Consider the following 55,970-nt stretch of genomic DNA (forward strand, 5'->3'; position numbering starts at 1 on the left):
AAACTTGATGAATATTTTAGGGAATATGGGAAGCAAAATGGATTTGGGGTAGTTCGTACAAGTGCTTGTAAAGTAGGGAAAGGTGCTAACGCAAAAATGAGAAGGAATTGTTTGTGGACGTGTGAGTGCTTTGGGTTGCCTAATAGGAAGCGGAGGAAGGTGGAGGATAAGTTAGTGACTGATGCTCAGATTGTTGAGGATGAAGTGGTCGGTGTGAAGAGGAGGAGTAAGAAAGTTCAATGTCCTGTGAATGTGTATGCAAATGTTAATGAACGTGGTGAATGGGTTGTTCAAAGGGCACATATGAAGCATGTTGGACACACCCCCACTCCAGGGAAGGCTAAGAATATAAGTAGGTTGAGGAAAAAGTTTTTGGTTGAGAATCCTCATGTTGTCAGGCAGCTTTTCAATGAAAGGAGATGCGGGGTTCCCGTGGCAAAAATCTATAACAAAATGGCCAGGGAGCGTAATGGGTTGGAGAACATGCCCTTTGCCCAGAAAGATCTACATGAAGAAGTGGCAAAGCAGAAGAAAAAATATTTGAAGAAAGTGATGCTAAAGCAATGTTTACCTATTTCCAAAGTATGGTTGAAGATAACCCAAATTTTTTTAACACTTATCGAGTGGTTGAAGAGGGTAGGTTGAAGGATGTACTTTGGGTAGATGTAAGGTGTCGCATGGCATACGAGGAGTTTGGCGATGTAGTTTGTTTTGAATCCACCTACTTGACTAACGAGTACAAGTTACCATTTTGCAACTTTGTGGGAGTTAACCATCATGGCCAAACCATTCTTTTCGGATGCGCGCTTGTCAGTAGAGATACCGCTGAGACTTTTGAGTGGGTGTTTAGCAATTGGTTGCGTTGTATGGAGAACAAAACCCCTGTTGCAATACTTACAGACCAGGACCCTTCCATGAGGAAAGCGCTTAAGACTACAATGAAAGGACTACACACAGATGGTGTATTTGGCACATTTTGCAAAAATTTTCTACAAAACTAGGGAAGCGTTCCGAAATATCCTGAGTTGAAGGAAGAGTTAGAGAGTGTTGTGTATGATAGTTTGGATTGTGAAGAGTTTGAAAGACGGTGGAAAGAGTGATCAAGAAACACAAATGTGAAATGGACGAGTGGTTGGAAGGTTAGATGGTTTTGTATAAAATCTGAAATTTTTTGTGTCATTTTACTATTTATTATAAAGTCTTTAATATTAATTACTTGGTTTGTGAAGAGTTTGTAAGTAACTCATGTTGTAAATATTGAGAGGCTAAAATTAGGCAAATACTTATCAGACAAATGTGAAGTATATAACAAATATTGCATAAAGAGATCATGAATACGTAATAGTCTAATAAATCGACTTTGTCATTGTTTATAACAACTCCATTAAGTAGTAGTAGCTAAATGAGTAAAGGCCACAATTTATGTCAATTATGTTATATATATAATTAAATGGTTATGTGTCATCTTGACATGGTAAATGGTTATGTAATATTAAGGAACTTAAATGGTTATTTATCCATTATCCATCTTAACAATTTATATTTATAATTTTCAGTATATGGTTGAAGTAGGTTGATATTGAGTGGGTTTTATCTGGTATGAGGTTATTATTTATGTGATTGGTAATTTTAGTTTTGTACCTTTATTTTTGTTGTCTCCGAAATCAGCATTAATGGTGTTAATAACGGTAAAATTTCATTTATAGTGGCTTTTATCTGGTAATTGTGATATAATTCTGGAATAGGACCTGATATCTTGATGCCTAATTTTTCTACTGTTTGTCGTATGCAATTTTGACCTTCTGGCCTTTTACCTTCTGTTTTTAGGCCTGTATGGTGAACGCCATATGTAGATACCTGCTTTCGTGAAGCATCTGTTTTGGGCCGGCATGAAAACAACCCAAAGGGTTGAGAGTATACATAGTTTCTTCGATGGTTATTTGAGCAGGCATACATTGCTTAGTGAATTTGTGGAGAGATATTGTGAAGCTCTGGAGGTTAGAGCTATTAGTGAGAAAAGAGCCGATGACAACAATTCCAGATTTGTTAGGCAACCCATGACAGCCTTCCAGCTGAGTCTGTGTTTCGCAAAATTTATACCGATGCCAAATTCAAAGAAGTCCAAAGGGAGTGTAGTAGGCTGTTATATGTGACGGGTCTGGAGAAGAGGCAATTATCTGACACAATTATAGACATGTTCTTGAGGATATTGTTTGGTTCAAACCAAAGAATTCAAGAAAAGAAGTTCCCTCGCAGAGGAAACGGGTGTACAAGGTTACATACAATAGAAGCACGAAAGAAGCAGATTGTGAATGCAGGTACTTTCATGCCATGGTATCATGTGTCGCCATATGATTATGGTGTACCAAATGAATGATTGTACAGAAATTCCCGACAAGTACATCTTCGTCGTTGGCAGAAAAATGTTATTAGGAAGCACACTAGAGTGAAAGTGAAGTACCATGATCCGAGTAAGACGGAGGCGGTGTGTAGATTTGATAAGATGATGCTGAAGTTTTCTCCTATTTGTTCTAAGGCATCGATTTGCAAGAGTGCCTTTGCTGTTGTGTTAAACGGTCTACAGTTGCTTGATATCCAAGTTGAAGAGAAAATGTCCATGATGACCAGGAATAGATCTGATCTTATGGGGTGTAATGGGACACCATCCTCCGTGTGTTTGGAAAAGGAGGCTCCACCACCTCGTACTGAAAAGCAAGGCAGTTGTGCGAAGGACCTGTCTCTACAACTTGCTACCATAAAGGACCCGCCAATTCCGAAGAAACCGCCTCACCGTACTACAGATTCGAGGTACAAGACTTGTGTTGAAAAAATCGAAGAAAACCGGGTAAGAAGAAACAAGTCACAGCCGCTGGTGGGGGTAGTCTTAACAACCCACAATCCTCGTTTCCACAGGTAAATAACTCATAAATTTATGTAAAGTTGAAGTTAGCAGGTGTATGTGTTATTGATTCGTTATTCATTATGTACATAGGAACAACATTCATTTCCTATGATGGCTTACAGTCCACATTGTGTTGGAGGCATTCAAATGAAAGATGGGGATGGGTCTTTGGGCTACTTCACTTCGTTGTCTGGAGTTCAGCGTCCTCCTTCTGTTGGGGCTGCTTTTTCTCCAACTCAAAGGCCCCTTTTTCCCCCATATTATATGGCGTTCCAACAGTTTTGTCAAATGCAGGGATTTCCGATGCAAATGGATGGTTATATGTCGCCTAATACGGCCATGTCTCAGTTCCCGTACCAGCTCAGGCCTGCAAATTGCGCAACTCCTGGAAGTTTGAGTAAAACTCCGCACTTTGGTCGGTCTAACAACAGTACACAGTAGCTTTGTGTGTAGCAAGGACCCCACCCTTTTTGTGTAGAATTGCTGGATGTGGGTAGAGTTAGTTGTCTAACAGCCACCTGAAGTGAATTGAAGAGCCTGTTATTTTAGTTGAGTTGGGCTTTATGTTGTGGGAAAATGATCTTCCTTCAGGTCTATTTTTTGTAAAGAAATTCTAACTTACATATTTTGATAACTTGTGAGTATGCTGGTGGGTATATGTCTTGGCATTTTTTGTAAAGAAAATTTAAATATTTTTGATATAATGTAAAACTTAATGTTGGACTAGGTTCATTACAGATATTGATGATTTATCTCCTTACATTGGATAATTATTTCAGTTCTGGAAAATGGAAGTATATAGTAATAGATTATATTAAATATGAAAATATATAATTATTATTTCGTTGCATGGCTAAAGTTGCGAGATTGAAGCAAGTTGAATGATGGTGTATACTTGATTTCTAAAGTTGAATCATACAAACTATATGGTTGAAAACATGATGAGATTAGGAGCGGGAGATAATTTTGTATGGTTTAGTAAAGTTTATATGTTTTTGTTAAAGGACTTTCCGACCTAAGACTCTTGTTCCACCAAAAGTGTTCAAAGGTACTTGTAACATGTTCAACTTTACTCCTAAATTGTTCAAAGGTCCAACTGTACTGCTAAAAGCATCAACTGGAACAATGGTATCATAAGAATGTCAGGTTCAATGTGAGGTTCAACTGTACTACTCTCTTGTTCCTCCAAAAGCGTTAAAGGTTCAACTGAACGGTCGACCTTTGTGGTATTTAGTTCAATGGACACCATTGTTCCATTGAACTTCAAAAATGTCCAATCTAAACTTTTAAAAGTTTCACTAAACAATTGAAATGTTTAATTGTAAACTACTAACATATATGAGTAAAAAAGGGCTTAAGTTGAAGTATTAATTCGTTTTGATGGACTTACATTGTAACATTCAGTTTGATGGACTTACATTGTAACATTCCGTATGAGGATACTAGTTTCCTCTAGTAGATTTATGTTAGTACCACTGAACTTTATTAGGATCTTAGAACCACTGAAATTTATTAGGGTTCCCCTGTATTTTGGTAGGGTACTAATTGTACATACTTTTAATTAATGTATGATTGACATACATAAAGGTATGATTGACATACATAAGGGTACCTTTTTCTCCACCTAGGGTATCATCATATTTGTAAGATGAAAATGTAGGGAAAATGAAATTGTGGATTATAATTTAGTGAAATAATTGTATAATGATTTCATTATGGGGTAAGTGATGTGTCATCACTCCTTACATAACACTATCATCGACACAAACATGATTGTCAAAGATGATAGACACATCACTTTGATTATCAAAGAAATACATGATTGTCTTTCACAACATCGCATGAACTTAATACGTAATCAATGAAAGTAAAGTATATCTTTTTGTTAGTTCCAGAAAATCTTGTATTTGTATTGTCCTACTTATTATGATATGTTGTCATTGTTGACCGCATATGAATAATTATTAAATTACGTTGGGACCCTAAATTAAAAAATGGTTTTGAATAGTTTTATTATTTTGAGACGTCAATTTATATTTTGCAACTGAAACTAGAGAAATAGACATAAGGGAATTCGTTGTATACTTGTATTCATAATTATTCCACTGTATTAATTTAGGGTACATTTAAAATTTTGTAGAGTACCATTTGAATACACCTAATGTTGTGGTACGTAACCGTGACACTGATACCAATAATTGATGCACTGGTGTTACCAACTATTATTGAAGGGTTACCTTTGAGTCAAACAAGTGTTCCTTTCATATATGTTAGGGTACCACTAATTATTTTTAGGGTTATACTCAGTTTTTTAAGAGGAAAACCATTACATGAAACATGTAATTCTTCTAATAATTATTGTTTGTATTAATTTTTTTTATTAATTATACTAACATAAAGGTCACAAACAGTACAACAACCATTTATGACGATGATAGGATGAAAATACAAAAGATGGGAAATGTAATCTTGTAATTAACTACATTGTAATATTATCACCAACAACATTTGGATACACCTTGTTCTTTGTATGTTTGTAAAGAACTACATTGATGGTCCTAAATTTAACGGTGGTTACAAAGTTTTATATAAATTTTATGTATTAGGTGTTTTTTTCCAAGGAGAGGGGGGGGGGGGGGGGGGGGGGTTTGTGTGGTTATTGTTCATATGGTTAATTTTGTAATGTTAACTATCCATCAAATAAACGTCGAATTAAGTTCCTCTTTTGTACCATTGTAAATAAAACATGTACCACTGAAAATTTGTCATGTTGAACTGACATGTGCTTAGAGTCGCATTATGATATTGTTTGGTATAAATTAACTTTTAGTTTTTTCTCCAGTGGTACTTATACTGATTACAGTTTCATAAAAGAAATGGGTGTTATTAATTAGGCCAATTGAAGCCCACGTAATTCCCAGGCCCATATTCTTTTCGAAACGCGCCAATTTTTGGTGTTTTCACCGCCAAAAATATTTTAGGACTTATAAACTCTTTCATTTCCCTTTGCTTATAAATACACATATCCTATTGAGTTACTAAAAGGAATACATCGACTTTGGATATACGAAAAACATGTCTTTGAAGACATCCTCTTCAGTTGGCCGTGGAAGCAATTTTGTAATTGGTTCCGGCGACATTGATTGCGTTGTAACTGCGGGGGTCAAGCAATTTCGGAGTTCCGTATCTCACTATCCGAGGCTAATCCAAGACGACCATACTACAATTGCAGGTCTTGTAATTTTTGGCAATAGGCAAGGGAGGAGGATCTAATTAGAAGCACCACCAACAATGGTTTCATGGAGATTTCGAAAAGGATTGATGTACTTGAAAAAAAATTTGCTACTATGAAATATGTAATACTGGCCTTTGTGGCTGCTATGGTAGTTCGTATGTTAATTTGAAGTATAAATTTTATAAATAATGTGTTAGTTGTATTTGAGTTCGTTGTGGTTCAAATTTGAACAAAATTAAAAAAATAATGTTTATGCTAGTTCTAAATTATTTTGATACATGTCTTATATGTCTGTTAAAAATTTTACAAATTTTTCTAGCAAATGGTTTTAAAAACATGGTGTGGTTCACTTTAGAAATGAATAAAATCTAATTCTGCCTCATATAATAGTAATTTAAACATAACACATTAATATTGTACTCCATAATAATGACTTACATATATAAGCTTAGACATAAAGCTTAAACATAGTTCCACATCCCACTAATAATACATAACATAGTACTTAACATAGTAACATAGTAACATAACATAGTAGCTCAATCCCGCAACACTTGCGTTATCCTACATAGACAAGTGATCATTGTCTGAATTCACAGCTCCATCATCATTCCCCCCTCTGTCTTCGTACCAAGTTGATGCAGGGTGGAGTCGATCGGGGCTTGGAAGGAATTTCGGCCCGGCTAGTAAAATGACAATTATTGATTAAAACAAATGTTACTACACTTAATTATTCGAAACAAGTATTATTAAATAATAAGTGAAAGTAACAACTTAATACCTGAAAATCGACACCCATTTGCTGGCCGTACCTAGCCTCACCCCTGTAAGTCACCCAGGGATAAACATCGGATTTTTGCCAAATTACAAGCACACCGTAGTACCCATTTACCATCCCGAAACCATCAACCGAGTACACCCCTTGAAGGACATCTTTCACGTACCCCAGCAAAGCAGCGTCAGCTCTAGCCTCCGTCATGACCAAAACTTCCGGGGAAAAAGCATTGTATAGCTTATTGAAAGTTTCTTTGAAAGATGGACGGTTGACATTTCTAGCATTCCACACAATAAATGTTGCACCTCTTGGAAAATATGGAGCGCCCGAAATGTCTTCCTTCGACCCACACACAGAGATACGGTGGTACTTAATCCCTCTTAAGGTTGTTTTACAACTGAAAACATTAAAACTAACCAATGTAATGTTAACATTGACTTCAATTACATGAATTGCAGAAGTCTTAGACCCTATGAATATTTGTTTCTCATGAAGAGGAATGGTGTAGATAGGAAGATGGTCGGTCATCACAATTGGCTTGCGATCGAAGACAGGGATCAACTCCAAGGGTATGAAGGGAGCACCCACCACATCCAATGATTTTTGACATAGCCACCGTGCGAATACCGGGACACCCTTGTGGAGGTATCCTTCTAGGTCGGACAAAGTAGGATAGTAAGCAGCCCGTACATCGAAGTCACTCACCTCCATAATGTTGTTGGGGATGAAGGTTGTTGTCTCATCGTCAAGCGATTTAATAAGTTGCTCCCGAACAACGTTCAGCGGTATCGGGTCCATGTTAAGGAAGTAATCTTCCCCAGCATAGTAGTTTAGGTTGTTGAAATTGAGCTTGGGTTCAAGTGAGGTTATGAAAGGGCTAAAGTACATGATGGGTTCAATTGGGTGTGGCTGCATTAGCCGACCCCAAACGTTGCGTATGCTATTGAGGCGAGTGGACATGGCTGGATGAATTTTGTTTGGATGAGAGTGTTTTTGGAGTAGAGTGCTTCACAGAGCAAACGACAAAATTCAAATGAAGTTGTAAACAATCCCACTACTAAGAATCCACTTTGTTCAATTCAACAAGCATTCTGCCCAATCTGACAACAAAATCAGTATTTGATTTAACAATTCATCACCCTAGAAGACTTGCTTTCAATATGTACTTTTAAAAATATTTTTAAAAGGTGTTAACTTTTTATTTAAGAGAAGAAGAAAAATTAAAAAAAACACAGTAAATGAAAGATAGTCATATAATAAATAAAAAAAAAAAAAACATGTCCATGGTAAAATTTTGTTACCGTGTGCTTTTATAGAGTGGAGTTACCCTTTATCCTTGGGTGTTACTGTTTGTCAGAATAGTCCAACTGCAAAAAGTTAAGGTCTTACTGACATGACAACACAATTCACTTGGCTCTAGGAATATGAATTGGAAATTGTACAACATTTACGCAAGTCCAAATTTGTATCGGATAATGTTACAGTCCAAAATTAAATCGGATAATGTTACCACCTCGGGTGTGCTAGTTGATAATGTAATCCTCTTGTAGTCCATACAAATCTACTCCTTCTTACGATCTAAAAAAAAGGTACGTTATCCGAAATATATTATAAATATAGGTTTTAGATTTTACCAAACACAACACCCTTCTTCTGAAAATGAAACCTAAAATAAAAACCAAATGCGAGATCATAGATTTTATTTTAGATGGTGGAATACAAACGGGCGAATTAACTGAAATATATGGGGAAAGTGGGGTGGGCAAAACACAAATATGTTTGCAGTTGCTCCTAACTTGCATGCTCATGCCTCCGGAAGGTTTTTATGGGTTGTCAATTTACATTCAAGCGTGCCCAGTGTTTCCATCTAACAGATTAAGCTCCCTGAGCAAGAGTATTTTTGGGTCGGTTGTGGGGGAAGATCCCTTGTCATCGATCCTTGTCAAAAAAATAGACAACCCAGATCAAATTTTTTTGGTTTTGAACCAAGTGGAACAAATTGTCTTGAGCTCCCACGAAGGATGCCGACACACTAGGGTTATTATACTGGACTCCATCGCATATTTGTTCAGGCATGCTCATGACAACACCGCAAGAGGATTCAGGGAGAGGGGTCAAATATTAATGTCAATAGCAACAAAGATGAAACATATAGCAGCTACATACAACATTGCATTCGCTATGGTTAATGAGGTCATCGATGTCTTCAAAAACAACAATAGCTTGTTGAAAACTTTCACCTCAGGTCGGGAAGTTAAAGCATCACTAGGAGACAAATGGGAACAACAAGTCTCAAACAAGATGTTCATTTCGAACCAGCATGACATGAATTCCAAGTCATGGTACCGCGAATGGCTAGTAGTTAAAAATACAAACAACTCCCTAGAAGGGAGGCGATGCCAGTTCCACATCACATACCAAGGTCTTCAAGTGCTCTAGTCAAACAAGGTTACTTAGGGTATCATCAAGGTCAACAAGAATACCATCAAGATCGCCAAGGGTACCATCAAGGTTATCTAGGGTACCAGCTGTGTTAGCTTAGGGTACCATCAAGGTTAAACTTGGGTACCATTAAGATTAACCAGGGTACCTTTATGGTTTAGTAGGGTACCTTTAAGATTAACTAGGGTACCTTTATGGTTAAGTAGGGTACCTTTAAGATTAACTAGGGTACCTTTATGGTTAAGTAGGTAAACTCCGGTACCATTAAGATTTACTAGGGTACCTTTATGGTTAAGTAGGGTACCTTACCATTAAGATTAACTTAGATTAACTAGGGTACCTCTAATATTACCATTATGGTTAACTACGGTATAAAAGGGAGTACCACTCATCTGCTGTAGGAGAACCATTTAGTTGATTTAGGGTACCATTTAGCTGCATCATGTGATATAATAAACTATTTATTTGCTACTACAACGTTATCCTTCCGTCTATTAACATTCATCTATTACTTTCTTATTTTACTAACTTTTAAGTAAAGGGTAGTTGGTTTTAATAAGTGAATTGCAAGGTAAAGTACGTACAACTGTGAAAATGAATACCCACACTGTAAAAGTAAATTATCTAATTAAATACAGGTAGATTTTAATTGTGAAATTAAAGGTGGTTGGATGTATTCAATTCCACAACAACTAATGGTCTATATAATTCAACTACAAGTGTTACTACCATTACATTTCATAACAAACAACCAGAAGTAAAAGAGAAGTTGAACCTCAACCTTATGGGCAACAAAGGTACTACGAAGGCTTATCCTACTATTTCAGTGGTCCTCTCATATTACTAAGTGCAACATGTGGCATATGAAGTAGTATTTGGTTGCATTCAGTGGCACTTATAAATATGTCAATCGGTAAATTTAAATGCATACACGTTTAAAATGATGTTTCAGTGGTACTAATAAAAATGTTTTGTTTCGGTTGTGCAGCTAATTCTCGTGAGGAACGAAAACGTAAGAAGCTATTACGAAGGGTCGCCAAGATCAACAATACCGGGGTGCACGATCCGAATGTTATCATTAGGGATATGTACATGCCTAAACACAGCCAGCGTATGATGTTATGTCATCAACTAGCCACGATTGCAAGGGGTGGCTTAGAAGAACCAATCAAAGGTATAGATTTCCATCCAAATTACCCTTTTTCACTCTATTCAAGGTTGGTAGAGCACGTTACTTCCGTAAGGAGGCTTTTTGTTTTATGTGGTACTTAGTCGATGTTGCAAAGATATCCATCTCTTTCAACTTGAGAGCCTTAAGGAGATCTCTAGCTGAGTGTTATGCGTACCCACTTTACCACACCTACCTTAAACGTTTCTTTGAGTTTTTTCAATACCTTGAGGATTGGTGGTTGGATGTGGATGAGCAAATTGGCAAGGGGAATGAGTGGGGAGTTATCCTTGCTGGTAAGAGGTTCACTACACCTAATGAACAAGGAATCAAAGTGACATATCAATGGTTGAATTCCACACAAGAGGATCCAACCGAGGCTATTACAACCAACCCCGAGCAACGCGTTGCATTTCGACGCCAAATGTTGTCTGAAAATGGATTTGATGAGATGGCTAACTTATCTCTTGTTAATGCTGAACCATTCACCTACAATGACTACCCACCTGAGTATGTCAGACGCATACAACATGCACTCCATTTGTATGAGACAAATGCGGCAAGTGACTCCGCTGAGGGTGTTGGGTGGACATCGGAGTCTAGTTTTGAGTTTTGTTGATTGCTCTTGTTGATTGCTCGAGACTGGTGTTGTTAAAGCTACTAGTAAATTAGAAATTAAAGAGTGTTTGTAAAGCTATTAGTAACTTATTAATGAATTATTGTTTTTATGGGTATTAGTAAGTTAAAATGAAATTGGTCTATCAAAAGCTACTAGTAAGTTACAAATGAATTTGTATTTCAAAAGCTATTAGTGAATTTCAATTGTATCACTGTTTAAACCTAGATTTATTTTATGAAATTTGAATCAACCTTGTGGGAGTTTATTTTCCAGACTTACTTAAATCAATTATTAATTAATTAATTGAATTGTATGTGTTCCCTGTGTTTTCCTTTTGTTCTAAAGCAACAAAGTACACATAAACACCAACCACTTAGATTAACTAATAATTCCACAAATTATTAAGCAACAAACAGTCTAAGCAACCTGCATTGTCTACAACAACAAAGTACACATAAACACCAACCACTTGGTTAAACACACCGCCACAAATAACCACCTAAATATTCTAATTCACACCCCAAAAATACCCCAATAGTTTTCCCTTAGATTAACTAATAATTCCACCACCTAAAAATACCTAACTGACCACAACTACAAAGTGTTTTGAGAAGACAATGTCCTTCTGGGCCGGACTCGATCCTTGGGCAGAATTTCATCAAATTTTGCTAATAATTCGTTGCAAGAATTGTTTGCATCCTCCAAAAACAACCTCTTCTTCAAGTTCTTCTCCTGATTTCAAAAATTGTTATACAACTTCTTCTCCGGACAAAATACCAAAGCACCCATCTACAACACAATAAACATACAATAAACATACCAGAGAGTAACTAGTATCAGGACCATTACGGGCACAATGCTTAATGCAACCAAGCATTAGCATACCACAGGAGAAACTATACATTAATAAGATGTGGTTAGTTGAATTGAACAAAATGTAGTATGACATTATATGCGACAGCTAATAAACTTATGTATCCGTCTGCTTCACCATGCCCACCACATGCTTGGGCCATTTCTCACAAGTCCCCAACTCCCAAAACGGATCATTCAATTGGAAAAGAACATCAATGGCCTTCACCTGCCCGATTGGTACAAATTTTAAAATCTCACCATTTTAAAATTATATTGTTAAAACACAAACAGTGGGGTGGCCTAGTTACTAACCAATTCAGAAACAAGCTCTGAATGTTGTTCATAAGGATCCGGATATAATGAATCAATCATCCAGATTTGATTCTTCACCAAATCAATGAAAAGGCACCACCAGTGTTCATTTCCGTTCTCTGACGATCCATCAAGCATTGGGAAAAACACTTGTTTCACAACGAACATTATAAAATACATGTGCTCAAATGATTTTTAGCTTGCCTATCTCAGTACTTCTCTCCTTGATGATCTGACAGGGTACTAGGGCTAGGGCTGCATATGTATTTTCCCTGGTAGTTTGGCTTTGAGTATTTCAAGGTGGACTTTCATATATGCATTTCCTCCAAGTTACAACAGTGCCCTGATCAATGAACTTTAAGAGGCTAAATGTATACAATAAAAGGGTACTATTGCACCTTGCATGAATGAATTTCACTCACAACAGAACCATGGAAAAAAAGAAAGCGTTATGTAAAACATGTATGATGCCACGCAAAGAAACGCTCAAGGTTCTAATAATTATTAGAATTACCATTGAAGACCTTAATATACTTCATATATAAGAAACCTCCTGGTCTGGTAAGTTAAAGTACAGTTACTAACTAATGCTCATAAGATTAAGATAGGTATTCAGAATGTTGTATCAAGTTTACTACAATCAACAACCCCACTTTTTCTTAGAGCAAGATAGTAAATGGGCCATCCTTCTAATTCATTTTCATGAGAATAACACCTAAGAACTAAAGATATGAAGCATACCCAAAGCTACAGACTCTTATTGCAAAGCAACATATAATGCAAAGCTACAAAAACTAATATTATAAAATACAAAACTTAGGTACATACTAGTCGAATATCATCATTTGGATTACTTAACAACAGCTTGCAATACTTCCTTGCAAGATTCGCATAATCCTTTTCCTTAGCCTTAATCATTATCTGCATAAATCACAAGTTAATGTTAGTAAATAATGCCAATAATGACAAGTAAATCAACTCATACATCATATACTTACTGCATAGGAAGGATCTATCAAAATCCATTTCCTCCGATTCAGAAACTCAACTGTCCCCCAGTACTTTGTGTACAAAATCGATGTCATTCTCACATATTGATGCCCAAGACGGGCTCGAGGACCCACAACACCATAACAGTCCCTTTGTGTAGCATTCATTCCATCACACTCTATGATGGACGGTCCCTCCCTGCCATTACAAACACAACCAATTAAATTGGACATAGTCTACATGGACAAACCAAATATTTTTTTTTAATCTACAAGGTTGATTAAGGACAAAGTGAAGACTATCTAAATGGACAAACCAAATATTTTTCAAGTAACTTTAACATAAACCGCTAGAAAGTAGAAAGGATAGACAAAAAAAAAACATACTACTTTTCATCCTTCAAATCCTTCCATCCTTTGACAAAGGTCTCCAACCGCTTATCAAAAGTTGTTTCCCGAGTCATCGTATCACCAATTTCACCATTGCTAGAATTACAAGATTCCTTCTGTTCAGCTGGGTTCTTCTCTTGGGGTGCTTTCAACTTTTTTGCACCCTTGTTACTACTCCCACTAAGACGAGGCTGACTCCCTTTACCCATGCTCACAGTATACATATCAAGCTGACCAGCCTTTGAACTACTGCCTAATGCTCTACCAACTATGCCCTCCACTAGACTAACAAGCCTAGGAGTTAATAGAGCAAGCACCTAACCACCATAAATAACAGAGAAACGTATTAATAATTGACTTATTATTACCACATGAAAGTTATAATTCATCGAAATATATCAAGCCCAAATATGTTTACAAACGTGAACATAATACTCTTTAAACTAATAACCATCCATATTTTCATTGGGATGACTAAAACACCATCATAATAACATTCATGTATAACAATAACTAATCCTTATTTTGATTTCTGATCCAATAAGGAAAAGAACACAACATTCAAAAATGGTGGGACCATAACCATATCCCATGTACACTACTACAACTCTAATAACTAATCATAGGATTGTTAATTTTTGTAAATGTTGGTTGCTTGAGTGTGTACAGATTGTGGGTATCAAAATCATATCAAAATCATATAGAACTAATCCTATGCAAAGACAGAAAAATAAACCATCCTATTTAGAAGGCAGCAAGCTCAAACAATCCTATGCACCATAACCAAACAAACCACAGGATGTATCAGCAAGCTCAAACAATCCTATGCACCATAACCAAACAAAACACAGGATGTATAAGCAATTACCTGATCCGCCATAGAATTCACCGAAGTATTAGCAACTTTACTGTGCACCAGCTCGAGATCTCCATCATCACGTGGAACCAAAGGATGGTCCTCCCCATACGCAATGTCAAGAACCTGTTACACAACTACCAGTTAACAATCTCATTTCCAATTTAGCAACCCACCATAAATGATTAATCACAACTTTTTTTGTCCACACTCACCGGCAAAAAGCCAAACTCTTCATCAGACCTCCTACCTTCATCTACAACTGCTTTTAAATGGTCAAAATCCCAAACCTTCAGCCTGGGGTATACACCCCATCTATTTGGTACACGATGGAGGTGATCCAAATAAAAAATCTGCATTTTCGACTAACTTTAATTAGCATTCACTTTCTTAAAGCGTTAAAAAAACCAAAAACTTAGGGTATCCTTTACCATAAGAAACACAAAACTCCCACCACAGCCACAACGGAATCCATCTCTATGGAACTTTGTTTGAAATCGATCAGCTGAGTCGCGCACCCAGTCAATTGTGAACTTGCACCAATCATATTCTCCTGCTACAAATGCAACTACCAATGTGGGCACCAACGATGCAGCCAAGTTTGAACTGTTTGTCGTCGTGCAGACTATCATTCCTAGGGAAACAATTAGGAAAGCTACCATAAAGTCCTCTTCATCAACTTCCGTCTCCAACTCCACCAGAGTACCATCTTCATGCTCAGGGCACATGGCTGCAGCTGCAAGATTGAGAGACATAGTTTCTCGCTTCAAACCAACACCGTATTGTTCAAACACCCGCATAATCTTCTGGGTGTCGTATTCGTCATCGCCAAGAACAAGAGGAACTTCCTTCCTTCCCATAGGAATCCCAAGAATGGACCTTACTTGGTTTGGCCCTAGCGGAAGAATTGATCCATCACCAAAGACAACTGTCCCATCACCAAAGACCCTACTCATCAGCCAGTAACAAAACTGCCTCGGGATATTTTTCATATCCAAATGCAACAACCCTCCAAATCCCATACTTTCCACCAGCTCCCGTCTCTTCAGATCAAACTTCTTGACCAGATAACAAAACTTTTCCACTCGACAAACAACATTGGGCTGCTGCAAAACAAACCACACATATTAGCATTAATCCCATCACTATTTTTCAAATTCAAATTCAAAGATATTACAACTATTACCACATATTACCATTAATTCAAAGATATTACAACTAGATTCAAAGATAACCAAACCAAACCACATGACCATTACAACTATTACCAAACATATATTCCATTTGCTCAAATAATAAGAGGTTTGATGCTAATAACTCAGTCAATTCTTAGAAAATATATTCTATTTGATAATAGCAAAAAATTTCACCCGTCTGTTATTATTCCAACGACCTAAGTGGTCGGATGATTTCAAAGAGTGGAATAGCGAAATGCATGTTAAATGCACCTATAACGGCGTTCAATTATCAGAAACTGAATTTCCTAAAAACTGGTTAACAGATGGTATTCAGATAAATATATTATTTCTTTTCTGTTTTTCAAAATCAAATTCAACCGTCTGATCTATAATACAACCGTCTGATCAAGATCGAATAAAAAAAAGCGAACAAAAACGAAATCGAATAGATGAGTTTTGTTTTTAAACATTTGTGGGCCTGAAAACTGACCTTCCTTTTAATCAAATGCATTTTTTAAACCTATTTTTAAACAACTCGACAAAAAAATTGAAAACTTCAAAAAGGCCGCTTTCAAATTTGAAAAAGACTCAAACAAAAAATCCGTGAAACAACCAATTGGATTGTTGAAATATTTCTATTTTTTAAAAAAATAACAAAAATAATGTCAAACGTAAATCGAATTCGACTATTTGAATTGAGAGAAGAATCGAATAAAAGAAAAAATGAAAAAAGATTCATTACTCAAAAATCGCATTCCTTAATTGGATAAATCCTTCAGCAACAGAACAAAAAATGAACGATCTGACTGCTAGAACAAGAATAATAAAAAATCAAATAGAAAAAAAAAGCAAAAGACAATAAAAAACTAAAAGTTGGTCCTACCTAAACACCTTATCCGATGAGAAAAAATGGGAATCGTCAAAAATGGGTCATATATTAAAAACAAGAAATGTTCGATTAATCCGTAAATTCAATTATATTTTTTTGAAATTTTTTAGGGAAAAGATATACGTAGATATATTTTTATATATCATTAATATTTCCAGAATTAATACACAACTTTTTCTTGAATCAACAAAACATGTAATTGAAAAATCCATTTCCAATAATGCAAAAAATCATGAAAAGATTAATAATACAAAAAATTCAGTTTATTTGGACTATAAAGCATTACTTCCATTACTCTATTTCAAAATAGAAGATAACCAAAACCTACCAAAAGCAAAGCACATCACATTAACATAACCATAACCTATTACCAAACCATACCTTCCCAATGTTATCATAATGTGTCCGTAGGACTACACCATCGGCCATAACTCTATGTCCTTCTGTTTAAATACCCTACAAGGGATAAAAGCAACAAATTCTCACATTTCAAATTTTCACATACAAAAAAATAGTTTCCTTCACATTTCAAATTTTCACATACAAAAAAATAGTTTCCTTCACAATTAATAAATCTTCATACCTTCTTAATCCCCCCGCCACCCACCGACTTCCCTTTTCTCTTCTTACTCTTTCTCTTCATGTACTCCTTCATCATCATCTTCATAAATCCTCCAGAACTAGAATCAGAATCCTCATTGCTCGAATGTTCAGATTCCTGATCATCAAGTTCTTGATCATGATGTTCTTCTTCTTCACCATCAATTCTCTTTCGTTTACCAATCCACATTTTCTTCGATTGGCCCACAGGTTTAAGAGTCAATGACAAACCCACAGGTTTGCGTACCTCTCTTTTTAATGGACCCTGAATATCATCTTACAAATTAGTTCCACTTTTTAAATATAAAATCACACCAACAACAACAACAAATAAATACTCACCCCCCACTTTGTCCGATTCATCGACCGAACAATTGACTTTTTCTTCATCACTGAATCTGCACATAATTTACCAAACATTAGCTTTCTAACAGAATATACCTTAATCATTTCAAATAAACTCCTTACAAGAATCTTACAAAAAAGGCATAACAATAAATAACTGATTACAAATACAACAAAGGCACCACTACTAATGACATAATTCTAAAAACATTATGCCAATTATACAAAACAAACCAAACGCAGAGAACCCATAAACCATGAAAGATTCCATTAAACCATGAAATAAAGCGGACATTATTTCTACAATCACAGTAAAGCAGACAAGCCATACACACATTCATATGGTCACAAAAACCAAGCATTAAACCATTACCCAAAAAACATTCTCACTACCCTTATAATTAATAAAACAGTTCCACCCTTCCCATATTTTGTGCCAATTTAAACCACATTTCCCCAAATGAATTTAATGGAAAACCTACCTTGCTTGAACTATTGTCTCAATAGTGCCTCAATAACTCTGTCCCAAGAATAATTCACATTTTCATTTTCACTTTGTTAAGCTATAGTTCAAATTACTTTGTCCCTAATGGTATATATCAATCAACATTGAAACCCACATCAACATCCTAATTGAAATTCGACATTTGAGGCTAAGGTGGTTAATGCCTTTGACAAAGAAATATATTTGAAGTTTTGCTGCAAAAAATTAGACTATTGAGGCTACAGTTCAAGCAACAATTTTACTGCAATTTATACCTACATTTGTACAATTAAAACCCACCCATCAAAATCCCAATTGAAATTCGACATTTTGGAAAACCTATCCCCAAAATTCGACAACCACAAACCCCCGATTTCATAACCAAAAAAACCAATCTTTGATTCCAACAACACACAACAACAACTACAATGATATTAAATCAGACAAACCATACACACATTCATGTGGATACGAAGCCAAAACAGAAATACCAAACCTTAAACAATTAAACAATTTAACTCAACAAAACGTTCTCACTACGCTTACAAACCACGCTGATTTTGTCCGGTTTTCGAACGTGATTTCCCCAATTCACAAACATTTAGAGCAATGATACTTGAATCTTTAGAAGTGTAAGGTATTTTACCTGTTCACTTTCTCCTACTTGTTTGGAGGCAATGCATCTGCACACGTTTAGAAGTCTCTGTTATGTGCTAGAAAACATTAGAGACAACAGTGAAGGTAAATATGAGAAGACATACACAAGGGTTTGTGAAAACAGCAAACACTCAAATTTTAATCTCTTTAAAAAAAAACACAAATTCAGACAGAAATTCATGATGCAATTCAAACTCTCAGAACAAAACTAAAAACCCTAAAAACACTAGAATTCGACCCCTAAATTGAAAATTCGATAATTTGCAAAACCTTTACCCCTAAATTCGACCCCCAAAACCCTAAAATAGACCAAACACTAGAATTCATCAAAATTAACTAATCAAAACAATAATCCTCGACTACAAGTTTAACCCCACAAAAAAAAATACATACCTGAAGGAGATTGACATCGCGATTTTGACGGAGGTGGACGGAGATCCCAGCGGGGGAGAACCTATGAATCCAACAACTCTTCGTCGGGGGACGATTTTGTAGAAAATAATCGAAGGAGATTCAGATATTCAATTTCGACTAAGAGGGAAATTGGAATGATATACAGGAGAGAGAAAATACGACAGGAAAGAGGAACAACAGAGAGGAGAGAGAAAAGGACGTCTCACACTTTCCTCGTAACGGAGTACTTTACCTCGAAACGACATAAGCATCTGGCCAAATTCAAATTTCATATCAAAAGACAACTTTACCCCTGCGAGACAACACCAAATATCTCGCAACACTCCGTTTAGAAAGCCTCTATTTTCTCTCATATGTCGTAAGTGGGTTGTGTGTTGTACTCTTAAATTTTGTAATCTACTACACAATGGCCTTTTAAATCCCACACTTTACTCTTTCTCTATCTCTATTTCTCTCACTTACTCTGTTGCTCTCTCTTCGCTCAATCCTTCCAAGATCCACACCATTACTGCGCTTTTCAATTTTGGTGGTTTTTTGGTGAACAATTACGCATTCCTGCAAAAAAAAGGGCGAGAAGTAAGTACTTAAATTTCTTTGTTACGAAATATATGTATTTAATGGTTTTAAGTTATGCAAAGAATTAGAGTTCTGGGTTGATTTGTTTACACTAGGTTTCCAAGATGTGAGCTTTTTGTTGATTGTTTGTAAACACTCGCGATTTTTGTTAGAGTTCGTAGGTAGGTGGTCAATTTATATGTTTAAATTGAACTGGGGGTTACGGGACGGGGGTAGGATGTTGATTTGATATTGAGTTAGGATTTGTGTAAATGGCAGAAATTGAATTGGGGTATTTGCAAAGCGAATGAATTTATTTAGGTAAGAAGTTGATTTGATTGCAGTTGGGGGTTTCGGGATGTGGGTAAGTTGTTGGTTTCATTGTTATGTATGGCGAAGTGAGTTATAGTTTTTGTAGTCGGTGTTCTAATGTAAATGGGATGAATTGAGTTAGAGTTTTTGTAAAGGGGGTGAATCTAGTTATGGTTGTTCTAATGGGATGAAATCTTTTGAGTTTGGGTTTGTATTAACAACATTATTTGACTTTTGGGTTCGTGTAAAAGGGGATCAATTTATTGAAGATAGGATGTATTAAGTATGGGTTCAATCAAAGGGGATGATTTAGGCTTAAATTGAAGTTGTGGGGTTTTTTTTCTTTATTTGTTGACTGTTATAACTTTTGTGGATTTGTTATGGTCTTCCTCTTAAAATTGGGTTGATCTTTAAATTAGTGTTACTCTTTAACTTGTGTAGATTTGTTATGGTGTTGCTCTATAAATTGAAACACCCTAATTTGAAGCTGTAGATTTTTTTTGATAGTTTATCTCATGTGGGGTTTCTTGATTATTTGATGTTTGAGTTTGATGTTATGAGTTTATTTAATGCCTTTTTTATCTTTTAAAAGAAACCTTGTGGTGAATTCGATCAACATTCTTATTCAATTTTAGTGTGAAAATTTTTTGTTGGATTTAATTTCTTCTTGTTGGTTATGGTGAAGTCGGCATTCTTATTTAGTTTTAGTGTGAAAGTAAAGCCAGAGGGACTGGGGTGGTGGGGGTAGCCATGTCGTCTAATTCACTACCTGTTATGGTGAGGCTTTAAGATGCATTATCTTTGTTGTATTCATGACATGCCTCAAGATGGTTGGTCCTTTTGAATTAACCACCTGTATGGTGTTGCTCTTAAAATATTCTTACTAGTTGAAAGCCCTTTTTTATAACTGTGAAGATGAATTTGGGAGATGATTATGGATTATTCGATGTTTGAGTTTGATTTTTGGTGGGGGTAGCCATGTCTAATTCACTACCTGTTATGGTGAGGCTTTAAGATGCATTATCTTTGTTGTATTCATGACATGCCTCAAAGATGCTTGGTCCTTTTAAATTAACCACTTGTATGGTGTTGCTCTTAAAATTTTTTTACTATTTGAAAGCCCTTTTTTATAACTATGAAAATGAATTTGGGAGATAATTATGGATTATTTGATGTTTGATTTTGGTGTTGTGAGTTTATTTGATGCCTTGTTTATCTTTTAAATGAAACCTTATGGTGAATTAAGCATTCTTATTCAGCTTTAATCTGAAAATTGTTTGTTGGATTTAATTTCTTCTTAGTTGTTATGGTGAATTCAACATTCTTATCCAGTTTTAGTGTGAAAATTGTTTGTTGGATTTAATTTCTTCTTGTTGGTTATAGTGAATTCATCATTCTTATTTAGTTTTAGTGAAAGTAAAGCTAGAGGGACTGGGGTGGTGGAGGTAGCCAGGTGTCATTCACTACCTGTTAAGGTGTTATGGTGAGGCTTTAAGATGCATTATCTTTGTTGTATTCATGACATGTCTCAAGATGGTTGGTCCTTTTGAATTAACCACTTGTATTGTTGCTCCTAAAATTTTCTTACTAGTTGAAAGACCTTTTTTTATAAATGTGAAGATGATTTAAGGGGATGATTTTATGGCTTTGGCTATCTGTCATACATGATTGTTGTTTCCATGTAGGGATGTCAATATTAAGTGGATATCCACTAACCCGCTCCACCCGCAATAAATAAATGGATAAAAATCCGAATTAAATGGATGAAAAGCGGGTGACGGATGAAGCGGATGATGGATCGGATCGGATATGGATGATACTTTTTTCACCCGCTAATCATCCACCCACTCGTTTAACACATATTAATTTTTTAATCTAAGAATTTTAATAATAAAATCTGAAATGTGCAAGAAAATTATATGTATTTTTTTGTTGCAAATTAATTTTACAAACAATATATTGTTATTGTTTCCTTTTTAATTAATAAAATTAATAAAACTATTGTACAAATAACCGAAAATTAAAGTTATGTGAGTTTTTTTCAACTTTAATACTCATCCATTAGTCATCCGCTCCACCCGTTTCATCCGCGGATGATGGACGGATGGATATGGATGATGGGTGAAGCGGATGATGGATGGATGTGGATGGAGCGATACGAGTAATGGATGGATGCGGGTGAAGCTCCACCCGATCCGAATCCGATCCATTGCCATCTCTATTTCCATGGTATATAGAAATGAAATTCTCATAAGTGTTTTAGTTTTTGTATCAGCATGAGATTATGTGTAGTGTTAGTGTTCTATACAAATTGAAAAGTAATTTTTTTCAGTATAACAGTTGACCATAAACGATGAAGAACAGGTTGCATATGCGGGATTTCTTTTGGAAAAAGATGAGAATGAGAGTTTGTATTTAGGTGATTCTTATTTTTAATTGTTGGTTAACAACATGAGCATATAAGCTTATATTAGAGTTTTCTATTTGGTAGAGTTCTTCGAAGAATGCCGAAAGTTGTGAAAGTTGAGTTGAAAGCCCCGGCGCCCCTGCAACTGAGGCAAATAGCAATCATAGATTACCTAAAAAGAAAATGATTGTTGAGGACAGTGGTACGTGATTATGAATCTAGTTCTAGTTCGACACAATTGGAGTACGAAGATCAAGTTGAATCTAGCTTGGGGACATTAGAGAATATGATGAAGCGGTATTTTATGAGTAGGAGTAAGAGAAGGACACTAGTGGAAAAAATCTCATTTGTGAAAGGTATTTGTAACGGGCAAAGCTTTGCCCGTTACAATTAAGATATTCGTAACGGGCAAAATAGTGTACGTTACGAATACTTATTTATTCGTAACGGGAAAAATAATGTCCGTTACGAATACTTATGTATTTGTAACGAACAAATTAGTGCTTTTTACGAATAAATAAGTATCCGTAACGGACACTATTTTGTCCGTTACAAATACTATATTACACGTAACATACAAATTGCCAAACTTGGCCCAACTGACGAGAGGAGCCCAGTACTTGGCTTTTTAGGGTTTCACCTAATAGCCGTCATTCACCTCTTTCTCTCTCATCAGTCCCTCACTCCCTCTCTCTCTCTCCTCTCCTCCCCGTCATTCACTCTCTTTCTCTCATTTCAAACTCATGCCCTCTCCCCTCTCCTCCATCAATCTTCCCCTTAACAACAAGTGAAGGTCTCTAAACCTAACTATTGAAGAACGATTCTTGATAATTTGGGATATCTTTGCCGAAAATTTCAACCATTTTAGATCGTGAGGTAAGAAGTCCTTCAATTGTTTCCTCTTCTTAAATTGATTTCTGGGCATCTAATTGTTTAAATTCTTGAATTTTGTTCTAGTGAATTCTAATTTGCTTTATTTTTTTCTACATGCAATTTGTATTTGATTTATTTTTGGCATTTATATGGTTCGATTATCCTTTGTATGTCTAAAAACGAATAATAAATCTAAGGAAAATATATTCTTCAATTGAAACGAGTAATACATGCAATCAGTAATGGTTTTAGTTCATATTTGCCAATTAATACCTTATTGGCAAATTTTTTTGTAATTTTTTTTTGTTTATAGAGGGAATTAAGAAACCCGATATGGCATGTTGATTAATTCTAGGGTTCTTCGAATTCTTTACCGAAATCGATCAATCTAACCCCAATTCGTTCATTTTTAGTGGTAATTTATGGGTTATTGGTATATAATCTCTATAAATCGGTTTGTTGAAGGGAGAATTTGGGTATTGGTTATTGGTTATTGATTCTCTATGCAAGGTTCTTTCTTTCTACATTCTTTGGTGTTTTAATCTGATAATTAGGCTAATTAGTGTAGAATTAAGATTTTATCTGTTATAGATAGAACAGAACTTTGATGGGTCCCTCTACAATTTTGACAGTGTCATTTGTTGATATTGTCTTCATACGATGGCCTAAAGCTGTAAATTTCTTCTCTAGAGGCACATACTTCAATTCTTTTTGTCCTAGATTCAATGTCGTTGGTCCTTCTAAACCCTCTTTTAAAATCTAAAATGGACAATGACATATCAGAAACAGGCAAAACTGCAATATTTATTGACGCCCACCCCCCACCCCCAAATATTTATCTGAATATGATTGGATTGAATTTTTGAATTGATGAATTAGGTTGCTTATTCTGTTAATGGTTCGTGGGTTTTAGTTGTTTTGTTGCCACTGTTTAGATTTGTGTATTCGTTACTTTCCATATTAGTAATTGATTGTGAATTCGACATGTTTTCGATTTTCGAATGTGATAAGAAATCATTTCCTGGGTTATGCATAAGTATGAAGGATAAGGAATAATGGATTTTTTGTTTATGTGTTGTTCTCTCTTAGTGGAAAGCTATATTTGCCTTAATGTGTTTATTATATGACCTGTTGTACCATGGGTTTAGGGAAGCTCGAGGAAAACAATTCCTCAGCGGGCACAGAAGGTGCATTACAAACCATCAAGCAGGCGGCTTGTCGTGAGAGCTTTTGCGAAGCAAATTGCCTTTGACCAGGATTCCAAGGCAGCCCTTCAGGCTGGCATTGATAAACTTGCTGATGTTGTTGGACTTACCCTTGGTCCAAGAGGTATCTTATAATCCCCGAAAGACAAAAATGTGTAAATTTGACGTATGTTTGCCTAGGAAAAGCAGTACCACAGTTACTTGCTTGGAATTTTCAATTAAACATTGATAATTTTATACGAAGTATTAATTAAGCGTGTTTATCATGTGTAACTCCTGACACTATATGTTGATGCTTTCATTTTACTGGGTTTTTTTTGCTGAGTTGCTGTTCTTAGTGTTGTATAATGGCATATAATTGAATTTCTTTTTGTAGGGTAGTAATTATGGAGTTACTATTGCTCGAGCTATTGAGCTTGCTTATCCTATGGAGAATGTTGGTGCTGCCTTGATAAGGGAGGTATGGAGTTTCCATGTATAAGTGTATGACTGTTGTTTCATTTAACGAACGTTACGCTTGTCTTGGAGGATAAGAATTTAGTGTTGTAAACTTTGTTGTCACGGTTAATAGTTTCTATATGTGATATGATAGCGTTGGTGATATAGGTTGCCAGTAAAACAAATGACTCAGTTGCTGATGGACCTACAACTGCTTCTGTTCTTGCACGCGAGTTTATCAGACAAGGTCTGCTCTGTGTTACCTCAGGTGCTAACCCTGTGTCTTTGAAAAGAGGAATTGATAAAACCATCCAAGGATTGATAAAGGAACTTGAAAAGAGAGCCAGGCCAATCAATGGCCGCGAGGATAAAGGTACTACTTTTTCTGACTACTGCTAGATGGTGTTGAGTTATTATGAAGTGTAAAAGCATATTTATAATAATTGATCATGCTTTTGCTTTCAGCTATTGCCACTGTCTCTTTTGGAAATGATGAATTGATCGGAACCATGATTGTTGACGCTATTGACAAAGTTGGCCCAGATGGTGTTTTATCCATTGAGTCGTCATCTTCCTTTGAGACAACTGTCGAAGTGGAAGAAGGAATGGAGGTTTGTGGCTTGTATACTAGCAATTAATGTGCTTGCAAAATGTAAGTTTATACGAAATGGTCCTCATATAATGTCGGTTGTTCTCTGTATTGTAGATTGATAGAGGGTATATATCTCCACAGTTTGTTACCAATCCTGAAAAATCAATTGTTGAATTTGAAAATGATAGAGTCTTGATAACTGACCAGAAGATATATGCAATTAAATATATTATCCCATTATTGGAAATGACCACTCAAATGAGAGCACCTTTGCTTATTATTGCTGAGGATATTACTGGAGAAACATTGGCCACTCTAGTTGTTGTAGACATCTACTTTTGGCCTCCTGTCCCGACAGGAAGTGCAATGACGATAAATAAAATTATCTTCGTGCTAGATTGAAGTGGATAATGCTTATGGATAACTGGTTAAGCCACATCACAAAAACTAGCCCAAACTAAATAAACAAAGCTAAAACGAGGTCCAGTTAACTAAATCCGATCAAAATTAGGCTTAAGCCCGTGCTTAAAACCCAATAATGACGGATTTAGGAGCGCCTAGGTTAAATTTTAATGCTACCGCAGGAAAATCCGCGCGCATCTTAATCAGTCGCACTGGGCAGGCCCGCGCAACTAATTTAGTTGCGCGCGACACTCAGCCTAACCTCCAAAGATGCGCTCACGGAAGATTCATAATTTTATAAAAATATAAAATCGAATCTTACCATAATGCCGCGCGCAAGAAAATCAGTTGCGCTGCCCATAGCAGTGCAACTAAATCACTTGCGCTGGGATGCCGCGCGCAATTCATCCAGATGCGCGCGACACCTGCTGCGGCAGAATTTTCAAAACCCTAAACCTACTCATTCCCTATAAATAGAGGCTTAATCCGAGGCATAAACACATAGAAAATAACCTAAAACTCAGGCGAAATACTTGTGAACTTGTGCTACCTAAACCCTCTTGTCCTAAACACTCACCCCTTGATCTTTTGTTACTACGGTGGAGGTTCCACTAAGAAGAAGGTGTCCATAAGTGTTCTAAACGGAGATCTAGCAAAGAGAAGTGGTAAATTTTCGAGCACTTAGATAAATCACATTTATTTGCTTCTTTAAAGGAACCTTAATTAATTAATTAGTATTGTTTGATCATCTTTAAAGGGCTAATTAATTATTTTCACATAGTATCTTGCGTTAAATAAAGATTAGAATTGGATAATTAATTGTTGGTTGATAACTTAAGCCAAGGAGAATATTGTTTATTTTCTTGTTCTTTTCACGAATTTGATTAAATAAAGAATAACGACATTGCAATGTAATTCCTACGTGAATTAACGTGTGTAAATAAAATCAACTAACTTAGTTTTAGGTATCGCGTTGCATATATTGTTTGGTAATGAAATTGAAAAAAGGAAGAGCTAGTAGAGACCGTACTAGGGCTAGAATAGTGATTCCTCCCTAAAAGGATCATTATTTTAGTACCTTCGCTCCCGAACTCATTTCTGATTTATGTAGACCAATTTGGCCATGGGTAAACTTTTGATTTGTGCTAATTATTCCATGAACTCCACATGGAAGAAAGGCATGAACGAGGTTTATGAGTTTTCCTAAAACTCATTGGCGACTCCTACTTGTTTCTTACAAAAAAGCGTGATGAGAGTATCATTTCTAATTCAAGGTCTCCCACACAGTTAGGAATTCAAATCCTAATACACCCTAACAAGTGTAAAGTCCTAGGCTTTTAAGTGGCCATGGGCATCTAAGGAAGGACCCCCTATGATGGGATCACCCTCCTTACAGTGGCGACTCCACTGGGGACTTAAAGGTTACATGATTAGTTCTTAGTTATGGTCCAAGGTTTCCAACACTAGGTTGCCTATGGGTTATAACGAGAATTAACTTGGATAATCTCTAGTTAGATAGCGAGACTCGAACGCATAATATCTTCCTTTTGCGCAAAAGTAAAAACTAAACAAGAAACATTGCATCATGCATAAGTATAACACAGTTTAACAATTAGGGATTGGCTCATTGATTAGGGGTCGCCAACACTAGGCTTCTATCCCGAAATCAATAACAATCATCCCACCCATATCACCAACAAAATGTTGGGAGGACGATGTCATGAGTCAACACGTTGAGTGATTGATTTGTCCATTGTTTCTTAAGATATGGTACCTTTGGACACCCAAGCCTCTTTGACCTTAGAATGGAAATACGTGAATCTTGGCTTATGATATGCTTTATGTGCTTATGTGACTATGTGCAACGTGTTAGGATAGTCTTCTTCTTTTTTTTTTTTTCTTTTTTTCGGTCTAGATTCCCAATTACGAAGTAGTCTCTTCGTAAATTTGAGTCATATTCGAAGGGTAACATAAAAAAAATTAAAAAAAAAGATGACAAAAAAAAAAAGAAGCGCTCGAATTAAAAAAAAAATAAATTTTACGAGTAGGTGGCGCGCGCAACCTAATAAGTTCCGCGACCCCTACTAGCGCAACAGATTTGGTTGCGCGCGACATCCGCGCGCAACTCAATCTCTTGCGTGCGCCCACTATTACGAGTCGATTAGATTTCTCAAAAAACAAGTCGACTCGTTCAAACAATACCTTTATCGGAGAATTTTTTAAGGGTGATGTTATTCGTTCGAATATATTTTGCGTTATTTCTTTTTTTTATCTTTTAAACAAGCGTATCGATTCACTTATACTCTCGTACTTCCTTTAGGGCCGGTTCTCAAGCTTGGGAATGAAGACTCCCAGGCGCCTGTATTCTACGTTTATCATCAAATGACCCACCTCTTTCAAACCACTTCCGATCCCCTCGACAACTAGTCCTAGTCCAACAACAATGTCGACTATCGAACAACTCCAAGAAGAGATTGCTTGATTAAGAGAAGAAAAGTCTCAAGAGGCCGAGGAAAGAAGAATTAAGAAACTTGAAAAAGCCGAAAAGAAAAATGCAGAGGCTCTAGCCTTGTAACAAAAGATGGAACAATTATCCGTCAAAGCAAAGTCGTTAGAGAAGCTTGTTCTTCGTTTCACCATGGGGAACAAGTACTTCGACGCAGAAAAGTTTTCTCCTCCCTCAGGACTTGCTTTGCCAGAAAAGTTCGTAGCTACGGACTTGCTGACCAATAGTCCACAAAACCACTTAATGTGTTTTACTGGCACCATGGCATTAAAGAGAGTTGATCCTAAGCTTTATGCTTTGACTTTCTCTTTATCTTTAGACCCAACCGCGAGAGAATGGTACTATGGGTTGGATCCAAAATTTAAAAAAATATGGGAAGATGTAGTTTCGGCTTTCATTACCCAATATGAGAGTAACGTAGAGTTCAAATCGACTCTACGTGAGCTTGAAATGCTTAAGCAAGGCGACGATGAAGGTTTCCTTGCTTTCTATGGTAGATGGCAAGAAAAGGCGACCCACCTTGCCCAAAGGCCACCCAAACTCGAGTTGGTACAAAAATTCATCGACAACTGTCATGAAAAGTACAACAAACATCTACACTACCTTGGTTTAGACACTTTTCAAAAGGTCTATTCTGTGGGTACTAGGATTGAAGATGATCTTGCTAAAGAAAAAGCAAATAAACCCCATTATCATCATCAACCTAAGAATAACTACAAAAAGAGGAATGATAATACATCATCCTCTATTGATGTATTTGTGACCACCACGCAATATAATAATACCAATCAATACAATAATAATGATCCTAGAAGGAGGTGGACAAAAGAAAGAAAATTTACACCATTTCCTGTAAGCTATAAAGAGTTATTAGAAAAATTAAGCGAAAAAGGCTTACTTGCGCCAACAGGGCCAACACCACCCACTCCACCAGAAAGAAGGTTTCCTCAATGGGATGGTAATGCTAATTGTGCTTATCATAGGGGCGTTGGGCACGATACTGAACGTTGCAACGCCTTAAGGCACAAAATACAAGATTTAGTAGACGATGGTAGAATTCCCACGCCTAAACCTAACAATAATGCATCCCCATTAGGGGTGTTTCATATTGATGAGGATTATATGGGAAGTGGTACGTTCAATCCTTTGGACTATATCACACCTATAGAAACCTCTAGCCACAATACTCATAGGGGCAACTAACGAAGTATGTGGATTATGGGGCGACGACTTTCAAGACTTATATGTCTCTAAGTATGCCGCTGTCCCACCTCCATCTTGTTTACAAAATGAGACAAATGAAGCGTTTGATTGGGATCATTTCTTGGGGAAGTCACAAAACCTATCAAATTTCTCCTTGGATGAACAATGGCATCAAGCACAACTCGTGGAACATCTTGAAATGGAGGCAAATCCAAAGCCTCTAGAAGAAAGTTGGTTTGTGAGTCCTACGACTAATCCAAATGAGGTAGATCATCTAACTCGTTCTGGGTGAGTTTATCAAGCACCACCACCACCAAATGGATCTTCAACCATACAAAGTCAAACTCAAGGTCAAATGCAAAACACAATACCACCTCCACTTGAGGTAGAAGATCCATTGGTTAAACAACTTCACCATTCCAAGGCGAATGTTAGCATTTGGGAACTCTTAAGTACTTCTAAAGAACATAGGAATTCTCTTATGAATTTTCTAACGGCCTTGTCTGTAAGCACAGACACGACCACTCAGGATCTCGTTAGCTTGCTTACTAGCGAAAAATCCGAAAAATCATTCATTTTTACTAATGATGATTTGCCTTCAAAAGACACTACCCACAATAATGCATTATACTTAACTGTGGGGTACAAGGGATACATCATCCCTCTTACTTTGGTAGATAATGGGTCAGCTGTAAACGTATGCCCATTGCGAACTGCGAAATATTTAGGCCTTAATCCAGAAAAAGACTTTCAATCATCAACACAAAGTATTAGGGCCTACGACAACTCGAGAAGATCGGTGTGTGGAACTGTTAAGCTACCAATTACCATAGGCCCGATTCAAAATATAGTTGAATTCCATGTTATGGACATTAAACCTACATTCAACCTTCTACTTGGACGTCCTTGGGTACTGAGCTTGATGCAATACCATCCTCACTTCATCAAATGATTAGGTTGAACTATCAAGGGCTTCCTATGACTATACATGCTTCTCCACTCAATAGCCATAAATGACCAATCACATTTGGAAATAAACCATGATAATGATGAAGAGGACATGTGGGGATTTGGCACAGAGCCAATCTACACAATCGAAATGGAAGAAAGCCTTGAAGAATCATTCAAGCTTGATCCATATTCTACCAAGATAGTAAACAACATCTTATTTAAGAGTAGTTACTTTCCTAGGATGCATTTGGGAATGGGAATGAAGAAATCCCTCTTACTTCCTATCCCAAAGAAAAGCTTGTCCTTTGGATTGGGATATAAACCAACCAAAGAAGAATTAGAGTCTCACGATGCAAAAAACAAAACACGTAGAGACAACAACAAGAAAGGGATAGTCACTTTACTTCCATCCTACCAACGAACCCTTAATGGACAATTCATCAGGGAGGGAGAATATTACCCATGCTACGACTTTCCAAAACCATAGTCTTGGAAGGAATCAAGAAGCCTGGATTCGAAATATTCCACGATTGCTACTTCTTGACTGATCTTAAAATCATTGAATCAAAAACACCCAATTCTAAGGTGCTATGATTGGCAATCATTTAACTTGCTATTTGGACTAGAGCAAAATCACGTCACTACATTGACCAATCAGAATGCCATCTAAGATGAAGCTTTTGACCCAACCTCGTTGATTACCTCTTCTAATGAAATCTTTGAGCATGGATGGAGGAAATACTTTAAATGGACCAATCACAAAGGCGATAAATTGGAGATCATCACAAGTGAAGGGAAGATGTTTGAAGAATCAGACGATGAATCTAGTATAGACTCTAAGGAAGCTAAAAATTTAGGCCTTGTGGCCATTACTGAATCTTTATTTTCTAGTTCTAAGGATAAGGATCCCAAAAAGGATTCTTCTCTTGATGTACTCTCTTTTGAATTTAATAATATAAGCTCTATTTTCGAGTATATGCCTTCTCTTGAATCTTTTGAATGCTATAACAGTCAATCTAATAAAGATGATGACATTAATAAATTGGTTGAACTAATGAATGAACGAGAACAAAAGAACCCTATCATTGAAGAAACTGAAATAGTTAATATAGGAACCAATGAAAGCAAAAGAGAAGTCAAAATTGGCTTAACTCTAAATCCGGAAGAGCGATCGACCCTCATATCGACGCTCAAAGAATTCGAAGCCGTGTTCACTTGGTCATACAGGACTTGCCTGGAATAATAGGGAAATCGCGGAACATACCATTCCCTTGAACCCTACCTCAAAACCAGTAAAACAAAAACTTCGACGAATGAAACCTGATGTTGTATTAAAAATAGAAGAAGTACAAAAACAATTGGTCTCACTCCTTTGTTTTGGCCACTAGGAGGAATAGTAGTGTTCATCAAAGGCTTAGGTGGATTACGAGTGGTGGTGGCTTGAAGTTCAGATCAAGCCTTATTTAATTCGCCCTTATCCGCCGCATTCATCCAAGCTTTGTAAAAGGAAGATAATACAATACTCGCTGTAGGATTTTGTACTATCCACCTAGGAAGACTTGACCAATACTCCATCCAACGAGGAATTCTTTCGGGTTTAAAAATCACATCTTTAGGGCATCACAATCATGTGGGGGAATGATTTGTTCCATCCCGTATTGTCTCATTACCCTACAAGTAAAAATATAAGTTGTAGATAGGCTTAGAAGCCTAATATAAGGGTAATTTAAACTATTTCCCACCATACTACTTATGTTCCACCAAGGAATCACAAAGCGTATGTTAGGAACCCCGTGACAGAAAAATGACGTCCATTCTTCTTCATTCTTATGCTTGTAAAGAATTCAACGTCCAGGGAATGTCCTTACTCCGTTAGGTTCAAGATTTTGTGGCTGATCAACAATTCGCAGATGCTCCATGAGCCAAATCTTAAAAAAAAAGAAAAAAATTAGTTTGCGATTTACATTAGCAGGTTGCGCGCGCATCAAAATCAGTTGCGCGTGCCAACCGCGCGCATCGCAGAAGATTGCGCTGGTAGTACCAGCGCCACTTCATGACTTGCGCTGGAATACGACGTAAAAAAAAACCGTATGTGTAATAGGAGTGGACTTCCCGTGAAACCGTTTTCGTTAGGGTCTCCTCTAAGGCGATTTAAGCATAGAACGGTTTCCGCTAAAGCCAAAGGAGCGGGTGAATGACATCCCTCTATTTGCTCTACTATGGACACCATGGAATAATTTCCATACTCTTTTCCTGTCCTAAGTAAATAATTAACAACAAGACAATAACATAAAGAACCAATTTTAAAGCGTTGTTAGTCATGTTGTCACGAGGGGCGACGAAGTGTTTAATAAATTGGATCAAATTCCCGCCTTCTTCACTTCCAATGTTAGTCATATCATTGTCAGACAAACCAAAAAATCTTTGGAATATAGGTTTGGAATCCGACAAGGTAGGCGCATAGGTCATAAGGAGAGTGTTTGTAGGGAAGCCTAGCAAGGCCTCAAACTTGCCGGGAAGTGGGACAATCTCGTCCTCTTTAAACAAGAAAAGATGATGGTTAGAGTCCTAATGGTTGACTGCTGCATGAAGAAAATCAAAATTAATCACTAGTTGCATATAGTTCAATAAAGGGTCTAGGTGGTAAATCTTGAAAGCTAGTTTATCCTCGGTTGAGAGGGAGGTGACCCATTGTTTCAAGCGTTGTTCAAAGGTTTTCACCATTGTTCAAATAAAAAAAAAGAGAGAGAGAGAATTTAGAGAGATTAATTTTTTAGATTCTTATTACTAAGCAAATGAATGCGAGAAACTTAAAAGCCTACACGAAATCGCGTTTAACTAGACCCAAAAGGGGCAAAATTTTGGCAATTTTCGCTCGAAGGAAAGTTCACCAGCAAGTGTCGCGCGCAACTCATGAGTTGCGCGCGATGTACGCGCGCAACCAATTCACATGCGCACGACAGCCGCGTACAACTCCTACAGTTGCGCGCGTCTGCTGTGTCGCAACATGTGAGTTAGGATTATTTCCGTATTTTAGACTACATAATGACAGAATCCCACGAGATCTTAACACAACTCATACGCTTACCTTTTACTAACCTTTGTGTCCTTTTCCTTACTATTTTCTTATTTTTCATATTCTCTTTTTTATTTTCCTTTACTTTCTTTTTTCCTTTCTCTTTTCTATTCCCTTGCTTACTTTTTTTTCGAGGGGGGTAAGTCAGAAACCTTTCCCTCCCTCGGAAAATTTTTGCAAATTTTTTTTATATAATAAAAAAAAGAGATAAAGGTAGAAAATAAAAAAAATAAAAAATAAAATAGAAAATGTACACTTGGAAACAAAAGAAAATGACATATATACAAAAAACGTGTCATATGTACAACAAAAAAATATATACATTTGTTTCCTAATATAAAAAATGTGTGTACAAAGGAAGTCAGGATGGTCGGCGACTCCCAGACGGCTGTTGTACATCCTGCAAAATCCAAACGAAGATTAATACATAAAACGTGTGATAACTTCGTTAAAAGAAAAAAAAATAAACTTATCGCGACCATCCGATGATCACGACAATACAAAGTAAGGAGAACTCTCTGATAAGCAGCTCACAAAGCGCGCAAAGTCCTCACCATACCGTTCACGGTTTCTCGCGGAACCTGTTCCAAAAGATAAGGACAGTTAGCAAAAATTTATATGAAAAAATATATATAAATACTTATGCATAGGGAACATACCGACTCAACCGTCTCTGGAACGAACGGTATCCCCTCCTCATCCTCCGCTGCTGGAAGGATCTCACGAATTACCGACCCAACTTGAAATGCCCGTTAAGGATAACCTGTTATTCGTAATGGACACTTCTCGTTACAAATAACACTAGCTATTCGTAACGGTGGCATACATAACGCCCGCTGCCCGTTACGGATAAGCCTTTTTTTCCCTTTACAGATAACTATTTTCCTACTAGTGGGAAGATGGGTGCAGGTCAGGCAAGAGAATCCAAAAGGAGTAAGGTGCCAAAATCATAAGAACACTCGTTGGATGAACTTGGTGAAAAGGATGGGGTTTGAAAGTTTGTTGAGTTTGGATATGAAGAACACTCCTCGCCAGTTTTGTTAGTGGCTGATGACTAGAGTGAGGAGTGATGGGACCCTAACGTTTGGTGATGGTGGAGTTTTTCCGTTGGGTCCGAACCAAGTGTATTCAATCCTTGGAATACCAATGGAGAAAATGACGGTTCCTAGAGGGGTGGACATGGATTGTGTTAAAGAGTCAAAGAAGGTGAATATGATTATTAATAGGTACGGAATTGGGTCAAACAAGGGGACTATATCTTTGGTTGAAGCTTCAAAATCCCTTTGTCCAGTTGATAGTTCATGCAATCTGATGAAGCTTTAGTCAGAGGAGGACCATGAGGAATTTATGACGTCGTTCTTACTAGTGGCGTTGACATATAAGATCAGGGATAAGGAAAGTAGGAAACTTGTAAATCATTCACGGATCATTATAAGGCAACCACGATAAGAGACAACAAGTTTTTAAGGAACTTGTAAATCATTCACGGATCATTATAAGGCAACCACGATAAGAGACACCTATAGGCAACAACGATTGACCTGTGAAGGTTACACCCCATTCATAATCCATGAGATTACTAACTCCGTATGGTTCAGAACCACCAAAAGCAGAATTGGGGATGATGGTACGAAGTGAGTCATGGAGTTTCGCCCGTATTGACCTCTACTCGATTCTTATAGAGAAAAGTATTCCCTGCGACCTCAATGGTATGCAAACAAAGATTCAATTTGCTGAAACTAATATTAGGCTAAATTGGTTGAATATTAAGGCAACACATAATTCTAAAATATTAGTGATCACTTTAATTAATAACAAGATTAAAGAGGAACCTAAACCGATTGTCCAAATTATCTTATTAGGCATGATTTTTAATTACATATTTCCTTTAAACATGCAATATAGTGATCAATAATAAACATCAACATTGGAAGCAATTTAACAATAATATCGTTAATAAAATCAAATTATAATAATAAACCTAGTTATGATATTAGCAATAAAGAATAAAAATAAGAGTAATTAAGTGAATAAATTACTCACGTTCTACGTTTCTTTAAATCTCTACATTATGAAAAATTTGTTAGTAACTTCAATAAATATGTTATTCAAATAGAAATTAAGTTAAATAAAAGTAGAATTTATTTGGGGTCAAACTCTTAGTCGGTTTTACCTTTCACGCCTTGGTTTGTGACTTAGTATAAGGAATATAATATATCGTTGGAAATCTTATCAAGTCTAATTTTCAACCCAATTAGAATCAGGTCAAAATCTTTTATAGATTTTAAGATATGGCCTTTGTAGTGAAAGGATGTTGGTTTTGGGCAGAGTTTAGTGTTTTGGGCTTATGATATACCATTGGAAAGTTTATTTCAAGGTCTATCTAAAAAAATATTTGTATCAAAATTATAGGGCCACAAAATCTGTTTAGCTCAGTTTTGTGATGTGGACACGAAAAGAGGAAAATAAGTTATGGTTTGGGAAAATAGGCTAAGAATTGGCTTGATTTATGAGACGTATGGGATTGAATATGGATTTAAGCACTCCCAAGATTAAATACTAGACCTGACCAATGATGGAGGTGAAAGGTCGTTTATCATCAGGTTTGGTTTTAGGGAGACATTTTTAGGTGTCTATAGTAAATAATGACAATGTTCCTTGTGTTTTGCAATCTCAGGATAATGTGTGTCAACTCCGGGTTAGTTTGTTCCCACACTATGGGTAAAGTCCCCACAATGATCTCCATGAGCAGATAGAGGACATTGTCCTAAAAGATCGTAGGGGTGGGAGGAGGAATAACTCTTAATTAACGATGTAATTGTAAACTAAACCTTCAGGTGCTGGTGTTAACTTTGGAGGAAAACACTATGTGTTGTGTGTTTGTTTTTGATTACTTCTCGAGTTCATTGGTATCTATGGAGATGTTATGACTGTTTCTGTGGGGTGGTTGAATATCAAAGTTGCAAACATTATAAATTAGTGACCAAACAGTTTTTTATTAAAAAATCCGCGAAAAAGTTAGTGAGTATATTATACGGCTATTTCAAAAAATGCCACTGAGTACTTTAAAAATTCACCAAATGCTATCGGGTTTTTAAAAGTTCACCAAATTCCACTGACAAACATTATAATGTCATGGCGTGTCATTAATGAGGTATGGCCGTTAACTATCCGTTACTATAATTCTTAATTAACTAAATGCCATTAACTACTTTTTATTTTTCATGAAATGCCATTATTTATATAAATTATTACACAATATACCTATGACATAATGAATTATAACGCCTAGTTACTTTCACAGTTTTTGAATTTTTTTTGGGGTAAAATAGCCGTTACACTCAATCTGTTGTATAAATTTGAATGCACGGCTAAATTGTTATGCCATAGTTTTTGAATATTAGAAGTCAACAGTGTTGAATAATTTAGAGTATTTGAGACAAATTGGATGGTGTTTAATTATTTGCTTAGAAAATGGTGCTGTAATTAATTAAACTAGTAATAAGAGCAAATCAAGGAGTACTAAACTCCATTAACGCAACCCGATCGAACGCGAGATGAGGGTAAAACTCACTGAATTGCTGCCCGATCAGGTCATCACCACTTGATTGGGCGCGTATGCGAGGTTGAGAAAATCTGCTCCGTCGTTCAATCGCTCTAAATTGTTCAACTCCGTTGACTTCTAATGTTCAAAAACTAGAATGGCAGAACAATTTAGCTGTACATTCAAATTTATACAATAAATTGGGTGTAACGACTATTTTACCCCAAAAAAATTCAAAAAAGGTGAAACTAACTAGTCGTTATCATAGGTATATTGTGTAATAATGTATACAAATAATGGCACTTCATAAAAATTAAAAATAGTCAGTGCATTTGGTGAACTATGGGTTATAGTAACGGATAGTTAACGGCCATACCTCATTAATGGCACGCCATGACAATATAATGTTTGTTAGTGGCATTTGGTGAATTTTGAAAACCCGATAACATTTGGTGAATTTTTAAATTACTCAGTGGCATTTGGTGAAATAGCCGTATATTATAATATTGGGTATCTTGAATTGAAACCGGAACCTGTAGATTCTGGTTCCGATCCCCAATTTTCTAAGAACCTGTTCAACACGGGTTCTGGTTCCGGTTCCCATTTTCAGGAACCTGGTGCAACAGGTTCCGGTTCCAGTTCCGGTTCTTGGAATTTTTACAGGGTATCTTTTTATGCTCACCCCTAGTCTGGTAAGTTATAATATCAATCATTCCTACACTAACATGTCGTTTAAGAGTCAAATAAAAAGAATACTTGCATGTACTTATGTTATGGTTGTCATTATATAGGCACTTCCTGCAAAATGGAGATCGTTACTCAAGCAAACTTCTGATCCGTCAGAGTTATGCGTGGTAATTACAATCGTGCGTGGAATGTAACTATTTTAAAGACTAATGATCTATCTAGTCGACCAGTGATTCTTCATGAAGGATGAGATACATTTGTTACAGATAATGCCATTGTTACCGGTAAGATTTTGAAGGTCTATTATACATCAGGGGGGTTATTTTACTTTGGCGTTTATACAACAGAGAATGATCTGAGTTCAGAAAAGGCTTCCAAATGCATGTTTCCCGTACAAATATAATCCATCCGCGTTATATTTATCTTCTATTCTCGAATAGTGTTTGTTGAGGGGAAATTGTTTTATTATCTTATTTGTATTCAAAATAATAATATTGTTTAATGTTTGAAATATAGTGGTTTTTTGGTACTCTAACATTAAGTTCACTTGTTGTCGAGGTTAAAGACATGGTTGAGCTATGATGAGATGATTTGTAAAGAAGGTGTATGTTTGTGTGGAAAGGTAGGCCCGGTGTACTTTATTATAAATAGAATGGAATTCTTTCTATTTTTTGAGAGAAAAAACCCTACATCACGTGCCTTATTAATACTATGAAAGTGTTGTATTCGTCGGTTTGGGTTAGACACATTGAAAACGTTGTAGACACCCATTTGTGTCTCCCTAAAACCAAATCCGGTGATGAGTACCTCTCGCGTTGAATCATAATCGAATGAAGTGAAAGTGTGGAAAGTCTAGTGTTGCGGATAGTTTTTAATTCTTTTCTTTCTCTCTGTTTTTGAAAACCTATTTTAAGAAAACAGCCAATCCAGTTTGGTTTGGTCCATGGAAAGGGTTCAATAATGTTATAGTTGGATGGGGCTTGAAAAGAGCTTTCCAACGATATATTATAAGCCTAATTCCGATGAATAATGAGGAAGTTATGGCCAAATTACTAAACTGGGCCCGGTTTGATCTTTATATGCGGCCCAATGATCTAGAGGAGGGCCTAATATGGATTTATCATTCCTAATGCAATTAGAATTGATTTTAGTCTTCTAGATTCTTCTAGAAGGTTCTTTTTATTCCTAATTTAATTAGCATTGATAAATTGACTTTGGTTGACTTTTGGGGTTTTAATCAGAATAAAAGAGTGTTTTGAGGGAAAATACAATTTTTCCCTTTTGTACAGCCAAATTTTATCAAAATTAAGAAAACGCGTGAAATTAATGATTAGCGCCTGACGACAGGGATTAGCGCCTGTTGCTAATCCTTGGCGCATGGCGCTAGCCTTAGCGCCTGACGCTAATGTCCAGCGTCTAGCGCTAACCTGTTTTATTCTCGTCGAAACTCTGATTTGTTTTTCTATCCGTCCAGCTGATTTTCTCTATAAATAGCCTCTTAAAATCTCCGTTTTCAATCATCAAATATCATGAAGAATCATCAACTCTCTAGTTTTCTAATTCTCTTCTTTCTCTAAGCTAAAGCTTACGGTCTCTCACTCTTTTTCTAAACCAACCTTTTTGCATACAAAATTCCGCATTCACAAGACTAAGAAACACCTAGCCAAGTTCGAAGTTGCCTTCGCCCCCTAGACGTGAAAGGTTTTAATTTCTGAGGGTATGGTCCCAAATCTCTCTTTCAATTATTTAATTTAATTGTTATTTATTATTTTCCTTGAAGTTACTAACGCGTGTATTTTGTTATTAGAAAGAGGTACGAGGCATCCAAGTAAGTGCTTTACTTGATTTTATTGATATTATGATATAGATATCATGTCTAGGCTGTTATTATGATTCCTAGTATCATGTAAGGATGCTTTCCTTAATTTGATGTTTTGAATGACAACAATGATTCCTACTATCATGTTTAGGGTAAAAGTTATAATATCAAATATGACAATTATGATTTTTGCGATGCTTCCTTTTTTCTTCCTAATATTCATGTTAGTATCACGTTATTGCTAAAGCTTTTATTTTTATTGCTTAGTAACATGCTAAGGTTTGTTATTAATCTTGTTAGTATCATGCCTAGGATCTTGCTATTATTATGCTTAATTTTTTATATGAACATGATTATGATTATTATTCTTATAATTGTTATGATTATTTATTGTTGCTTGATATATTATTTATTGCTTGATCACGCCTTTTATGCATGTTTAAAGGGAATTAGTACTTGTAATCACGCTTAATAAGATAATTAATAATCTTGCTTAGGGTTAATTTGATTACAATTCAAGTGATCGCCAATAATAGATTTGTTTATGCATTAATATTCAACCAACATAGATTAAACAGGTTTAGGGTTAACCTATTGATTGCATGTTAGTCAGAAAGCGCATATGGATACGATCAGAATAAAGTAGAGGCCTATTATTAGGGTAGGTTCAATCTTTTTCAGGTTGGATTTGTACCTTCATCCCCAAACTTCCAGTCATGGTTCCAGACCTATTGGATTTAACGATCTCTTGGATCGTTAAGGGGTGTAACCTTTACCCTGTGAACGGTTTACAAGTTCCTAAAACTTGTTGGTGACTCTTTTGCTCTATCTTCGTTCCCTTTGGACGCCACCGTACTTAAGTGTATGATCACAGTGGGGTTCATGTTTGGGGTAATGCTTAACCGTTTGTTTGACTTGTGTTAAGACTACATAAACTGATTAATGACTAAAAGAACTTTGCCTAATTAATTAATTAATTAATTAATTTGAGTAATTAAAGTCTAATAATTTAATCAGAGTTGACTTAGTACGACTTTAGGCATACCCTATAAAGTAATAATACCGAAAGCAGTTCCAGATCGACATTCCAGCAATGGCGCCGAGATTTAAACTGCAGCGCCAATATGTGGAGCGTAGCGCTTGGCGACAGTCCTGTCGTCTGGCGCTACACTGCAAAGAGAGGCGCCAGTCCTGTCGTTTTGGGACAGTTCGGTTTATTGCTCGAGTCATCACTTTGTGTCTAATTGAACAGTTTGCTAACCAATTCGGTTAATTTTTACTGATGATAATACCGTGTCAAGTCATTAATCAAATCTAGGCACTAATTCCCATGGTCTTACACAAGAGTTAAAAGCATGTCACTTGCACTCGCCATATAATTCACACACTAATGCACACTTTGACCATGTCTAAGAGAGTCTTGTATGTGCGTTTTTTTCCGTCATTTTTTTTAGGGGGGTAAGTTGGATATTAATCCTCCTATTTAAACCACTTGATTGAACCCTATACTTAATTCTCAAAAATATACACCTTATTTTTGCCAAAAATATGCACCCTATTTTTGCTTTTTTCTTTTTCAAAACCCGTAAAGTCAAAGTCAATTTGAGTCAAGTCATTAAAACAAAAATGGTTTAATTTACAGCGCGTGGTCAAGAAAGGAAGGGCGTTTGATCAAAGACAACCTTTTTATTGAAGTTCAACTTTTCGACAAAGCAATCGCTCGAAAAAGGAAAGCTAAGAAGATAATGGCATCTCAAGAGGAAGTTAATGAACTCAGGAACCAATTGATTACTGTGACCGAGGCATTGAAGGTTTTAATCCTCAAAATCGATGATCATGTGAAGCAACAACAGATGGACCTCATTCTAGAAAGTTTGAGCAAGTTATCTAGTGACTACAAGTTTCAAGGCATTAGCTCACAAGGGGTCTCAGTGGACAAGAATCTTCTTTCGCAGAAGTCCAATGCCAACGACATCCCGAAATTCAAAGCGACTGACAACCCTTACTTTCACTTAAGAGATTTTGAAACAATAATGAACATCAAGGGTATTGACAAGAAGGTGTTTCCCTCTTTGTTTTCTCTATATCTTGAAACCGTTTGCCAACAATTGTTCTTCTCTGTTGAGAAAGAAAGAACCTCTACTTGAGAGTCCATAGTAAACGCTTTCATTGATAGGTAGGAACTTGAAATTCTCAAGAAGAAGGAGAATGAAGGTTTCACTTCTTCCTTCAACAAACGGAGAGAAACCTCTGATAATATTATTGAAGTACCAAGCGAGAAAGAATCTGTGAGGTTGTTCATCAAGACCTTCAAGAGAAGTACTCCAAGCATCTCAAGTACCAAAATAATCTCCATACCTTCAAGGCTGTCTATGACATTGGAATTAATATTGAAGACGACCTGGCTAAGCTGAAAGCCGCTAACAGTATCTCCAACGGTGGCTGGAAAGGCAAGAAGAACGAAAATCCTTCTTCTTCCAAAACCACCCACTCAAACAATGTTAGCACCTTTAATTTAAGTGAAGTCCTTGCTATGAATAACCAAGGGAAAAAGAAACCATTTAGGAGGAACTTTACTCCTATAGGTATGAGTTATGACACCGCATTTCACTAACTAAATACAAAAGGTCTTATAACTCCTATTGGAGCATTTGGGGACCCACCAGTTGAGAAGAGGACAGCTAACTGGAACCTCAATGCACATTGCAAATATCACCAAGGTAGGGGTCATCTTACCGAAAATTGTTTGAAGCTTAAGGAAGCTATCCAAGATTTAATCGATAACAACAAACTACCATTGCCTCCTGCCAGTAAGAAGTCGAGCATTGACAATGCACCTCTCGCTCATTCCTTGGCCATTTTTGATGATGACAACGAGGTAGATCCCTCATCTCTCATCAAACCTATTGAAGAAATTCATGCTATCGAAGAAGAGGAGGAGATCTTTTTCGTTGCCATGGATGATTTTCCTAAACCAGCAAGCAAAGAGGATGTACGGTTGCTTACATTGTCCATATGGGAGGGATCAATATTTCTACTTGAAGCTCTCGAAGTCGCAAAGAAAAAATTAGAGGAGCTTCAGAAAAAGTGTTCCACCCACGAAGAAGAAACCCTTTTCTTTACAAGTAATCGATAGACCCAAGAAGAGTAATAAACTCTATACTCCAATTGGGATTTCCTACGCTAAAATGTTCAAATGGCTCTCCGAGAGTGGCAAGATCAAACCTCTCGAACCGAGACCATTTGAATCGCTAAAAAGGACGGATAGGTTCTACTGTCAATATCATCAATCACGGGGTCACACTATTGAAAATTGTTTTAAATTTAAAGATTTAGTTCAGAAAATGATTGATGATAAAAAGCTAGTCCAAATTACATAAGAAGAAGATATTAACATAAATGGTGTTTGGGACAGCGATAATGAAGACGTCTATCTTAAAGATATGGAAGAACCTCCACTTTTAGTCATATACCCAATAAGCGATTTTTGGGATGAAGAAGATTCATCTATAGACGTCCTCATAAGATCTGGGAGAATGCAACCTCCCATCTCAACACAACCTATAACGCAACAAGTTCCCACACCTATCATAGAAGACAATGATATTGTCAAGTAGTTCAAGAAAACCCAAGGTTGAAATGAATGTTTGGAAGATTCTAGAAACATCTCGAGAACACAGGTTGGTAGTGATGAATGCCTTGGATAATATAGGGATAGATTCTGACACCACTCCTGAGGGGTTGGCTAACTTCCTTACGAGTGATCTCCCTAGTCCTATCAACTTGATCACCTTTTCTGACGAGGAGTTACCACCAGAAGGTGACAAGCATTATAAAGCACTAAACCTTACAGTAGTTTACAAGAGAATGAACGTTCCTATGACTCTTATAGACAATGGATCGGCAATTAATGTCTGTCCACTCAGAACTGCGAGGATGCTAGGCATAAGGGATGAAGACTTAACCCCGTCAACACAAGGAATAAGAGGTTATGACAACACTCCTCGTCAAGCTCTTGGCAAGATTACCATGAATATAACGGCAGGAGCAATAGAACACGCTACTACGTTTCAAGTGGTGGATATAAAAGCCTCATTTAATTTACTATTGGGACGCCCTTGGCTTCATGACCTAAAGGTCGTCCCTTCATATCTCCACCAACAGGTAAAAGCCATAGTTGGAGGAATTCATGTTACGATTGATGCTTCACCCATGAGGATTAAAGCTATAGAAAATCCAATCATTAATGTGGAGCACGATGAAGACGATGAAGACTTGTGGGGCTTTAATGAAGAAGTCTCCTTAATCAAAGAGGATGAAAGGACCCCTCTTTGCCACGACCCCCACTCCAACATGACATTGAACACTATTCTGAAGAAACAAGGGCATTTTCCTGGAATGACTCTAGGAAAGAAGAAAGGAATAACAAAATCGATGGAATTACCTAGCCTCCCTAAGTTAAACACTTTCGGACTTGGTTTCGAACCGACTCGGGAAGATCTCAAGCAAGCCCAGGAAAAAGTCTAAGGCGTGTAGGAACGCTCGCATCCAAAAGAAAGCAATCTCAATGGATCAGTATCCTCTTACTCTCAATAGACAATTCATAAAAGAAGGAGAGGACTATCCATGTTATGAATTTCCCGAACCCTTTGTTGTAAATGGCATAAGGAAATTGGGATTCGAAATTTTCCTAGATTGCTCTTTTCTAGATGAAGTCCCAACTCCTATCCTCAAGGAGAAAGCACCCCCATGCTTTGACTTTAATGTCATGGGATTACTATTTGGGCGAGAAAAAGATGAGCCGACGTACATAGAGGATAACTCCTCTCTCATCCAAACGGTCCAACAAAGCAAAAACTTTGACCCCTCGAAGCTCACCACTCCAGCGGAAGGATCACTACAAGGGTGGAACAAGACAGTTAAGGTGACTACTCTAAGTGGAATAAGAATCTCCATTACGACAGGGCAAGGATCGATGTTCAAAGAGTCGTCTGGGTCGGAGTCAGAGTCCTTTCCTCTTGAGTCATCTAAATCCTTAGTTGTAGCACCCCCTTTTTCTTTCTCTTCCCCTAAAATAGTTAGCAATCAAGTCCCCGAGGACATATCTCTTTTCGATGTAATGATTTCTGAGTTTAGTAATATGTCTTCTTCCTCTTATTCATCGTGTTTTTTTTAACCTAAGATGACAAACATTGCTTAACTAACAATGAAAATGACAAAGAAATTATTAAAGCAATGGAAACACTTGAAAAGAAAACACCAATAATTGAGGGAACTGAGACGGTTGATATCTCAAATGATTCAACCATTAAAAGAGAAGTTAAAATCAGATTAACACTTGATGAACAAGAAAGAACCGATTTAATCAATCTACTTAAAGAATTTATCGATGTATTTGCTTGGTCATATGAAGATATGCCAGGCATTAATAGAGAAATAGCTCAACACACCATACCACTAATTCCAGGAATGAAACCAGTAAAACAAAAGTTGCGTCAAATGAAACCTGACGTAGCTCTTAAAATAAGAGAGAAGTTCAAAAACAAATAACTGCACGTTTTATCAAGATATCCAAATATCCCGAATGGGTGGCCAACTTCGTCCTAGTTTCGAGATCTAAAAAAGGCAAGTCCAAAGGACGACTTCCCTTTACCACACATCAATATTTTGATAGATAATACAGCAAATCATGCACTTCTCTCGTTCATGGACGGATACACGGTGTAGACACCCATTTATGTCTCCCCAAAACCAAACCCTGTGATGAGTACCTTTCGCGTCCAATCATAATCGAATGAAGTTAAAGTGTGGAAAGTTTAATGTCGCGGATAGTTTTAATTTCTTTTCTCTTCTCTCTATTTTTGAAAACTTATTTTAAGAAAATAGCCAATCCAGTTTGGTTGGTCCATGATATGGGTCCAATAGTAGTGTAGTTGGATGGGTCTTGACAAGAGCTTTCCAACGATATATTATAAGCCCAATTCCGATGAATATTGAGGAAGTTATGGCAAATTTACGGAACTGGGCCCGGTTTGAGCCTTATATGCGGCCCAATGATCTAAAGGAGGGCCTAATATAGATTTATAATTCCTAATGCAATTAGGAATGGTTTTAGTTTTCTAGATTCTTCTAGAAGGTTCTTTTCATTCCTTATTCAATTAGCATTGATAAATTGACTTTTGTTGACTTTTCAGAGTTTTAATTAAAATCAAAGAACGTTTTTTGAGGAAGATACGATTTTATCCTCTTGTACGATAATTTCTATCTAATTTTAAGAAAACGTGTGAATTTCTGAATCAGCGCCAAACGCCAGCTGTAGCGCCTGGCGCTACACTTGGCGCCTGGCGCCAGTAGCCAGCGTTGGCGCTAATTCGGTTTTATCTGTGCTAGAACTCTGTTTTGATATTTATCTTTTTGGCTGATTTTCTTTATAAATAACGTCGTAAAAACTCTGTTTTCGATAACCAGCTTTCATCAACAATAACCAATTTTCATTAATCAATTCTCACCAACTCTTATTAAGTTTTTCTTGATTTCTCTCTCTTTTTTTTTCTAAACTAGCTTCTTTCAAATACAAAATTCCGCATTCATTAGATCTAGATACACCTAGCCATATTCGAAGTTGCCTTCGCCCTAGACGTGAAAGGTTTAATTTCTGAGGGTTTGGTCCCAATTCTCTCTTTCCATTATTTGATTTAATTGTTTTGCTTATTATTTTCCTTGAAGTTACTAATGTGTGTATTTTGTTATTAGAAAGAGTTACGAGGCATCAAAGTAAGTACTTTAATGTTTTTATTGATGTTATGATATAGAAATCATGCTTAGATTGTTATTTTGATTCCTAGTATCATGTCTAGGGTAACTTTAATATCAAGTATGATTAAGAGTATGATGCCTTTTATGTTCTTCCTAATATTTATGATTCCTAGTATCATGTTAGGCATAAAGATTTGATTTTTGATGCTTAGTGACATGCTAGGGTTTGTTATTAAACTTGTTAGTATCATGCCTAGGATCTTGCTATTATTATGCTTTAACATGTTTTATGATTATTATTATTTTTATTATGATTATTATGTTGCTTGATATATATTTTTATTGCTTGATCACACCTTTTATGCATGTTTAAAGGGAATTGGTACTTGTAATCACGCTTTATTATATTATTATTAATAATCTTGTTTAGGGTTAATTTGATTATAATTCAAGTGATCGCCAATAATAGATTTATTTGTGCATTATATTCAACCAACATAGATAAACAGGTTTAGGGTAAACCTATTTATTGCATGTTAGTCAAAAAGCGCACATGAATACGATCAGAATAAAGTAGAGGCCTATTATTAGGGTAGGTTCAATCTCTTTTAGGTTGGATTTGTACCTTCATCTCCGAACCCTATTTGGTTCAAGACCTTATGGAGTTGACGATCTCTTGGATCGTTAAGGGGTGTAACCTTCACCTCGTGAACGGTTTACAAGTTCCTAAAAAACTTGTTGACGACTCTTTTGCTCTATCTTCTTCCCTTTTGGACGCCACCGTACTTTAGTGTATGATCACAGTGAGGTTCAAGCTAGGGGATTATCGCTTGAAATAATCCCTACAGTTTTTTGGCGACTCCACTGGGGAGGATTTCTATTTTAATTCCTGAATTTGTCTTGGCAATGATTTAGAATGAGTGGATGAGACTCGAAACGTTCTAAGTATTTCATGTGCGTAATTTTGATTAACATTATTGTCATATGCATAAAAAAGATCTCATTGGAAAGACCATCCGTAATGAGTTAAAACATAGGATTTTACACGTAGGAAATTTGAGAAATATCTTTCTTAACTAGGACCGAAATAACACTGCGCGAAACTGGAAAATTTTATCGAGCACGGAATGCTGCTGAGGCATGTAGGAATTAGCGTCAGCGACCAGAGCATTGGCGCCAGACGTTTAACTGTAGCGCCAAACGACAAGCTTGTCGCCAGGCGCTACAGCTAAAACCTTGCGCCAAGCTCTGTTTGCTGGCGCCAAATTCTTTCAATACCGAGCCAGAAATATGCGTTCTATTTTCGACCAATTTTTCGCATTGTTTGCTCGATCCTACTTCCTGATTGAATTTTTTCTCACTTTTCTGAAACCCATATGTGTTCTACATATGGACATAACCCTCTGTGAATTCATGCTCCATCTACCTGATTGAACGCTCTGAGCAACAAAGGGTACATCTGAGAATGTTGAATTCACCAAACCATGGAAGCGAGTTTTTTCTAAAACTCACGGTGTCCCATCCACTCGCGCCAACCCTTCACAGTTAGGCTTCCGCGCGGTGAATCTGGACAATTAACCATGGACCCTCTATTGAATAAACCATATCCCGAACTTTAGAGAACTAGAGCCATGGTTAGGTTGCAAACTCATTGCATCATATTGTGCCTACTTGACTAAATGTGCATTAATTGTTGTGCATATATTTTATGTTTCTCTTAACCGTTTGTTTGACTTGTGTTGAGATTAAATAAACTAATGACTTAAAGAACTTTGCCTAATTAATTAATTAATTAATTAATTTGAGTAAATAAAGTCTAATATTTTTAATCAGAATTGACCTAATACGACTTTAGGCATACCCTTGTTGATCAATAACACCGAAAATAGTATCGGATTGAAGCTCCAGCATTGGCGCCAAAGTCTGGACTGTAGCGCCACTCCGTGGAGTGTGGCGCCTGGCGACAGCTCTGTCGTCTGGCGCTACACTACACAGCGCGACGCCAGTCCTGTCGTTTTGCCGACAGTTCAGATTATTGATCGAGTCGTCACCTAGTGTCTAATTAACCAGTTTGCTAATTAAGTCGGTTAAGTTTCGCTGTCAATAACACTTTGTTAAGTCATTAATTGAGTCTAGTCACATAGTCTAGCCACATGGTCATGACATGAGTCTTAACATATCACCTACACTCACTAGTCTTAGCACACACTTTGAGTACACATCACCATGACCATGTCTTAGGTTCATGCATGAGTCGGTCTTTTCCGTCATTTGAGTTGGGGGTACATTCTATTCCTAATTCTTCATATCCCTCCATCTACATCATTTTTTTCTTCACATTCTATTCCAATCTTTCTTCACTTCCTCCATCCATTGCATGTTGAATAAAGTTTGAGTCAAATAATTAACAATAAATATCCCCAAATTCCTTTTCCACAGTACTTGGTCGAGGAGAGAAGGGCGATTAATCAAGGACAACCTCTTTATTCAAGTTTCACTTTTTGATAAACCAATTCGTCAAAAGAGTAAGGCTAAAAAGATAATGGCAAGTCAAGAAGAGGTCAATGAACTTAGGAATCAAATGAATGACGTGATTGAGGTCTTAAAGGCTTTAACCCTCAAAATTGATGACCCTGTGAAGCAACAACAAATGAACCTCATGCAAGAAAGTTTGAGGAAGCTATCTAGTGACTATAAATTTCAGGGCATGAGTTTACAAGGGGTCTCGCTGGACAAGGAACTTCTTCCGCATAAGTTCAACGCCACTGACATCCCTAAATTCAAGGCAACAGATAACCCTTACTTCCATCTAAGAGCTTTCGAAACTATAATGAACATTAAGGGTATCAATAAGAAGGTTTTCCCCTCTCTGTTCTCACTATCTCTTGAAACCGTTAGCCAACAATGGTTCTTCTTCCTTGACAAAGAGAAAACCTCTACCTGGGAATCGATAGTAAACGCTTTCATTGATAGGTACAAGTGCAATATTCAAGTTGAAACCGACCATAGACAACTTGAGATGCTAAGATAAAAAGAGAATGAAGGCTTTACTTCTTTCTTTAATAAATGGAGGGAAAATTCCGCTAAGATGATTGAGGTGCCCTTCGAAAAAGAATATGTGAGGATGTTTATCAAGAATCTCCAAGAGAAGTATTCGAAGCATTTAAAATATCAACACAATCTGAATACTTTCGAGGCCTTCTATGACACCGGAATTGAAATCGAAGATGACCACGCAAAACAAAAAGCTACTAACAATAATAACAATAGTGGCTGTAAAGGGACGAAGAAAGACTATCCTTCTCCTTCCAAAAACACCTACTCTAGCAACAGTGTTGGTACTTTCGACCTTAATGAGATCTTAGGATTTAGAAAGCAACAAAAAAGGGATTTTACCCCTATTGGAATTAGCTACGTTGATGCTTTCGATCGACTCTATGCCAAGGGGCTCATTACTCCTATTGGACCACTTCAAGATCCCCCGCTTGAGAAGAGAGTGCCTAGTTGGAATCCAAATGTGCGCTGCAAGTACCATCAAGGTAGGGGTCATGCTACTGAGGACTATTGGAAGCTAAAGGAGGCTATCCAACATTTGATTGATAATAACAAGCTTCCCATACCTCCAGTTAACAAGAAGAGCGAGTGATGATAAAGAAAACAACAAAGGCGAGCTTCAACGACAAGATTTCGTGACCTATTTACTTTTTTTTTTATTATTATCCTTTCCCCAATAAGTCTAGCATAGGCATTGTTCCCTTCCCTTAGATTAATTTTGTAGATTCTTTATTTATTTTCCTTTAATAAAATGAGCATTTATTTCTTACATATGATCATTTCGTTATATTGCAAAAAAAAAATGTCAAATTAAGCACAAGGTATACCGATGATTTAAGGCACCCCTTGTAGCCACATCATATCACCTTTCACCCTTTAAATATACGACCCCTTTCTTCATAAACCACTTTGAGCCTCGTCTAACGATAGACCTTTCTTTTTTCAACCTACATCTACCTAACCTTGGGATGGGATGGTGTGCAACTTATGCAATTTTCAAAAAAGCTTGAGGAAAAAAAATAATCAAAGTATACAAAAGGGCAAGTGTTCCAATGTCTTTGACATGAAAATGTCTTTGATAAGAACACGTCTCAGATTGTCTCTCTTATCGAGTGCTCGGTACCGTGCCTGAGAAACATGAATGCCAAGTGAGTAATAGACCGCATGATAGGGATTGCCCACACTTATAAAAATGAAATAAATGCTAAAGCAAAAAAAAGAGAGCTAAAAAAGAGTAGAAAATCAAGTATAAAAACAAATATTCAAAAGCAAGGTTGCACACCTTGGGGACTTATCGAGGGTCTTGAGCCTTTATCCCCTTCTTCTATAACCTTTAGCCTAACCACGTTACAACCCTTAAAAATACCTTTTTGAGGTATACACACACTTGTGCAAGGTTCGGCTAGAGCTACGTTCAGCCTGATTCCTAACGGATACGTAGGCAACCTCACATCGAGGTGCGGCCGTAATAAACATGCATTCATATTTACATTCACAATTGATCATATCAAGGGATCCCCTGTGCTCATCCCTATTTACTTAGAGCTAGACTTGGGGGATTGATCCCTACATCATTAGATTACCTAGCCAAAAGAGTCACCATCATTTGACTCTTTTTGAAATAATATTTTCCCACACACTTAGCCCTTGCGGCCTAACTTTAGTGTCACTTTCACACACATCACAGATACATGACCAAATATACTTCTCTTATGAACCCTTTGTCATGAAATCTTAACATAACAGTGACGCATGCCTTGTCAAAATGCCCAACATCACTCATAATCATCATTGCATCGAAGTATGAAGTGCTTAGCCTCCGTGCCTAAGTTACCTAAATACTTTCATTATTGAGTAAACTAGGATACTCTATGATGTTACAATCCTTGTACTGTGAGAAACAGCATTTGACTAAGCTCATTCAATATGCACCTTCAAAAACTTCACTTCGATTCTTTTTTGCGTCTTTCTTTTTCGGGAGAAAGTCAGTACCCTCTACAAAAATGACGGAAAATTTTTGCTTTTTTGCATTTTCGAGTCGCACAATCAACACTATGCACACACGGGTCATGAGTCACACATGTGTCAAATACTTCGAGTCGAGTCAACCTCGAGTCAATCACAGAGAGTCAAGTTTATACCTTGAGTCGTGTCAAGTCAATGAGTCAAGCAACGATAAACCTTAGTTCAACCCTAAGATAATTAAAGAGATTATCAAAGTTCTATAGTCCAAAATAAATACAGATGCAGCAGAATAGGGAAGACCCTACTCCAGCGCCAAATGACAACATCTAGCGTCTGACAACAGATTTTAGCGCCTGGCGCTAGATCTCAGCGTTTGGCGGCAGAGTCAATTCTTGGTGCCAGAGATATTTCAGCAGCGACAGAGCTCGAAGCCTCTCTGAAAGGTGACTTCGACCTCATACAACAATTTCGGGTTCCTTGGTACGCCAGTTAGCCCCTATAAGAAATTTGACATGATTAAGTAGTCAGTTTGATTACAATCACAATAAGTGATCAACCTAATGGAAGATTGTCTCACTTAGCTTAAAGCGCCTAAGAATTGGCTCATCACGGACACACCGACGTACTGGTTTTAGCGGAAGCAAAGTTCAAGCAAGCTTTAGAGATCGGCAAGCGTTGGTCTTCAGAAATTTTTCTTCAGAATATTATCGCAACAAACGTTCAAGTATCAAAGCTCTTTTGTTTAAAGACGCGTGGACATGTCATTCAAGCTCCTTTGTTCAGAGACGCGTGGACATATCATCAAAGCTCTTTGCTCCAGAGACGCGTGGGCATATTATCAAAGCTCTTTTTTGTTCAGAGATGCGTGGACATATTCCTTCAAGCTCTTTTGTTAAGAGACGTGTGGACATATTAATTCAAGCTCTTTTGTTCAGAGACGTGTGGACATATTATCAAAGCTCTTTTGCTCTAGACACGCGTGGGCATATCATCATTCGAAGCTCTTTTGTTCAGAGACGCGTGGACATTTCTTTCAAGCTCTTTTGTTTAGAGACGCGTGGACATAACTTTTAAGCTCTTTTGTTTAGAGACGCGTGAACATGTATTTCAAGCTCTTTTTTTTAGAGACGCGTGGACATATTATCAAAGCTCTTTTGCTCTAGAGACGCGTGGGCATATCATCATTCGAAGCTCTTTTGTTCAGAGACGCGTGGACATTTCTTTCAAGCTCTTTTGTTCAGAGACGCGTGGACATTTCTTTCAAGCTCTTTTGCTCAAGAGACGCGTGGACGCATCATTCAGAAGTTCATATTATCAAAATCTCTATTGTTCAGAGGCACGTGAACATGTATTTCAAGCTCTATTATTCAGAGGCGCGTGGACTTATTAAAAAGAAGCTCTTTGTTCAGAGGCGCGTGGACATATCCAAAAGAAGCTCCATTTTTCATAGACGAGTGAACATCAAAACAGCAAGATGGCGTTCCATAGATTGTGGAAAATTGTCAAAAAGCAACTGAAGGTGATTTCAGGCAAAGTTGTCTTCGATCGTGTTCCCTTAGACGTGGAAGATGGTCATAAAGCGGAAGGGGATGATTTCAAGCAAAGTTATCTTCGATAGTATTCCCTTGGACGTGGAGTATTATCATAGCGAAAGAGGACTGTTCCAAGCGAAGCAATCTTCGATGGCATTCCCTTGGGCGTAGAATATTATCAAAGCGGAGGAGGATCGTTTCAAGCGAAGCAATATTCAATATTGGAAGTAGTTACAAGCATAGCGGTTTTCAAGCGGGATGGCATTCTCTTGGCAGGAGGTCATCAAAACGGAACACGGCAGCAAATCGGTTACCTTCAGAGATGTGTGCTCGACGGTGCAAGATACGCATTTCTTAACTCTTTTATCTGTTTAACTAACGCTAGTTTTGCAGGTATCGGCGTTACAAGAGTGATTTAGGATCAAAGAACGTTCTGAATCATTCTCCGTCCCTATCGATACTTTGACTTTCGTTTTCGAAACTTGCGTTTCTCCAAACTCAGTCAAAGTGGGGGCTTCTGTAGACACCCATTTGTGTCTCCCCAAAAACAAACCCAGTGATGAGTACCTTTCGCGCCGAATCATAATCGAATGAAGTAAAAGTGTGGAAAGTTTAGTGTTGCGGACAGTTTTAATTTCTTTTCTCTTCTCTCTGTTTTTGAAAACTTATTTTAAGAAATCAGCCAATCCAGTTTGGTTGGTCCATGATATGGGTCCAATAATAGTGTAGTTGGATGGGGCTTGACAAGAGCTTTCCAACGATATATTATAAGCCCAATTCCGATGAATATTGAGGAAGTTATGGCCAATTTACTGAACTGGGCTCGGTTTGAGCCTTATACGCGGCCCAATGATCTAGGGGAGGGCCTAATATAGATTTATCATTCCTAATGCAATTAGGAATGGTTTTAGTCTTCTAGATTCTTCTAGAAGGTTCTTTTCATTCCTAATTCAATTAGCATTGATAAATTGACTTTTGTTGACTTTTCAGAGTTTTAATTAAAATTAAAGAACGGTTTTTGAGGAAGATACGATTTTATCCTCCTGTACGGCAATTTCTATCTGATTTTAAGAAACGCGTGAATTTCTGAATCAGCGCCAAACGCCAGCTGTAGCGCCTGGCGCTATGCTTGGCACCTGGCCCTAGCATTGGCACCTGGCGCTATGCTTGGCACCTGGCGCTAGCATTGGCGCCTGGCGCTAATGTTGGCGTCTGACGCCAGTAGCCAGCGTTGGCGCTAATTCGGTTTTTTCTGCGCTAGAACTCTATTTTGATATTTTATCTTTTTAGCTGATTTTCTTTATAAATAACGTCGTAAAAACTCTGTTTTCGATAACCAGTTTTCATCAACAATAACCAATTTTCATTCATCAACTCTCACCAATTCTCACCAACTCTCATTAAGATTTTCTTGATTTCTCTCTGTTTTTTTCCTAAACTATCTTCTTTCAAATACAAAATTCCGCATTCATTAGATCTAGATACACCTAGCCATATTCGAAGTTGCCTTCGCCCTAGACGTGAAATGTTTAAATTTGAGGGTTTGGTCCCAATTCTCTCTTTCCATTATTTGATTTAAATGTTTTGCTTATTATTTTCCTAGAAATTACTAATGTGTGTATTTTGTTATTAGAAAGAGTTACGAGGCATCAAAGTAAGTACTTTAATGTTTTTATTGATGTTATGATATAGAAATCATGCTTAGATTGTTATTTTGATTCTTAGTATCATGTCTAGGGTAACTTTAATATCAAGTATGATTAAGAGTATGATGCTTTTTATGTTCTTCCTAATATTTATGATTCCTAGTATCATGTTAGGGATAAAGATTTGATTTTTGATGCTTATTGACATGCTAGGGTTTGTTATTAAACTTGTTAGTATCATGCCTAGGATCTTGCTATTATTATGCTTTAACATGTTTTATGATTATTATTATTTTTATTATGATTATTATGTTGCTTGATATATATTTTTATTGCTTGATCACACCTTTTATGCATGTTTAAAGGGCATTGGTACTTGTAATCACGCTTTATTATATTATTATTAATAATCTTGTTTAGGGTTAATTTGATTATAATTCAAGTGATCGCCAATAATAGATTTATTTGTGCATTATATTCAACCAACATAGATAAACAGGTTTAGGGTAAACCTATTTATTGCATGTTAGTCAGAAAGCGCACATGAATACGATCAGAATAAAGTAGAGGCCTATTATTAGGGCAGGTTCAATCTCTTTTAGGTTGGATTTGTACCTTCATCCCCGAACCCTATTTGGTTCAAGACCTTATGGAGTTGACGATCTCTTGGATCGTTAAGGGGTGTAACCTTCACCTCGTGAACGGTTTACAAGTTCCTAAAAAACTTGTTGACGACTCTTTTGCTCTATCTTCTTCCCTTTTGGACACCGCCGTACTTTAGTGTATGATCATAGTGGGGTTCAAGCTAAGGGATTAACGCTTGAAATATTCCCTACACACGGGATACAATCAAATTCATATGGCAGAAGAAGACATGGAGAAAACAACCTTCATAACACCATGGGGTACTTACTGCTACACGTTAATGCCATTCGGGTTGAAAAACGCGGGTGCTACTTACCAACGAGCAGCGACTGCCTTACTTCATGACATGATGCACAAAGAAGTTGAAGTATATGTGGATGATATGATTGTAAAGTCAAAAGATCTCCCAGGCCATCATCAAGTAGCCTTGAGAAAATTCTTCGAAAGGCTAAGAAAATACAACATGAGGTTGAACCCATCTAAGTGTGCTTTCGGAGTCACCTCAGGCAAGCTTTTGGGTTACGTCATAAGCTCTAGAGGAATAGAGACAGACCCAACCAAGATTAAGGCAATCATGTCAATGCCACCGCCCAAAACCGAGAAGAAAATTCGAGGATTTTTTGGCCGGTTGCAATACATAAGCAGGTTCAGATCAAAATTGACAACAATATGTGAACCAATATTCAAGAAGC

General features: G+C 36.9%; 1 protein-coding gene and 1 long non-coding RNA gene across 3 annotated transcripts; one reads left to right on the forward strand and one right to left on the reverse strand.

Moving 5' to 3' along the window:
• Window positions 1-11,494: 11,494 nt before the first annotated feature.
• Window positions 11,495-12,092, reverse strand: LOC110733996. The gene is made up of 2 exons (XR_002513735.1): window positions 11,962-12,092; window positions 11,495-11,873 (listed from the first exon to the last, which is right to left on the reverse strand). It is a non-coding gene; the product is annotated as an uncharacterized LOC110733996 (long non-coding RNA).
• A 10,899-nt stretch (window positions 12,093-22,991) lies between these two features.
• LOC110734062 (ruBisCO large subunit-binding protein subunit alpha-like) lies at window positions 22,992-25,909 on the forward strand. Of its 2 annotated transcripts, none has more exons than XM_021914127.1 (6): window positions 22,992-23,260; window positions 24,406-24,586; window positions 24,839-24,922; window positions 25,069-25,273; window positions 25,366-25,511; window positions 25,607-25,909. In XM_021914127.1, the coding sequence occupies exons 2-6, from the start codon at window positions 24,557-24,559 to the stop codon at window positions 25,892-25,894; spliced, it is 753 nt and encodes a 250-aa protein (XP_021769819.1). In that variant the 5' UTR covers window positions 22,992-23,260; window positions 24,406-24,556; the 3' UTR covers window positions 25,895-25,909. The 2 variants fall into 2 exon arrangements, with proteins under 2 accessions (XP_021769819.1, XP_021769820.1); XM_021914128.1 differs by having other exon boundaries at window positions 22,993-23,260; window positions 24,844-24,922.
• The last annotated feature ends 30,061 nt before the right edge of the window (window positions 25,910-55,970 follow it).

The sequence above is a fragment of the Chenopodium quinoa genome, unplaced genomic scaffold (genome assembly GCF_001683475.1).
Source record: "Chenopodium quinoa cultivar QQ74 unplaced genomic scaffold, ASM168347v1, whole genome shotgun sequence".
Classification (NCBI taxonomy): domain Eukaryota; kingdom Viridiplantae; phylum Streptophyta; class Magnoliopsida; order Caryophyllales; family Amaranthaceae; genus Chenopodium; species Chenopodium quinoa.

Bases quoted from the DNA above. Each gene is read 5' to 3' on its own strand.
- LOC110734062 (XM_021914127.1), top strand. From the start codon at position 24,557: ATGTTGTTGGACTTACCCTTGGTCCAAGAG. The intron at 24,923-25,068 runs GTATGGAGTTTC...TTGGTGATATAG, and splicing joins GTGCTGCCTTGATAAGGGAG to GTTGCCAGTAAAACAAATGA. The intron at 25,274-25,365 runs GTACTACTTTTT...TTTTGCTTTCAG, and splicing joins CAATGGCCGCGAGGATAAAG to CTATTGCCACTGTCTCTTTT.